Source organism: Girardinichthys multiradiatus, chromosome 23 (assembly GCF_021462225.1).
Source record: "Girardinichthys multiradiatus isolate DD_20200921_A chromosome 23, DD_fGirMul_XY1, whole genome shotgun sequence".
NCBI classification, from domain to species: Eukaryota; Metazoa; Chordata; class Actinopteri; order Cyprinodontiformes; family Goodeidae; genus Girardinichthys; species Girardinichthys multiradiatus.
The window spans coordinates 32,729,115-32,801,203 of record NC_061815.1 but is presented as its reverse complement, the minus strand read 5'-3'; the positions used below and the strand labels follow the sequence as shown (position 1 = coordinate 32,801,203).

The 72,089-nt window shown below is 39.1% G+C and overlaps 2 long non-coding RNA genes across 2 annotated transcripts; both read left to right on the top strand.

Moving 5' to 3' along the window:
• Positions 1 to 9,528: 9,528 nt before the first annotated feature.
• On the top strand, positions 9,529 to 10,161 carry LOC124859827. The gene is made up of 2 exons (XR_007036200.1): positions 9,529 to 9,999; positions 10,085 to 10,161. It is a non-coding gene; the product is annotated as an uncharacterized LOC124859827 (long non-coding RNA).
• A 39,951-nt stretch (positions 10,162 to 50,112) lies between these two features.
• LOC124859810 lies at positions 50,113 to 71,212 on the top strand. Its single transcript, XR_007036196.1, has 5 exons — positions 50,113 to 50,247; positions 50,570 to 50,616; positions 52,446 to 52,512; positions 57,470 to 57,539; positions 70,940 to 71,212. It is a non-coding gene; the product is annotated as an uncharacterized LOC124859810 (long non-coding RNA).
• The last annotated feature ends 877 nt before the right edge of the window (positions 71,213 to 72,089 follow it).

Genomic DNA, 72,089 nt, shown 5'->3' with positions numbered 1-72,089 from the left:
CTAGAGAAGGAGACAGTGGAATCGTGCAACAATGTGTGGTTACTAGGGATCTCTTATTCAAATCTCAAGTATCGTTCTTTGGGTCAAAGTCAAAATAGTTTTTTTTTTTTTTTTAAATAAGTGGTATCAGAGTCCCTGATGAATCTCAACTCTTGATACCTGTTGATGGCTTACTGTGATTTGTTTAGCTGCACTAAAAATTTCAATGAAATTAATTGTGCAAGAATAATTGCATTGGCAGCTGCTGTTTTTAATGTGTCGTGACCTGCTCTGTTCATTGTGCTCAGAAAGCTGTGGTTCACTATAAAAGTTAAAACTGTTGTCATCACTTTTTTACAACAAATAAAGTGCTAAGTGTATAAAGCAGGTTTTCTGTAAGTTTTGCTCAAACTTGCTTTACTTGAACCACACTGATACAGTGGGTAACAAGCCAAATTATCAACAGCTTGTGTCAAACAGAGTAAAAGGGTTAGTATTAGCCTGGCATGATGTAATTTTGTTAAAGACCAAAGCTGTTTGTGTTGAGTCAGACATATGAAACAAATGAAATGCTAGTCTTTGAAGGGCAAGTCTTTGAAAAGCGTTTATTGTGTTATTTTTGTTCAGAGATGTTGCATTTAGTTTAGGAGCAAGAGAATGTCCGAGGTAAGTTACCGTATTTTCCGCACTATAAGGCGCACCGGATTATAAGGCGCACCTTCAATGAATGGCCTATTTTAGAACTTTTTTCATATATAAGGTGCACCGGATTATAAGGCGCATAGAATAGAAGCTACTGCAGTCAAACGTTTGACTGGGGTTGCGTTATGCATCCACTAGATGGAGCTGTGCTAAAGAGAATGTCAACAAAACAGTCAGATAAGTCAGTCAGTCAGTCAAACTTTATTAATACACTACAAACCAGCGTTCTGATAACTCCATTCACTCTCATGGTAAGGTCTCCTCTACGTAGAATTCTATTGAATAGAGCCAACCGCATGTTAGGAATGCATTGGAGTCTATGAAGTTGAAGTTGAAATAAACGTTAGTTAAAACGTGAAAGGGAACTTTTCCCTGATTCAGTAAACACGTAAAAGAAACAGTTTGATGCACTAAATCAAACGTTAGTACATTCACAATATAGTAGCGTTAACTGTTGAATTCTCTCACTGCTGCTCTATTCCCATGTTCGACTGCGTAGCTGACAGCCTTGAGTTTGAACTCAGCATCGTAAGCATGTCTCTTGAAAGGTGCAATTTTGGGGTCGTTATACACACACAAGTGGTGTTGGACTAGGAGTAAGCACAGTACAGGTGTTTACCGCTATTACTTCGGCGACGCCCCTGTTGCAGGAATTGCCTGAACTATATGTGATTAGAAGCTCAGTGTGTGGGGTGTATGTTTTGTGTGTGTGTATGGAAGATGTTGACATTACTCCTCCGGACAGAGGTGGCGCTGTGTGCTGCCGTAGCTGAGAATCAAGAGTGAAGGAGTGACGTCGGTATTATTGTGTGTGTGGGGTGGGTAGAGACGGCGACCGGAGCAGTGGTATATGAGTCTGTAAGCCCTGTGTTTTTACGTGCTGCAAAGTCATTAAAAAGAACCCCGAATCTCGTCAACAACTCAGTGTTTTGATGCTGTTTCTTCATGCTCAACTCAGCAACGTATGAGTGAGGGAGTTAACCCCGAGGAAACTAGTAACTTCGGCCCTGGAGAAAGCGTCTCCCCTGTGTCATCAGACTACGGTCAGGGGACAGAAACAGGAAAGGTTAACACCCCTGACTACGGTAGCCGTAATGCTGCAAGCGGTGCGGCTTTGTAGTTTACCAGTCGTACTGAAACATTTTGACAGAGCGCCGTGTACAACCAGTATGGATCAACCAATTAACCAATTGATCCATATATAAGGCGCTCCGGATTACAAGGCGCACTGTCATTTTTTGAGAAAATTTATGGTTTTTAAGTGCGCCTTATAGTGCGGAAAATACGGTACATTTATTTTGTTCTGAAATCTTTCCATCATCGTCAGTGCTAACAATCAAGCCCATCTTTTCACAGTAAAAGAGGTGCGGCAGCACATTAATTGTCAGAGCTACAATCTGTTGCTTACATATCAGCTTCCTTTCACTCTTCATCACCTGAGATAAAAAAAAAAAAAATGTTACTAAGACTCAAGTCTCAGACCAGGAGTCCAAGTGAAGTCTCAAATCCTTATGGAAAAAGTCTAAGTCAAGTCTGAAGTCTTTTATTTTGGTGATGTAAGTGCAACTCGAGTCATCATTTCTGCAGCAGTGATTCCACATACAGTCAGATATTATTCTGTAAACAACTGCTGCTGCTCAATTTCCCTGGAGTCCAACGATAATAAGACATATATTGTAGAATCATAACTGGATCTGATTGAAACTTACCTCTTTTACTCACAGAATGAACCATTGATCTTCCAGTTTGCCACTTGGGTTTTCCTCAAGATTTACAAACTTGACTGTAAAAGCTTTTCATTCATCATCTCTGGTCATGGTTGGTCCCTGTGATACACCCAGCATATACTTTCTTTCTTAAATCATGATATCAGAATGAGTTGACTTAGCATTGTAGTTCTCCGGCTCATGTTTAAAGATTCAAGCTTCTATCTTTCCTTCTGTGGAACAACTCTCACTGATTTTTTACTTTTCAAAGCTCAGAGTGAGCTCATTGTGCATACCATGCATCATAACTACTGTTGTGGAAACATTTGATATTTATCATTGCTATGATGAAGATGACTCAGTCAGGTTTATTATGAATCTTGCAAGAAGAGAGCAAAGTTTCTGCAAAATGTCAGAGTGTTTGCTCTGACCTACAGAGAGTTGCACAGTTCTTCTACATGACAGAGGGGAGTGAAAATATTTACAGACAGACTGTGGAAAACTAACTTCCCATTAGGATATTGTGAGAACTGTCTTGTTTATCTTTCTCCTCTGCAGGTGACTTTCAGATGCAGGGCAGACTCTCAATCAGTGTCTCATAAGCATAATCAAATAAAGACATAGCATAACTATAAGTTCACAGTAATAAAATCATGGAAGGCAAAGTTCAATCCAATCATAAGATCTAAGCAAGGAATATTTGTTTCCATTACACCATTGAGCAAGAATGATGACATGCACATAACAGTGCTGACGGCTGGAGGTCCCATGCCTTAGCTGCAAGGTGTGATATTATTCTGTCTTGGCTGAGGCAGAAATCCCACCACAGTAGGGAGAAAGCATCTCAGGCCGCAAGAGATGTTTGAAATGAACTATTGTTAAGAGGCAAATGGAACTTTTGAAAACAATGTAACATCTGATCACATAAAATTTGGAGCATATGATGACACAACAATGTTTTTGGTTAACTTTGGATTAGCACACAAGACAAATCAGGAAGATTATTATTCACATTATGGGCTATAAATTGGGGAATGGGTATAATTAAAAAGGTTTTACTTCATACCCCCTTTCAGACTTTCTTTTCACCAATTAAGATCAGATTTATAATTTGATATTTTGTTTAAATTATTAGTTTCCATTTATGTTACATTTATACAGGGGTTGGACAATGAAACTGAAACACCTGTCATTTTAGTGTGGGAGGTTTCATGGCTAAATTGGACCAGCCTGGTAGCCAGTCTTTGTTGATTGCACATTGCACCAGTAAGAGCAGAGTGTGAAGGTTCAATCACTTGTCCGTCACTATCCACTGTCTCTACATGCTCATCCGGGAGGAGGGAATGCTGCAAGTCACTGACTGGATGCAATCTGCTGGGTTTCCTTAGATAGAAAAACTTTTTATCCAATTTGAATAAAAAGCTAACTCCAACTGCACTGTTCAATGGTCAGGATTAATTGGAATGTATGTACCTGACTGTTGTGAAGTGCCTTGAGACAACATGTGTTGTGAATTGGCGCTATATAAATAAAACTGAATAATTAGCAGGGTAAGAGCACAGTTTTGCTCAAAGTATTGAAATGCACACAACATTATGGGTGACATACCAGAGTTCAAAAGAAGACAAATTGTTGGTGCATGTCTTGCTGGCGCATCTGTGATCAAGACAGCAAGTCTTTGTGATGTATCAAGAGCCACAGTATCCAGGGTAATGTCAGCATACCACCAAGAAGGACGAACCACATCCAACAGGATTAACTGCGGACGCAACAAGAAGTTGTCTGAAAGGGATGTTCGGGTGCTAACCCGGATTGTATCCAAAAAACATAAAACCACGGCTGCCCAAATCACAGCAGAATGAAATGTGCACCTCAACTCTCCTGCTTCCACCAGAACTGTCCGTCGGGAGCTCCACAGGGTCAATATACACGGCCGGGCTGCTATAGCCAAACCTTTGGTCACTCATGCAAATGCCAAACGTCAGTTTCAATGGTGTAAGGAGTGCAAATCTTGGGGTGTGGACAATGTGAAACATGTATTGTTCTCTGACGAGTCCACCTTTACTGTTTTCCCCACATGTGGGAGAGTTACGGTGTGGAGAAGCCCCAAAGAAGCATACCACCCAGACTGTTGCATGCCCAGAGTGAAGCATGGGGGTGGATCAGTGATGGTTTGGACTGCCATATCATGGCATTCCCTTGGCCCAATACTTGTGCTAGATGGGCGCGTCACTGCCAAGGACTTCCGAACCATTCTTGAGGACCATGTTCATCCAATGGTTCAAACATTGTATCCTGAAGGTGGCGCCGTGTATCAGGATGACAATGCACCAATACACACATCTCCGATGGCCTGCACTGTCACCAGATCTAAATATTATTGAGCCACTTTAGGGGAGCGAGTCAGGAAACGTTTTTCTCCACCAGTATCACGTAGTGACCTGGCCACTATCCTGCAAGAAGAATGGCTTAAAATCCCTCTGACCACTGTGCAGGACTTGTATATGTCATTCCCAAGACCAATTGATGCTGTATTGGCCGCAAAAGGAGGCCCTACTCCATACTAATAAATTATTGTGGTCTAAAACCAGGTGTTTCAGTTTCGTTGTCCAACCCCTGTATATGAATATGCAATATGGTGTTGAGTTTGAACTGAGGAATATGTGTATTGATTGCAATTTTTCAGTTTTGAAGTTATTGTTCACTGATCCCTTTTTTTTAAGGTAGAAATCTGTCTGAAATAAATTCATTCATTCATTCATCCATTCATTCAATAATTCATTCATTCATAATTCAGGGCCAGGGGGCAATCTAAATCTACCTAGCACAGTCTGTAACACTGGGAGAGAGGTTAGACAAGACCCAAATAGAACAGTTTGTTGACATTTCACCCAAAAAAATACAAAATATTCTTAGTTGAAACTAAAGTGAGTGTTTGTCTGTTTTCCAAAGTGTATACTTTGCTCTCTTGTGTGTCTCACTTTCCTTTTCTGCTTGTCATCAAAACTGGAAACATGCTTGCCTGCATACGCACAAACCTTTGGACTTGTGCTAGTCAACACACACTCACAAACATGCCAAGACAGCAATCAATACATAATTTCCACTTCTCTGTATAAATGATGGGCCTACTTGGATGCCGTCCTGCTGCTTTTGAGTAATGACTCCTCTGCATGAAGTGCTGCTATAACTCTCGTAACTGCGCCTCTCGGCCCCTAAACTGTGACAGAAAGGATTTCATCAGTCGGGCAGATACACACATACTGCATAGCTCTTATTATCTCTAACTTTCTGCTTCATCGTTTTTCCTCACACAGCAAAAACATGAAAGAAGTGAGACTTATTATTTGATTGAACACTTTAGCAAAAAAGTTAATCATGACTTTTGTCATTTTAAAGGTACTTAATTTTTTTTCTGAAACAAGCTCCCCATGAACGTAAACTTTTGAGTCCTTAGTTACCATATAAAATGTTTAAGATGGGGCTCTTGGAACGTTTTAGTCCTCCTACCCTCACAACTGTGATTGGTAGTGGTAATTAAGTCACATGTTAAACATTCCAGTATCACTCATCACTACTATTTAAGCACTTTGTTTTCTGTTTTCTGCATTGATCTTCTCTACAGCCTTGGTACCTGGTTTTCCTGAGTTTTTTCCCCTCTGTGTTTAAATTCTTGTAATATTATAGTTTTGGGCATCTGTTATTTTTATAGGCATTATTTCACCAGAAGACTTCCTCTTCCCTGCATGGATTTGGGTCATGAGCAGACCAGCATTGCAAATATAAAATGACAGAGTTCAAATAGTTTGGAAATGGCCTTAAAACCCTTCCCAGATTGATGGACAGCAACACTTGCTTTCCTAAAGCTATTGCCGTTGTTGTTCCACTCTGGCATCTAACAGAGCAACATGCACCAGAGCAGCAAATTGTCAAAACTCCTGCTTTTATAGAGTTGGCCATACTGAATCCCTCATGATGCATTATGTATTAACTTTTTTTTTTTTTTTTTAACAAACTGCCTCTCCAAGAATTTTTTTATTGTTTAATGCCTTGTTACTTATAACTCAAGTGGGAAAAGGTAACAGTGTCAGTGCTGCATAAGGAACAATGATGTTTTAGATGTGAAAGTAACATAAAGCCATCTCTTTCTCTGCAGCAGAATCCTAACCAGTGGAAGCATTTAAATGAGACAATTAAACAGTAAAGCTCACTCATTTGTGAGGCGCCCACAGGCGACAACAATTCAATTAAACTAAACAGCCAGATGCATGGCAGCCCTGTGTTTCTGGCACAGGGTTAGCTCTATGATTTAGAGACGTCCTGCCTGACTGGACCCGCCTCTGGGGCCAGGCTTTAAGACCCCAATGTCCGCTACATTACATAATGGACCCGGCCATGGGGAAAGCACCATTTTCATCACCGAGGCAACAGGTGAATTTCAACAATACTCATTTGAGAGGCTCACAGATTTTTCTGGAATACAATGCTTCCTCCTGCTGCCAAGCATTTATGTTAATGCTTCATTTAGAGGAAGAATGGCGGATTAGTGCAGCAACATAGCTGGATGAGCTCCACATTCTTGCTGCTGCTGGAGGAGCCCAGAGGAGTCGTTGCTAAATGATGGCCCAGGGCCGAACCAATGTATGAGGAGTGGAACATGGTCTCAGGGTCTTTAAAATATTTTGGGATATTTTTATCTTTCAGTTAACATCAACTTTTTACATACCAAGTACCTCCTCAAGTTTCTCCTCTGAGTTTTGAGTCAGTCTCTTTTTTTAAAACAATTTTAATTGAAAAAGACACAGAAATAAATTTCTGAACAAATAGGCTGTTCCCAGAGTGCTGTTTCAAGGCACCTCAGTGGGAAGTCTGTGGGAAGGAAAAAGTGTGGCAGAAAACGCTGCACAACGAGAAGAGGTGACCGGACCCTGAGGAAGATTGTGGAGAAGTGCCAATTCCAGACCCTGGGGGACCTGCGGAAGCAGTGGACTGAGTCTGGAGTAGAAATATCCAGAGCCACCGTGCACAGGCGTGTGCAGGAAATGGGCTACAGGTGCCGCATTCCCCAGGTCAAGCCACTTTTGAACCAGAAACAGCGGCAGAAGCGCCTGACCTGGGCTACAGAGAAGCAGCACTGGACTGTTGCTCAGTGGTCCAAAGTACTTTTTTCGGATGAAAGCAAATTCTGCATGTCATTCGGAAATCAAGGTGCCAGAGTCTGGAGGAAGACTGGGGAGAAGGAAATGCCAAAATGCCAGAAGTCCAGTGTCAAGTACCCACAGTCAGTGGTGGTCTGGGGTGCCGTGTCAGCTGCTGGTGTTGGTCCACTGTGTTTTATCAAGGGCAGGGTCAATGCAGCTAGCTATCAGGAGATTTTGGAGCACTTCATGCTTCCATCTGCTGAAAAGCTTTATGGAGATGAAGATTTCATTTTTCAGCACGACCTGGCACCTGCTCACAGTGCCAAAACCACTGGTAAATGGTTTACTGACCATGGTATCACTGTGCTCAATTGGCCTGCCAACTCTCCTGACCTGAACCCCATAGAGAATCTGTGGGATATTGTGAAGAGAATGTTGAGAGACTCAAGACCCAACACTCTGGATGAGCTAAAGGCCGCTATCGAAGCATCCTGGGCCTCCATAAGACCTCAGCAGTGCCACAGGCTGATTGCCTCCATGCCACGCCGCATTGAAGCAGTCATTTCTGCAAAAGGATTCCCGACCTAGTATTGAGTGCATAACTGTACATAATTATTTGAAGGTTGACGTTTTTTGTATTAAAAACACTTTTCTTTTATTGGTCGGATGAAATATGCTAATTTTGTGAGATAGGAATTTTGGGTTTTCATGAGCTGTATGCCAAAATCATCCGTATTAAGACAATAAAAGACCTGAAATATTTCAGTTAGTGTGCAATGAATCTAAAATATATGAATGTTAAATTTTCATCATGACATTATGGAAAATAATTAACTTTATCACAATATGCTAATATTTTGAGAAGGACCTGTATAGCAACTAAGAGCATCTCCAGTTGTTAATTCTATTTGGATGCTGGTTGTGACTCATGCATAGCAATAAAAAAGCTTTTAATCGGGCTTCCAGATGACCATGTTTATCTGGAAGATGTGCTCTTGGACAATTGCCAGCAAACCTCATTCATTCCCTGATGCCTTTGTTCTAGTGTCAATTGAAATGCTGCCCCATGCTAGGCTATGCTGGATTGGTGTGTGTGTGGGGATCACTAAATGAGGCTTGTACTTTCATTGATCCATCATCATTCCCACAGAATAAACACTCCACCCTCCAGGTGTGAGCATCTCCTGATTGGGTTAAAAAGGCTACCAATTAATAAGTTTGTGAGTTTATATTTGACTGTCCCATTCTATTTCCTGGAAGTGTCCTCCCCCTGAATCAATTTTTAAAACAGTTGAGCTCATCTGGGATAGCTGGTATCCTACATGATCAAATGTAAAAGTGCAAGTCTGTATTTCTCAGATATGTCTCCTTTGTTTGAACAATCCTAGAACAAAATTAGATTGTTCTTCATAAAGACACACAGAACCTCCAGACATTTTACTGGTCCATCCATTTTTGAAATGTTTTTACTTTCTTCATGTAATGTTCGATTCAGGATGCTGCATCTGTGGATATTTCTATAGGGAATGTCCTTATATTAAAAATGTGCCAATTGACAACTTTTACAGAGTTGTCATATTCATGTCTTGCTGCTATTTCTCTAAACACGCTTGTAAAATGTTGTTTTCTGTATAAAAGAAGAAATCGATGCAATCAAAGACTCATCTAGAATTTGATGGTACTTAAGAAAAAAATCAGTAAACATGCCTTACCAGTTTTTCTGGATCAGTTTAATGAATTAGTTAATTCTGTTTAATTTAGCGTATATCGCACAACAAATGTCATTCAAAGGCATTTTACAAAACAAACAAGTCCAATTATTATCCAGAGATATACAATCAGATCAAGCCAATGTTTGACAGCTTTGATTTGTATTCATAAATCCCAAACTGATTGTGTTGTATCCTCTGAGCTGAAGCTTTTGGTTTGGGTTGTGTCTTTCTTTCTCTCTCCTGCAGGGCGTGACCGGCAGGTGCTGTTCCACAGCTGCAGGTTATCAGAGGTAATCAGGAGGAGCATGAAGGTTTGCAGAGTCCTCGAGGCTGATGTCAGATTGGTTTTGTTCACCAGTTTTGTAATCTGAGCTATCATCTCTAGTACTTTGTCTCAAAACTATTTTCTAATAGTTCTCTCTCCTGCAGACATTGCCTCTCATCTTGACCCGAGTGCCTACACTAATCTCCTCACATGTCCTCCTCTGCACTCCAGACGTCACCCCCTATGTGCCTCAGTGTACCAGCTTGCTGCATCTCTAGTTGCCATCCTGTTGCCTGCTGCTTCTCTGATTACTCACTTGTTGCCTGCTGCTGGAACTACCTCTGATGTCACTCACTCACCTACCAGTCTGCCCTCCTGCACTCATCAGTAAACACGAAACATCAGCCATTACCAACCCTCAACCCATCATCCTCCGATGACCTCCTCAGGTGGTCGTATCACCTTCTCCAGCCGGTTTCCTCTCGTCAGAAACAGTAAGGCATGAAACAACATCCAAAACCTAATTCCTTCACAACCTTACTTTGGCCTCCGGTGTTAACTCCATTCTGCCTTCCTCAGTGCTCCTTCTTGAGGCCCGTGTGGGATCCACTTCGAAACTGTTTGTTTGCCTGTATAATAAACCTGATTTGACTTTCTACATTGTCCGTATTTGCTGTTTCCACCAGAGTCACTAACAAACCCAATATGACAGATCCTAGATATAATACAATGCAGTGAAATTCATTTTATTATGCCAATTGGTATTTGTAAGGTCTGCGGTGCCTGTCGTGGCAGCAATCCCAGAACCCGGTGGTGGACACTGGCAGTAAGGGATGTTGTTAAGCTGAAGAAGGAGTCCTATCGGCTGTGGTTGGCTTGTGGGACTCCTGAGGCGGCTGACGGGTACCGTGAGGCCAAGCGTGCTGCGGCCCGGGCTGTGGCAGAGGCAAAAACTCGGGCCTGGGAAGAGTTCGGTGAGGCCATGGAGAAGGACTACCGGTTGGCCTCGAAGCGATTCTGGCAAACCGTCCGGCGCCTCAGGAGGGGGAAGCAGTGCTTTGCCAACACTGTTTATAGTGGGGGCAGGAGACTGCTGACCTCGACTGAGGACATTATCGGGCGGTGGAAGGAGTACTTCGAGGATCTCCTCAATCCTGCCATCACGCATTCCGTGGTGGAAACAGAGGCTGGGGACTCGGGGTTGGACTCTTTCATCACCCAGGCTGAAGTCACCGAGGTGGTTAAAAAGCTCCGCGGTGGCAAGGCTTCGGGGGTGGATGAGATCAGCCCTGAGTACCTCAAGTCTCTGGATGTTGTAGGGCTGTCATGGTTGACACGCCTCTTCAACATTGCGTGGCGGTCGGGGACAGTGCCTCTGGACTGGCAGACTGGGGTGGTGGTCCCCCTTTATAAGAAGGGGGACCGGAGGGTGTGTTCCGACTACAGGGGGATCACACTCCTCAGCCTCCCTGGTAAGGCCTACGCCAGGGTATTGGAGAGGAGAGACCGACCGATAGTCGAACCTCGGCTTCGGGAGGAACAGTGTGGTTTTCGTCCCAGCCGTGGAACACTGGACCAGCTCTATACCCTCTACAGGGTGCTCGAGGGTTCATGGGAGTTTGCCCAACCGGTTCACATGTGTTTTGTGGACCTGGAGAAGGCATTCGACTGTGTCCCCCGTGATGCCCTGTGGGGGGTTCTCCAGGAGTATGGAATCGGGGGCCCTTTATTAGAGGCCATCCGGTCCCTGTACGAGCGGAGCAGGAGTTTGGTCCGCATTGCCGGCACTAAGTCGGACCTGTTCCCAGTGCATGTTGGACTCCGGCAGGGCTGCCCTTTGTCGCCGGTCCTGTTCATAAATTTTATGGACAGGATTTCTAGACGCAGCCAAGGGCCGGAGGGGGTCTGGTTTGGGGACCAGTGGATTTCGTCTCTTCTTTTTGCGGATGACGTGGTCCTGCTGGCCCCCTCTAGCCAAGACCTACAGCATGCGCTGTGGCGGTTCGCAGCCGAGTGTGAAGCGGCTGGGATGAGGATCAGCTCCTCCAAGTCCGAGGCCATGGTACTCGACCGGAAAAGGGTGGCTTGTCCTCTTCAGGTTGGAGGGGAGTCCCTGCCTCAAGTGGAGGAGTTTAAGTATCTCAGGGTCTTGTTCACGAGTGAGGAAAGAATGGAGCGGGAGATCGACAGATGGATCGGTGCGGCTGCCACAGTAATGGGGGCGCTGTGCCAGTCCATTGTGGTGAAGAGAGAGCTGAGCCGAAAAGCCAAGCTCTCAATTTACTGGTCGGTCTACGTTCCTACCCTCACCTATGGCCATGAACTTTGGGTCATGACCGAAAGAACGAGATCACGGATACAAGCGGCTGAAATGAGCTTCCTCCGTAGGGTGGCTGGGCAATCCCTTAGAGATAGGGTGAGGAGCTCGGCCATCCGGGAGGGGCTCGGAGTAGAGCCGCTGCTCCTCCACATCGAGAGGAGCCAGTTGAGGTGGCTCGGGCATCTATACCGGATGCCTCCTGGACGCCTTCCTCGGGAGGTGTTCCAGGCATGTCCCACCGGGAGGAGGCCCAGGGGACGGCCCAGGACACGCTGGAGGGACTATGTCTCTCGGCTGGCCTGGGAACGCCTTGGGCTCCCCCTGGAGGAACTGGAGGAGGTGTCTGGAGAGAGGGACGTCTGGGCGTCTCTGCTGAGTCTGCTGCCCCCGCGACCCGGTCCTGGATAAGCGGAAGACGACGAACGAACGAACAAAATAACTGGGGCTGCACGGTGGCGCAGTTGGTAGCACTGTTGCCTTGCAGCAAGAAGGTCCTGGGTTCAATCCCAGCCTGTGGTCTTTCTGCATGGAGTTTGCATGTTCTCCCCATGCATGCGTAGGTTCTCACCGGGTACTCTGGCTTCCTCCCACAGTCCAAAGACATGCCTGTTAGGTTAATTGGTCACTCTAAATTGCCCTTAGGTGTATGAATGAGTGTGTGCGTGGTTGTTTGTGTGTTGCCCTGCGATGGACTGGTGACCTGTCCAGGGTGTACCCTGCCTCTCGCCCATAGACTGCTGGAGATAGGCACCAGCTCCCCCGCAACCCACTATGGAATAAGCGGTAGAAAATAACTGACTGACAAAATAACTGGTCCCGGGTTACCTTCCATGTTCACAACAAAATTAACAGTGTTAGTGGCGGCAGTAGCTCTCTAAAGCTGGCTTTATCTAGAAGAGAAACACTGCTAAACAATTTGCTCTGTGCCATTCATCAAATCTATGGGATGAAAAAGAGCAATAACTGTTTCAATGACTTGGCCAAGACCGAAACAAGATTACGCTCAGAAAGAAAAGTCCAAGTGTATCCTTTATAGAGAGAGAACATGTCATTTACAGGAATAGAGCAGCCATCAGCGACCTTCAGGAAGCTTATACAAGAAACACCAGACTATGTATAACTTATATGAAAAAACACAGCCACTTGCAACAATAAATGTAGATAATGCATAAATGGAGAATAGCAGAAGAAAGTCATAGTGAGTTAGTCCTCCCACACCCTAAGCATACAGGAGCAAAACTACAGCGATAGCGAAGGATAATCTAAACTATTACAACTATAAGCTTTAATAAAACAAAACATTTTAAACCTAGTCTTAAAATTAAACAGGGGGTCTGTTTCAGACAAAAACAGGAAGCTGGTCCATAGAAGAGAAAGTAACTGAAAGATCTGCTTGCCGTACTGAATCTAGAGACTTTGTGCACCACTAGTAAACCTGCACCTCAAAAGTGGTGATTGCCTCTATCTAATGTTTTTGTCTTTGTATTGATTGTACTAGATTTTGAGGTCTATACTGGGATGTTTCTAAAAAAAAATATATGTACTGTTTTATCCCTTAAAAAATCCTTCTTTGAGCTATGTATTTTGTAAACAACCTCATCCCTGATTTGGCAGTAACATTTCAAATCCTCAAACTGCACTTCCAAAAAGTGCCCACATAGATGGATAGCTAAATTATTATTGATCAAATGTAATGTGCATGTGTAATCTTCCTGGAACTCCTGGAAGTTTCTGAAAGTTTACTACATAATCGATGAGTATTGCTGTATAGTATAATGTGACTTTGGTTTATCATTCTGTATTTCTAGAAATAAAGTCTGATTAGAGCTGTAGAATTACACATAATTTGAACGATTTTCTGACAATGTTAATAGCCTGAAATGTGGTCCATGCACAGCTCATTTCAGAGATTTGGTTTTGGCTTAAAATAATTGAAAGTTGAACTTCTGGCTGCCATCTGTTGTTTTCCACTTTTTTTTCTTATTGCTGTGATGATCATGTTTACTGTAGATGGATTTTTTGTTGTTGTTTGTTTTATCAGGAAAACTAACGGATGTTTCAGAGAAATTACTTTTTGCTGTTATTGCTGCCACGCTGTTGGCATGGTCCTCGAGGACTTGTGGGTGATTGTTGAAATGACTTTTTCACACAAGAAAACCTCTGATTTTTGTGGTTTATTTTTAGCATAACAGGCATGGTTTTTAACATCAATCTTACCCACAGACCTTTTATTTCTGGTGTGAGACAAAGAGTAATTGTGTAGTTTCTCTCTTGGTACTCTGGTTTTCTCCAAGAGGCAAAATTATATGATAAGTTTAATTTATCACTCCAAATTGCCATGACATGTTTTTGATTGTGTGCATTATTGTTTGCCCTGTGTGTGCCTGTGTTACCTTCTGATAGACTGGTGATCTGTCCAGAACATGTTTTGCCTAAAATTATTCTGGTGCAATAATAGATCAATTTATTCATTATTTATTTTTACACATATTTACCAGGGCTACCCAATTTCTTTCTCCTCCTCCGACTGAGGCCTCTACTGCTGTGAGTTAAGGAAGCAGAATATGTTTCCTTCTTGCTCTCAAATGGCTCAACTGCTGCCAACACTGCAGAATGATTGGCTCAGCTGGCTTTCACCTACATACTGTTGGAGGTGGAGTTGTCACCAACAGTTGACAGCACCTCCTATTTCTTCTCTCTTCATCTTTATTGCATCACTCCTCTCAGCTGACACTGACCATGCTGCCTTCTCAATTTTACATTACCCACATCCAGATCATATTATGTGCGTAACTTGCAGTCTAAAGTTTTCTCTTCTTCACAATGGAACCCACAGAGTATCTTTCCTTGAAGATTATTGCTGGTGTTTAAATGGTAAAAAGCTGCAGATTCAGGTGAGTGGGGGACCCTTCAGCAGTTTCTCAGTGTCATAAGTGACAAGGAGGCGTCAGGGCTTTAGGGTGCAGGTGTCACCAGCAGGTGGAAACTTTGCCTGCTGTCACCTGCTGCAAGCCACTTCCTATCACCTGTCACTGAAATGTGTCTGCAGCAGCAGGGAGTGAGGCAGGAGCTGAAGTGCTGCTGGCCTTATCACAGCAGGAAGTGGCCAGAGGGGGAGTCGACTGCAGGAAGTCACTTGGACTCCAGCTGGTCAGACCTAAAGATTGGTTATAGGATGATGGTGTTGTCAGGGAGCTGCCCTGGTTAATGTTTAAGGGCCATAGGCCTTTTGGTATAACTTTCACATAAACGTCCAAAAAGCTAAAGGTTAACAGAGAGTTTACTCAATATTCTGTTTGCTGAAAAAACGTTTCTGACTTTAATAGAAGTAGTACTCTCATTTTTATTTTGTTTTGAATGTCACTTCCTGGTTTTTATAAGCTGTTTTTATGGAAAAGGAAAATTATTGGTTCACAACTATCATTTGGTTATTTTTTAAGGAAACATTTCCTCAACAGGTAGCATGCAAATGACAATGTACGTTTTAGATCACTGTTGGGAGTATGATTATTGATTGGTCCAACAATCACATTAAGGTTAAAAAGACTAATAATTTACCAATTATGATATATATTTTGGTCTGCTGAAAAGAAAATAGAACGGCAAAATTGAAAAAAATAAACAGTAATTGTTGATGCTAAATAAATAAACATACAAATATGGACTCTCAAAATCAAATATAATCATACAAAATTCAAACCTGAAGCAAACCTTAATTGTCTTACCCTAACTTATCATACTAAAAAAGAAGGAGAAGAACAAAAGAACAAACAGACAGGATGGGTCATGGAACAATCAAGGTACACCCTTAGTTTTTGGGTTTAGGGAATAACTTTGGTAGAAATGCACTGCATTTAGATGTCCAAATGAAGCATCAGGAGAAGAAAGATAATCTAATTTACTGTGAATGAGCCATTGTTGTGTGTGCAAGACAAACTAATCTGAATATTTCAGAACATGCTGATCTATTGGGATTTCCACAAATGGTAACCTCCTGAGTTTATAGGGAATGGTCCAAAAAAGAGAAAATATTGAGTGAGGAGCAGTTGTGTGGTTGAAAGTGTCTAATTATGTCAGAGGACAATGGGCAGACTGGTTTGGGATGATAGAAAGGCAACAGTACCTCAAATAACCACTCATTCCAACCAGGGTATGTGGAATACCTTTCCTGAAGGCTCACCATGTTAAACCTTTGACTTTATGGGCTATAGCAGCAGACCACGCTAGCTGGCAGTCTTGCCAGCAAAGAACAGGAAACTGAGATTGCAATTTGCACAGGCTTACACACATGGGACAACAACAAACTGGAATAAAATGTTGATTGACATGACAATAAGTCCACTGTAATACAATGGCCTCCACAGTCACCATTTCTCAATCCAGTGGAGGATCAATGGCATGCAGTGGAGAAGGGAGATTTGCATCATAGATTCACTTCCTCAAATACTGTAGGAAATGTGGAGAATGACATTGGATGCAGGTGAGTAAATCAGAAAATAACGTGGAGCAGCTAGGGGAGCATGGAAGCAGGGAAACTGAGGGAGGGAGACTAATAAACACAGAGGGACCTGAAAAAATACAAATAAATTTGTGGCAGCCTGGTATTTAACACACTAAGTTTAAACGAATTTTTTGTGCAGCTGCTATATTCATACATCAAAATAATGCAAAGGAAATACACAAGTATGTGACATTCACGTGACATATTTTCAGTTAATTGTTTGTCATGTATTCTGTTGCTAGAAATTCTACCTTGGTTGATTTAAAAATTGTTTTTAGTGAATATGTACTCTTTTATAGAACGTTAGCAATAGTTATGATTGATAGAGCAGGAATAGTTTAAATAAAGATTTTGGGAACACACATTTTTTCAGTCTTTGTAGATCCTCTCATTTAACGTGGTTGCAGCCCAACAAAATTGAGACTGGAGATTAAATTACGACTTAAAAATTTTAACCCTGGATTTCATCTCCAAGGGTTGGCTTCTGAATAAGATCAAAATGGGAAGAGCCAGTTCTTGTTTTTGTGGACAAATGTTTTTTTTTTTTTTTTTACATTTTACAAGTCACTGGTATCAGCTTCACTGTGGTTTACTACCAGAAACATGCTGTGACTGTGATCTCAGATAACGGAGTACAGTATTTATTTTTCACATCTCTTATAGCTGTTCTGTACAAATGTTTGTCTCTTGAGCTTTACAAAATGTTGAAATACCTCTTTGGATATGTTTCATAACAGAAACATTGTCTTTTAGATTTATTCTAAAATTCAAATCCCTTGGTTTTCCCTCCTGCATTGAACTCACTTGTGTTATCCTGAAACATCTGTGTCTTACCCAGGGTTGCTGCTTAGTATTTGCAGGGGTGGTGCAGTCGCTAAATCACAAGATGTCATAAATAAACTCTGTGGGCTCATTTGTTCTGAATAAAGCAGTGCAAATCGTTACAGTGTGTGACATGTCATGTTTATGACAGCATTACAGAGACTTTATGATGTCAGGTGTATGTGTAGTTTCTCACTGCTTCGGTTTATTTACCAGGGATAACAGACACTTCTCATACGCTGTTCCTCTGGGACAACACATTCATGGATGAGACACTCGGCTCATTTCACGGGAGAGGTGGATAGATTGCTGCTCTCCCTTCCAACTATCCAATCGCTCTTTGTTAAACAAGGCACAAACCCAATTACAAAGTGCCACACGCTGACAGTTTATTAACATCATCGCTGCAAGAGAGAAGCCAGGGCCGCACAGTAATGGGAGGGGGCAAACTCAGCTCCTTCTGCTTAAAGCGCACGGATGAAAAATCATCCTTTTGTTCTGTTTGTTTTTAAAGATGCTGGGCAGGTAATCAGTTATTCTTCATATTCTTTTGCACAGTTTTTTTTTTTTTGTAATGGGAGAAAACAAGCCAAATGCCTTGGGTCAGAGGTTCCTGTTTTTCAGACAGCTCAGAAAGGCTAATGGAGTAATATTTCTGGGCTGTGTCTGATCTTGGCCTCTGATCACTTCATTAAACTGATGTTGATGAATGCACAAAGCAGCTGGAGCGCAAACAGATGCAGCAGATGCATCTTAATCATCGAGAACAGGAGAGCAAGGTGAGATGCATGCAACACTCACTCACTTCCTACTTACCTCTCTCCCTTACTCCTCACTGTAATGACCTTATCCATGACTGAGCCTTTCTGGAACTTCTGCTGAAATGAAAAAGGGAAGTGGTAATAGACCTGCTAAAAACACTGATGAAAATCCAGGCAACCTCTGCAAAGGGTTGTTGTGTCACATCTGTTCAAACAACTTACACTACCGCTTTGTAGTCACTTTAGGGATGTTGGTGTTGGGGCCACAGCCATGGTTACAATGTGAAAGGCCAGTACAGCCAGGAAACGGGGTAACTGCGGACTTCCTGTGACATCACTGTCCAAATAAAATTACCGCTCTTGCTACATCCTGTCTCTACCACCCGGACTCCGTGCGAGGCTGACTGGGGAGACAGCGCGCTAATGTCTCTTTGCTGACAAACAGACATAAACTCTTCAAACTGGATCCAAGAGTGTCATACGATCACACGATCATATGCACTGAGTTAAGTACGAGTGAATCACTGTTTGTGTATCCAGTATTCATTCATAAAAAAGGGAAATTAAGGTATAAGCATTTTGCTTGACTTTCTCTCTGAGGCCTGCAGAAGCAAGCTGTGTTCCAGAGAAGTCCCCAGTAGAGACGCTGTCTCTACGAAGCCGAGTGGAGCGGTTTTCCCAGTCTGAGAGGAGGACAACAGGAGCCGCATCACCATGGTAACATGCAGTTTGGTTAGCCCGACAGAGCGACAATCCAGTCACTGCTCCGGAGGTTAGCTGGAAGCTAACCCTTTTGTTCACAGAGCTTTCTTCAAACGTCGTCATCGCCCGGACAACTCCTCCTCAACACGTTTCAAATGAGGTTAGGGTTTGGGCAGAGAGATTTTAATTTTCTGAAGTTTGGTTTTGCTGTGAAACTCTGCTATCTTAGTGCTAGCAGGCTATCTGCAGCACACATGCTCAGTTTTGTGTTCTGTTTGTGTGTTTTTAGGCTGATTTTAAACACAGAAGATTGATCATAACGCGCCGTCCGCGCTTATGCATTTTATACCTTTTATTGACGGTATTTTAAAGGTGTGACATTCTAACACGACCAACATCTTATGACCATAAGTGTGGGTCATTCAGTTTTCTCTATACCCTATTAAGTTTTTTTTGAACTCTCAGTAAGGTGGTGGTATAAGGACAAAATTAAAAAAGATGAGCCAAGCTGTGGCATTATTGAACAGCAAAACTCTACACACGCAGAATGAATTCACACAATTTCTTAAAATACAAGAATTTATTAACAAAAAGTAAGTCAACTCAAAATCAAACATATTTCAATCAACAAACTCTTTACTCTGCTAAAACAATCAAACTAAACTACCAAGCAAAATGAAAGAATAAGGAAGACTAATGGGCTATGTACAATATAAACAAGTGACTAAAAGATGGTTGAAAACCATGACCGAAAGAGTGATGCAACATTACCATGCAATGTTGTTTATGTTTGAGAACCAAGGAATATCTTGAAGAATCTGGAAATGAAGTTTATAAGTTAGTCTTGGAACTTACTTAGGCAATAATTGGTATACCTTCAAAGAACCATTCACAATGCAAGATCAGCTAAAATATTATTTTAATAAAACAACATTTTAAAGAATAATTTGCTGAATGAAACTAACCTTCTGGATGCTTAATCCTCAATGATGTTTAATTAGCTGCCTTTATTTATTAAAATAATATTTAAGGAAATATTATTTTGCATAAGAACCAAACCTTTTGTATAAATAGGTCTTAATGGTGTTTAATTAGTTATCATGTCAAGTACAATACTTTTTGAGGAAATATTACTATGGAAGTGTTAAAATAATATTTTTAAAATATTTAATATTTTGAATGAGGACCAACAACCTTTCTGGGTAAATGTAGTGGTTGGAGCTAACGAAAGAAACTTAAAGCTTGTCAGCTGAATCAAATGCATACCTTTAAAATACCACTAATAAAAGGGTTGAAATGCATAAGCGTGGGTGGCATGTTATGGCCGATCTTCTGCTTTTAAAAACCACCCTTTAAATAAAGTTTGTCTTAACTTTACAAACACAACACACTGCTAGCACTTACTGTAGTTGAGTTTCTCAAAACACAAAACAAACGTCATTAAACAAACATTATTTAAATTATTTAACTCTAAACTAACCTTCTCTGCCCAAACACTACCTCTTACGTGAACTGTGCTGAGGAAGAGTTGTTATGGGCGTTGACGGAAACATCCAGGTGTGGGTAAACAAAGGGTGAGCTTGCAGCTAATCTCTGTAGCTGTGGGGAAAGTTTTTAGCTGGCACGGCTAAAGCATACGACAAAGACACGTTTGGCTCCATGAGTGGCTGCGATGCGGCGGGGTAGCTCTCGCTACCTGGACGTACACACAGGAAGGCGTGCAATGTGGTTCCTGCCTTCTTTTCTAGGCCATGGGGGAAATCCGCTTCAATTAGGGCTGTTTCGGGAGGCCTCAAAAGAAAAGCAAAGTCAAACTTGTCTTGTTACACCATTTATATGAATGAATGCTAGATACTCAAACAACAAATCATTATTTAACTTTGTTGCATATGATTGCGTGATCTCCTATATACATACTATCATACTATCAAGAGTTTCTTTGAATAGTTATGTCTGCTTGCTTGCAAGAGATGTTACTGTGCTGTTTCTCCTTCCAGCTCCGCTGGGGACCTGTGTGGAAGAGGTCTGTTTGTTGAAACACGGGGTTTTTATTCAAACAGTGATGTCACGGAAAGTCCGCTGTCCTTCTGTTCCTGGGCTGAGTTAGAAGTAGGTTACTGTAATTTATTTTGAAAATTCCAGTAAAGTTCTTACTGACCTTTAATGTTGTAACCCATGGCTGGGGTCCCAACACTCTGTTATCAAAATGGCCAAACAGGTTGGGTGGAACATTCCTTTACCTGGAGATGAGCAAGGTGTAACGTGTCTCAACATCGTTTAAAGAGACCACACCATAATGAGTTGCTCTCAGATGCACCTCAGAACAGGGGTAAAAGAGGGGCCTATCGAGCTACAATTACACGGAATGCAGACCAAAGCATTGCAGTTCCACTTTATATAGACCACAACTGAATGATTTCAGTGTTAAAAGGAAGGATTTAAAAAAGCATGACATGTCCCCTTTAAAGCAGTTACCCTTTCCCAACATGAAAGTGGCAATCCAGCTATTTCTAGCTAAGGTCTATGTAGTCCCTAATTCCAGCCATGTCACTCTGTGTGTTATTAACTGCTTCAGTGCTAACAGCAAAAAGCAGAAGTTACATTTAAACTATCAGAAATTGTGGGGACCTAAAAGTTATGAACTGAAATAATTACAACGAAGCAGTGAGCGTGATACTTCTAAGTTGGAACTCAACTTCTGGTTTTCCTATTTAAAAAAAACAATCATATATCTAGAAAGATTAAGGCAACATTGTTTTATATAAACAGACTTTAATATGACACAGCTGTTCTGTTTATTAATTCTAAGTAAAACATATTATATCCAAATGGACCAGTGGTTCCTTTCTTCAACCCACTGTCATATCACTCATTTGTAGCAACATTGTTCCCCATCTCACTAAGGTGGGTCTGAAGCTACTACTTAAACACTGAATTTGAGATTTGGAGTATTCAGTCCAAAATCTGTCTGAAATGTTTGATTTTAGACCTATAAATCATCATGTTATGACAAAATCTTGTCATCATTTCAGTTTCAAAGTTTTTTACCAATATTTAAAACTTTATAACTTTAGGTTCATTAGGTTTTCAACTTAGACATTGGACATTATTATAACTCAAATGGGTGTTATACTAGTTTTACTTACTTTTGCTTTTATGTCTAAATTGTAGAAATTACTAAATCAATTTTCTTAATCTGGTAAATCATGATTAAAAGTACACCTTTTATAGACCATTACAACACATACGCTTGCAAAATTGTACATCGTCCCTCAGATTGATAGCTATTTTTTAAAAAGTGCTCATCATCGCCTTAACTGAGGGGAATTGTTAAATTCCAAACAGAGGAAAATGGGCTAGGGCAGTAAGATTTCTCTAACACTAGAAATACTGACATAAATAAGTAACAATACATCTTACAGTTGAAGTTTATAAAACTAAGCTTATGAATGAAATATGCCATGCAATTAGAAATGTTGCCCACTTTGTTTTCATATGTTTTTGAAATTCCAAAATTGAGACTCAAGTGTTTTTAACCGTTATTTAGTCAGAAACTGTGACTGATTAATAGTTGAAATATGGCAAATTTTTATTACAGTCTTAAGGATTGATGTTCATATAATTTAAACTGGGTTAAATTATTTGTATGAAAAAAACTGGTTAAAATCTTTAAGGTGGGATAAATGTGGTTTTTATTATTTACACAAAGTTTCTATCACCACTTAAAATCTGCAACCAGCCAATTTTAGAAACAAAATAGGGATAAAGTGTTTGAAATCCAAAGGTAATATCAGGTGTAGTGGCTCCTACATGGATATGAATGCAGTTCTCTCACACTCAATGGATGTTTATATGCATAAAGCAATGCCCCCTGGGGGGATCCATTTTCACCCTACTTCTTGTTTGGGAGGCTAACTGTACCGCAGCCGGAGCTTCTGTCACTTTCTGCTGTGGTGGGCAGAAACAAATGTGGACCATAAATCTAGCATATGACTCGCCCGGGGCTGTCGGTAGCTTTACAGTCACTGTGAGGGGTGGGCAGAGCACACACTTTGTGTGCAGCTCCAGCCATTAAAAAGGGCCACATGGTATTAACCTGGACACAATAATGCATAGTGTTGAATAATTTTCCATGCTTTACATCAATTCATTTTTCATTTGCCCTGCAAGTGCCTTTAATACTCACATGCTTAAATGCTACTAAAAGTTTAGTTTTCAAAGATTTTCTTTATTATTTTAAAATGAACTTCATCCTTCTTCATTTATTTCATTTTTCTGCAGATTTATTCAGGTTTTTGTTGGAAAAAGTTTGAACTGAAGTCCAAAGTTGTTTGTTTAAAAAACCTAAAATGTCAGCAAGAAGTAATGCACATCTCAGAGGTCCAAGATTTTTGTTCGCGAGATTTGTTACATATTACAATTAACCTTTTGGAATTGGGCAATTATCTGTGGAGAATCTAACACACCTCCAAATTGCAAATATCTTTACTTTTTTAAAATGTTTTGAAATTTGTATTTTTTTAAGGCTCAAGTTGAAATGCCAAATGTTTTTTTCAGACTTTGAAAGTGAAACCCTTGCATTATATGTGGCTATGAGGATGAGTATGGAAAAATCTGAGTTTTATGTGCATAATTTCCTCTGACATCATTGGTGTGCTGCCCCTTATACAGAATACTCTCACCTGGATCCTCCTGTGCTTGCCTAAAAGAGGTCTAAAAACCTGTCACTGTAGTGAAGATTTTTATTCCTTACAAGAAAAAAATGTAATCTGGAGAGTCCTGATGGCTACCAGTATGATTAAAAATACAATCTAACTGGAGATTTTTGCTATGTGGCACTCTGTAGGAGGCTTCCGAAAGATTTAAAGATTTTTTTCCTTCAATGAAAGAATGCGTTGTGCAGAATCAAACCACGGATTGCTATGTGGAGATGTTCACAACAGCGATCTGATAATAAAATGATAATAAAATGTTCTTCTGATCTTTCAGAAGAACGTTTGTTTTTTGGACCATCCGGGATGGTTCACTGATATTTATGGATGGCAAGGGAGATTTACAAAAAATTGGATGTCAGGTCACAAATGTGGAGACCCTTTCATGAAGCCCTATCCTCAATCCATGAAACCCTAACCCTAACCCTTCTCCACATGGACTAACCTTTGCACCAGCCTCAATCAAGTTCTAATTTTAATCATGCCAAAAAGCTTTTTCAGTAAGCGACAGTAAGAACAGTGGGACTATTCAACACAGAATCCTCTTTTTGACATGATTAGCTTTGTTTTGGTTCTCTTTTGGCTAGTAGTCCTAATTTTATAATGAGCTGATAAACAGTCCATTTGAGTTTAAATGTAATTTAAAAGCGCTTATACTGACTAATTAGAGATTAAGATTTTTTTCAGCCTCAGCTACCAGCAGATATTTTTATGCAAGACAACTTTCAAAGCAAGAGCACACTGAGGATAATATGGGGGACAGAATGCCATCCAAGCTCAATTTGGGACTTGGTTTTGTGTTTATGAGAACATATACTGACACTGTATCGACCCCTTGAGGGAGCAGGGTTCACCGTCAGTGGGGACTCAATGTTCAGCTCAAGGAGATTTCAGCAGGTCTGAAAGAAGACAACTATTTTCAGCTCTGAGCTATTTGCCTTTTTACAGTAATTGTTTTTGTCAGACAGATTTGTTTGGATAAGATTTGGTAGATTTTCACCACATGTATTCTTGTAAGATTTAAAATCCAACATTCAAGCACCCATAATGAAACTAAAGACTTTGGATTCTGATAGGTTAGGTTACAACATTTGAGTTAATTGCAGTCCAACCAGTGGATGCATTGTAAGTCTACATCTTAGACACACAGCTTTGTAGTTTGACATCATGGGAAGAAATAAATCATCCAAGATATCAGATACCAAATCATAAACCTGAAAAGGTCTGGGTTGTTTCTGAGTACAGTTTCCAGATGCCAGGCATTGCCACATTTATCAGTTTAAACAAATAAAATAAATTAACAGTTATAACAAATTGTATTTATAATGCACTTTATATTTAAGTAAATCTTAAAGTGCCACATGATAAAATAAGTGCTAAAAAATGTGAATAAAAAAAGAGCATAAAAACAAGGTGAAAAAAGGCAATAAGCAATGAGTTCATTCATGAGTTCAAAGCTTTCTTAAAAAGGTGGGTTTCAAGGCTACATTTAAAGTCATCCATAGTCTGTAGTATCCTCAAATGATCAGGGAGAGCAGCTAAACAAAAAGCCCGATCTCTCTTTGTATACGAATATATTCTATTTAAGATCGGAGTGAGTGTGTGCAGGTCAATGGAGGTCCTTGAGATAGAAAGGGGCTGCTCTGTGGATGCACTGGTGGGTAAGGTGGGAGACCTTATACTCAATCCTAATACAGGAAGCCAGTGGACTGATTTAAGGATGAGGTGATGTGGTCCTGTTTATGCACCTTCAGCAGGATCGTAGCAGCGCTGTTTTGAATGAACTGAATCTTCTTAAGGCTTTTCTCTGGGATCCTGGTGAGGAGCGTATTGCACTTTTATACTCAAGTATGGACGTCATGGGACCATCCACTTATTAGAGATGTCCTGCTAAGGATTACTTGTCCTTGATACTCTTTCGAATCATTTAAGAATAAGCAAAGATATATGATGCAACACATATCGTTGCAGGAACAAATACCTTAGATTTTCTGGGACTTGTCTAGTGGTCTCTTAAAACTAAAATGGAAGTGTTAACCATAATCACCATTGCTACTTGGAGGAGAAAGGGATAAGCTTAGAATAAAACTGAGAACACCATCTGTGAATTACAGGGGTAGCAGCATTATCTTATGCAAATGTTTTGCTATAGGATCACCTGTTGCACCTCACAAAGCAGATGCCATCATGAGTCAAGAGCACTATGTGAGTGTATTGAAGAATTGTCTCAGTACATCAGTCAGGAAGTTAAAGCTTGTGCACAGATGTATCTCCCAAATAGACAAATACCCTATCATCGTACTGCCAAGTTACTTACAAAGTGGCTTAAGGACAACCATGTCACTGCTTTGAAGTGGCCATCAGTCCCAAAGGAAATCTGTGGGCAGAGCTGAAATTATGTCTGCTAACAAGGCACCCAACAAACCTATCATTTACACAAGCTGAGTATCGGCCAAAGTTTCAGCAAAATATTGTGAGAAACTTATGGAAGGATACCTAAAACATTTGGACCAAGTTGCACAGTTTAAAAAGCAATTCTATAGTTCAAAATTAGGGAAATTTATATAGACTTCTGAATAAAAAACAAAGGTTGCAAAAAATTCTTTACATAGTTATCTCACTAAGTATTCTGGCATTTAACATACATAAATAATGTATGAAATCCTAAATGACCTAAAACACGACATGTTTAGTCTGATTTAATGGCAAACAGTGAGAAAAACTGTCTTTTTATACAATGTATATAAATATCTGGTTTCACCTGTGAGAAACTGCATCCAACTCAAGTGTTACCCTGTAAGTTATTTAAGTTTTCGTTTTGTTATGCATCTTATGGTGTTTTCACTATGGTTTTACTATGGAACTATGGTTTCTTTTACACTCTCAATGTCACGAAGTTCTTGGTGTGGGACCCATATGCAGAAAGGCAGGACGAAGCAGTATGTTAAGAACAAAAGATTTATTTAATGAAAGGCGAAATTTACAGGCAGAAATGAGGAGAACGAGGCATGGACAGTGGAGAAAAACACAGGCTTCAACATGAGCAGACTTAGCATGGACAGGGCAGAATAAACTAGCAGGGAACCAAGTTAACTGAGGAGTATGAATAGTGCATAATACAGGTAAAACAGTGAGACTGATTGGCTTGGTGCTGTGGAACTGAATGAAGCTAATTAAATAGTGGCAGTGGCTGAAAATGAGAACCACAACATGATTGGAACTGAATAGAGACAGAAGTACAGAACTTAATCAAAGGAAAATCTTACAGATGAAACAGAACTAAAAATGCACCACTAACTAATAAAGAACCATAAGGAGAACATAAACAATAATGATCATAAGCCAGACCAAAAGATGAGAGATGCTGTAAACAAACCCAAAGATCCACAAATCATGATACTAAATTTCAAAAGGTGTTATAAAAACCCAGTTTTTTTTCCAATTGTTCTTCTATTTTAAAGCAAACAGTACCAAACTGTAACAAACATTACAGTTTTTTTATAATGATAAAGTTTCTCATTTTGTAAAGTGGTTGCACAGAGATTCCTTTCATAAAAACGTTATTCTAACTTAAGAGGTAAAATGAGAGAAATAAACCCTGAGAGATGCGATTGTGTGCAGCTCCACCACCCAGTCTTAATTAATACGGCAAGCGATCTACTGCCATTTTAAACCATTGAGACGTAGAATGCTCCGGCTTTTAATCCTCCTGAGAAGGCGGGCTGAGATGGGAGGAATGTGCTGGATCAAACAAACCAACCCCATCCCTAATCCAACTGAAAGGCTGGAAGAATCGGTTCCTCTGTTTTCAGGGGGATTCACAGGTAACTGGAGTCCCCTGTCACCCCTGTGGCTGCACAAACACTTTGCCCTCCACAGCAGGATCACTTGTCCAAACTGAAGCTGAGCCTTGTCCGGCACTAAACGACGGCGATGTAATTAGCCTCAGGGACACAAAGACTTCAACAACCCCTTCTGGGCTCACACAAAAGGGACAGTCATTTCAATGACTCATTAGGAGACATCAGATTAGATAAGGAAGGTTTAGGATGTCCTCTTCCCCGCCGTCCACCTGCTGATAGGTGAACTGGAAGAAAACTCCACCTCCCCTCTTCACGTCTTTACATTACCTGTCCGGAGCAGGGGTCAGCATCTCCCCCATGATACCCTGCTAATGGATGTAAGGACAGGCGCAGTGGGATATTTAATCAACGTATTTGGCTTTTGTGGAGACCCCCCCATGAGAAATGAAGAAAGAAAAAAACAAGTGCAGAATGAAAAACAGTAATGTAATGGATACCCACAGCACATATGCTGACCACTTCTGTGCAGGCTTTGTCTGTATTTTTATACGATTCATCTCCATTTGTTGTGGAACTTATTATTCAGCTTCATTTAACCCAGACACAGCCGGATGTTCCTCACCTGGCTCAGTTACAGATGATGACCTTTTCACACTGTCTTCCAGTAATCTGAAGGAATGACGTTTAAATGAACCCTATTTTGCATACAAACTCTGTGCATCCACCAGGGATTAAATGGACAAGCTACATTAGATTAACAACAGCAATGTGGAGATCCCTGCTCAAATATTTAATTTAAAAAAGTTCTACCCTCGATGTCCCTACATGCATTTTCGTCCACTTATGCAAGAACTGGTGACATTTGTTATGGATCCAGGAACCCAACAACTTTCTCCAGCTCATTCCCGGGGATATTAAGACGTTCCTAAGCCAAAAGTGAGATATAGTGACTTTGAAGACATGTATATTTTGCTTTATTTCTAGGGGTGAGCCAGACCATCCATCAGAAGGAAGCTTATTTCTGCCAGTTGTATCCAGGATCTTGTTTGTTCAGTCATGATCCTTATTCAATGACCATAGGTAAGGGCTGGAACATAAATGGACAGCTAACTCAGGACCTTGGCGTTTTGGCTCAGCTATTCATGTCACCATCACCACATTACAGCCACATTACAGCAAACGAGGCTGAAATCCATCTATTCTGCTTCCACTCCATCCCAGCACCACTAGTGGCCAAGGAATAAAGATACTTGAACTCCTCCACTTGAAACATGGACTAACCCAAAACCTAGAGGGAGCAGTCTACTTCTAGGTTGGTTATTGTGATTTTTTTTAGGAGGTTGGATCACTCCCATTTGGTGCATTCAGTGCATCAGCAGCATCTTGTCACAATGATAAATGATCACTATGAATAGCCACTTAGATGCACCATCACCCAGACCACCCCTTGCATGACTTATGATGTAACTAATCACTTTTGCACAACATTATCACCACAGGTACAAGGTCTGTGCTTGGCTGTTTCCATGATCATGTATTAGTCTGCAGAATTTTTATATTTGATCAAAAAAAGCTGCAAGAGCAACAGTAGGACTCGACAATAGTAGCCATGCCACCATAAGTGCTGTGACACTGAATGTGACACTGAGTGCCCGACACAACATTAAATAGTTTTGCTGGTAATGCATGTAATTCAGCTACAAACTCGTATTTTAAGACACATAAAGTTCTTCTACTACTATCATATCTTCCTCTTCCTGTTGTGTTTTTTATGTTGAGAATAGGAACAAAATGCAGACAGGAACTTGGAATGAGCAAGGAGGAGGTTTAATAATTCAAACAGACAACATATAAAACAAGACGTAGCACGGGCAGAGTGACGTGAGGAATCAGCAAAGAATGATGACAACCAGTAAACGTATACACTGAGGGAAAATTGGAGAATGCCATTAAATGCAGGTGAGTTAATCAAGGGATTAGGAACAGCTATGGAACAAAGAAAACAGGCAGACTGAGGGAAGGTGAATAATTAACACAAGGGAAGCTGAACTAGACACAAGGAAACTAAAAACCAAAGGGAAAAACACATTTCTAGCAATAATGAACACAGAGGAATGAACTGAATATGATAAGACATTTTAATAAAAAACTCAAAACATAAACACTCATAAAAAAAAAAAAACCCAAACACCCAAGAATCCTAATACTTACATTATAATGGTGGATTATCTCCAACAACTGGTGTTTATTGGTATATTAGGCTAGAAAAAAACTTATAATAGGATACTCTTCTATACCTTTTTTTCTCTCCCAATTAAATATTAAAGGGATCACAGTCTGAGCAGTGTAGCTAGTCCCCAACCACAAACTGATATATTATGCTCCATCCAGGACCCTGATACACTCCCACCATAATAATAACCCACCACAACCTTACTATACATTGGGTGTGTGGGTGTGATTGTTGTATGTATATGCATGAGGTTGGAAATGTGATTGTGACTGTGTGTCTCTTTTTCTGTCAGGTTGGTACTTGGGCGGCCCCCTGTCCTGGATCATCTTAGGGCCACCATCAAATGTGAAGCCTATTTCCCCACCACCACTCTCCCTGCTGGTGCAATTTCCCGATGTCTAGGGTTGGGTATTCAGGTGTGTGCCAGATCAGACGGCTGCCTACTGGGGCCTTGGCCCCCTGGCTCTGTCGGGCCTCTACTGGGGGGTGGTATGCCCTTGGGTCTCGGGTATCTGGGTCCATTGTTGGATCTGCTCTGGCGTAGCCAGCTGCCAGCGGGGCCTGTGGTCTCGTCGCTGCAGATCCCTGTCTGTTGCTCCTCACGCCTGCTATTGAATATTCTTATGGAGAAACATTATATACACAAGCACACTTCGACATACATCCACAGGTGTTTGGATGTGTGTGTTTACAGATACACAGATATACAGATATACTTTCTATTGAGCTGAACTTGCTACTAAATACATCTTATATTAATTAGTACCATGTGCTTTTCATTGACGTTGTTGTTATACATGCATTTGTTGTTTGTCCCTCTGGTTTTCACTCTCTCTTTCTGCAGGTATAGAAGCAGAATTCTAGGATGTTCTTGTTTTCTCCTCATAATTATTTCTCTCCTCTATTCTTATTTCCTTTAACTTTTTGCCCCACCTCTCTCCCTTTCTTTCCTCTTTTTTCCCTTTCGTTTCCATCTCCGTGTCCATTGCATTTGAAACAATCTCAAAGCAATCTCTAATAATTTTTCTTTTTTATATATATATATATATATATATCTATATATATATATATATATATATATATATATATATATATATCAAGTTGAGTATTACAGCAAAAGCTGTGATGCTTCACTTGTGAAAATGAACAGGACACATTAAACAAAATACAAAGTATAGAGTACCCCTTTAATCAGAAAAGTGCAAACTTTTAAGTCCATCTGTGAAAAGATACAAAATGCATCTTTTTTTCATTTGGTTTCCATATTATTCACATTTTTAAATGTACATTTGTGTTTCAGTTCTTGTTCTGCATTTTGAGGAATGTAATTTTACTCAGCTCCTTCTTGCACTTTCTTGAATAACAATGTTCATTGTGACTTGCATTTAACAAGCAGTTAAGACTATGAATGATGTAAAGGTTAACAATCCTCAAATCAAGAATGACTGACACCCACTTGGTAGAACAATTTTTAGACAAAAGAAAAGAAAGGGAGAATATCAAAGCCCTCTTGCTTTAGATTTTGCTGCTTCTTTCTAAATTACTTTTTATCTGAAAGTAAAAACTAAACTGAGTGCATTTAACTTTGTGCTTTCTTAAATGACCCAGTCTGTGCCAAGACTCCCATTTTAGCCCCATAATATATGCTTATTAATGCAAAATGAATCAATTGATTCCATCACCATTGGAAAAAAAACTGAAAAAACATTTTTGGTGATTTCTACCCTCTAGTGCTGCTGTGACACAAGTCACTGCTGATGGCTCTGTGGTTAAAATTTGGAGTCTAATCCCTTTCCAAAATGCCGTCCAGGTCGAAGAGCTCATTTAAAACTTTCCGACACTGACAGGACTGACAGCTGATCCTCCAAATAAATGAAGCGGCTCGATGGATGGAGACAGATGGAGACTGTCGGGGAGGGCAAAGCTTGCAGTGGCCACATCTCTGAAAGCCCGTCTCTTTCTGGCTGCAGGCTCTGAAACTTACAGGAAGCACCAATTGATGACAAAATGAGTTTTGGAATATAGAGTGAGTCTTTTTTATACCTAATTCCTCTTGGTCTTGCCCCAGAAATACAGATCTGACATGTTGAAGAGGGAAAAAAAAAATCAAGGGCAATCCCATCATCTCCTGACAGGGAGGAGGAGTATGGGGCCACGACACAGAAGAGGAACCAGCATCTGAGCTTGATTACGGTTTGTCCTTCATTTGCAGCTTGTGTTTCTTTCAGTAACTGCCATTGACTAATGTGTGACAGTGTTTACATGATGCTTGTAGAGCATAAAGACAAAATAAAACAATCTGCTCTGTTATTTTGACTACAGGTGATTAATTAAGTGGTGGCCACGGTCTCAGAGAGATTTGGCAGAAAAAAGATATCACACTGTTTACTTCCTTGATATCAGCACATGCTGAGTGGCTGCTTTAAAAGCATCAACAGGGGCTGAAAGTGGGACTGTTGCATAAACTCACCAGGGTGATAAGAATTAGTTGGCATCAGATTTGATTATTTATTCCTGAAAAAGTATTTTATATGATGCCAAGTCCCATTACAATAATTTCTTCATTGTAGTTTAAGGTGTGTGTGAATGCAAACTAAATCTGAAACATTAAACACATCTCAACAAAATCTTTATAACAATTTGTTGGCAATTTACCTATTTGTACTTAAATTATGTGTTCACTCACTTTAATAAACTATATATTGATTGTGGTTCCAGACTGTTTATCGAATCAGCAGTTCTTTGTCTTTTCCAGAGTAAATTAAGCAGTTTATTAAAAAAGCTTTAAGTAGCTGTTTAAAAATGTTTTGGCAATGCTGCTGACACAGTATTGACCAACAGGTCCCAGCACTATTGAATGGAAAGGATGATTTACATTAATTTGGTGAGATGCCTATTTAGAGTGTTTAAGAATATGAATGTATTATCCTAAAGCCTGTCAGGTTTACTATAAACATGTTAATTGAAAAACACATTGGATCATAGCTTTTCTTCTTTCTATTAATAACCAGTGTGTCTCCTTTCTCCAGGCTAAGCAAATTTTTAATCTAAAAGCAGTTGGCCAACATCTTAAGCCCTGTTTGTATCAGGAAATAAATGATAATTACTTCAAATAATTAAACTTGTTTAATAAATCATAAATAATTAATAGTAATGGATCAGCATGCATTATTTGACATGAGGATTGTTATTCTGATAGCCTGAGATTGTTTATGTCAGGCTGTTCGGGGAATGGACTTGGACTGGGAAGGCCTTTCTTTGGTGAATCCTTTATTTCTTTTTCACACCTCCCAATTGTGAGGGTTGAAAAGTGAAGTGGTCTCTCTCTGCCACTTCTATTAAAAAAAGTTTTATCAGCTTAAAAAAAAGTTTTATCAGCTTAAGAAAACCCAATCATCAATTCTGCAAGGCCTTTAAGAATATGGCACCTGATTCATCCCACATAATATCTCACCAGGCAGTGAGATATAGTGGCTGGTGAGATATACCCCACACCAATACTCACAGAATCTACTAAAAACCAAGGAACTCCTCCTATTAATAATTACAATAGTGTGATTACTAGTTTAACTATTGATTGTTTTAGTGACAGGATCCAAATTAGATTTCACAGACATGACACAAGTGAAGAGAGAAGCTAACTAACAGATCAATTTTCTTGAAACTTTACAGCGGCCATAATTACACAAAATGACCCAAAATCCGAAACAAAATAACAGATTTGATCTAATAAAATAGCAAATAGAAACTTGAACTCAGTTAGTGCTGCTAATACACCCAAGAGGCATTGCATATGTGGTGTATGAGTGCTAGATGTTCTCATAACAACCGGTAATGCACCTCTTGACTCATGATGCCACAGCTTATTTAGACTAATGGCCATTAAATATATCCCAGCTGATAACAACAAAAATAAACATCCAAACAATCTTTAGGTGTTCTGAATCGCAACCTGCTGATGTCTGAGTAGAAAGAAGGACTAAAACAAGATGGTCCATGAAGCTCAGAAGTCTTTATTTTTTGGAGAAAACAATGTTTGATGCACATATTTAGAGGATAAAGACAAAGGAAAGGATGTAACTAACATGCTACAGAACCTTTTAAATTCAATGCAATAAAAATGCATTACGTTTCAAGACAAACCTGAGATATGATTAGTAAAACAAACACAGATCTCAGAAAAAGGCACATACGCATAAAGATGTGAAGGATTTGACAAGCCCTGAATGCTCAGCTAAAAGCTGTTCTGGTGGCTGAAAAAGCTCTTTCCCCTACTTTCTTTTAAACCTCTAACAGTTACTAGACCAAAACTGGCAGACCTGAGGTGACTATTTGGAAACTAAGGAATAAGGAGTTAAGATATCCCTGCTGCCAAACCAAGTTAATCCAGTCATTAACACTGCCTCATAACATATTCTGATAGAAGCTGGAAGCTAATGCACTGGAGCCAAAAAGTGTGTGGTCGTAGTTTTGCCGTTGGGTGTTATAATATTTGGTATTCTATTCTTTTTCTTATTAGAATGATGTTACTTGAGAGGCCAGAATTTGTAACCCAACTCCCAAAATTTTACCTGATATTTGTCTCATCTTAATAACACAATTAAAAGAAAAAAAAAATATCTGTCTCCCTAACAAACCTACAGAAAATAACTTTATAGTTTGCTTATATGCTTTTGGCCACTGAATATAATCTCTCCTGTACTTGATGCCCCATTGCCTCTACCCACTTAGCATTAAAATCACCATTAGATTTGCTTGGTAATGCCAGAGCTTGTAGGAAATAAAACACATTGTTAAGTGACATGTAATTACCCAGCCTGTCTTTTGACTAATTAAGTCACTGCTGCCTATTATGTGGAAATGTATGTGGAAGTGAGATGATCAATAATAGTGAAGGAGTGAGACAAGCTAATTTCTCAATGCTTGGATCGGTGATTGCAGCAATATTCTTGCCTCCGCAGTGTTTATTATGGACACAGTTAGGTTTGTTCTGACATCATCAACCTTGTCACTCAATGCTGCACGACTTGGAGATTAGTTCATTAGATGGGGAGTTATTTCAAGCGGCAATAAAACAAGGTCCTTTTAATTTCATGCTGCCACAAACTGCCAGTTGAGTTGATAATGAGCAGGGTTTGCTCAATCTGCAGTAAACTGTATTTCATAGTTTGTAGACAAAGCACACCAGTTTAGAGGTTTATGTGACCATGGGAATAAGAAAACTACTCCATCTCATGTGTGTCCAACAGGTTAAAACAAAATACCCCCAGAAAGGTGCATTCACTTTCAGATGGGACACAAATCCAAACAACTTCACCTGCAACTGCAGCCACAATGGACAATTATGATTTTTCCGGAGCTTAAAACTACCACCAAACTACATAACTACATAAGAGCTACATACATTTACATAAGATAGTGTACAACATTTGTTCAACCAGGGATAGGTTCTTCTTCTTGCAGCTTCTCAGTAGTGACAAAAACACTGATGACACATCATTACTCTGTCAAGTTATTTCTGTGCGATCAAACAGCAACAGATTTGCATCTGGTAATGGATTTCTACATTCCCAAGGATGTTCATAAGAGTTTTGTACCAGACAATGCTTGCAAACAGGACTTTGCATCTCTGATTAATTCACCAGGCCAATGCAAACAAGCTTACACTGTATAGCCAAGTAAATGGTGTCATTTACCTAAATTAGCCTTTATACCTGCATTTAATGGAAAATCTGCCCATATTAGTGTGTTTTTATGTAAAATTTCAGTAAGGGCACAATATTAACATTGCAAGGAACTGTTAGGAAAGATGTTTGCTATGATAATCCAAGACTGAACATTTTACATTCAAATAAGATATTCAGCCTAATTGATATAGTGTCACTGCAGTATGTGCACAGCTGACACAAATTAAAGTGCCCAAGATCCTGACACAGATTTTTGGAAGTATTGTAATGGCAGACCAGAAAGAGAGATGGTAATGTTGATCTACCACAACTGCTATCACAATTGTGTGATTTTCTAATGTGCAGCCTGGGTTGTTAAGCTGAATGCTATTTTATTGAACCTTAATGCATTTAGATTCTATTAATGGACAACCCATTGCATCATGGTGTATATTTGAATCCAGCTTACTCGCTAGAATTCAACAATCAAATGCATCCTACTAGCAAACAAAAAATCTCACAAAAAGATCTAATTGAGGAAAATGTTTTTGATCCTGTCATACCTGCTTGTGTTTTGAGTTCTTGAGTTTGTGTTTTGTTATATTACCTGGTCTAGTCCTTTGTTTTCTGTCTCCCTGCACCCCAAGCCCACACCAGAAACCCACACTATGACAGATCCACCTCGTTAATTTTTTTATTTCTAATCTACCCAAATTTTTACCTTACAAAAAATAAATCTACTGTCTTTGCAATATACTGTGGTCCATTTAAACTGGTCTGGTGTCTGTGAGTCCTAATGCGTGTTTAATGTGTCCACTACATGCTCATCCAGGAGGAGTGAATGCTACAAATCTCAGGCTCGATGCAATCTGCTGGGTTTCTTTAGATAGAAAAACTTTTTATCCAATTTGAATAAATAACTGGATCTGACTGCACTGTTCAATGGTTAGGATTAACTGGAATGTATGTACCTGACTTTTGTGAAGTGCCTTGAGGCAACATGTGTTGTGAATTGGCACTATATGAATAAAATGAATTGAATTGAATTGAATTTCATCTATGACACCAAGTGTATTGTTGGTTTCTGTAAGCATTCTCACTATATATAACTGAATTTCTGTTTTAAAGAACTGAATAGCAATGACCAAATAAAGTAAATAGGATTTTAAATCACAGATCAGTGCAGCCTGAAATGGAATAATTACCATGTTGACTGTCTCACACCACACAATTTGGAACACACAAGCCTGCTCTGTCCCAGTTTTGTGTTTGCATGCCCATCTGTAACCTGTTTTCTATTCATGGAGGAGAGTTGAGTTCATTATTCAGAAATGATGGGATTCTAAATGTAGATGCAGTAATTTAAGAGAAAAGGTTTAAAACACTTTCCTGACTACAGAACAAATTGGGGTCACATTCTGTCAGTAAGGTGATGTTTTGCCACAGTTGGGGGGCAACATTTTTAATCCTTTACTTTAACAGCTTGATTAGATCCAGCTGTCGCATAAATTATGTTCCGACAAGTTCACAGCGTGAAAAAGATATGTTTTTAATATTTGATTCTACATTCAGAAGTAGTTTGAATGAAGCAGACTTCATCTTCCTGAAGTTAGATTCAGTTAACTAGATGAAATAAAAACTATTGATCACTTGTTCTGAAACTTCAGTGTCTTCTTGCCAATTTGCTGGTGATCACTCCAAGTTCACCACCCCCTCCCAAAAAAAGGTCAAAATTGTCTGGCCCAGAAGAGCTGCAAGCAAGAGGTGTTGCAGCAAGAGAGTGATCTTCAATTACCAACTGTTCTCTTCTTCATTTTAGACAAGAGTAAAGGAAAGGAAGCAGAGTGCTGGAAGTTGGATCAGAAGGATGTGGTGATATCAGTGAAGAAGGTGCAATTAGGTTGGAACTGTGACAAATTACAAAAGAAGAGATCCCTGAGATAATAGAAATGGTTTTATTCACTGCATCCCATTTCTAGGAACTCCTTTTATTTCTGGACTTCATCTCATCCTTAGAGTCTGTCCGCTGTATAGTCCATTTATTGAACAAAATTTTTGTCTGCTGTGTTACATCCAGAAATGTCCCATTTGTCACTGTGGGACATTTTTGTCATGAATCTTTCCTTACCTCATATAGCCCCACCTTCTGTGATTGCTCCCAATTGTGTTGTTTGCAATTCAAAACACTTTTTGCCACCAGATTTGTGTACACAGGATAGAACAGCAACCGTGGTGGAGTGGAGTTGAGTTGAGTCAAGTCATGGGGAAACAAACACAATGTCTGATTCAACACTGTGCTTTACAGCGGCGGGCATTGACATGGCTGTCAGGAGAGCAAACAAGCAATGTCTCGCTCTGTTCCCCACCTTCACTCACACACTCTAAGATATAAAAATCTCCAGTTTCCTTCTGCAAATGTAAAATGGAAGCAAAATGATACTTAAAAGCCTCTTTATTTATTCAGTTTTCTGGGGTGGTTTCCTCAGTTTTAATTTTCTTTCTTTTCTCAAGTTAATTAAATTCAAAACATCATCAGATTTGCACAAACACCATTTCTCTATAGCCTTCTGAAGTTTGGAGAAGCATGTCTTTAGTTTCTGCTCAACCAGCAGGATCTTCGTCATGGCAATTTCAAAGGAGTTGCCTCAACCAGTTGAACCCTGCCTGCAGGCAAGAAGTAAATGTACACTTCGGCTTGTATCCGTCTTCAGCTTCATGCATGAGGCTTTAAATTTGCATTGTTGACCATAGCTGAGCCTTGAGGCCATGAATACCAAAGTTCAAAGCAGAAAAGGCCATTAACCGAATACAGATGCAGAAAAATACTACTTCACACTGATAAAAAATCAGAGGTGAATAGAAAAGAGTCTGAAGGTGCTTCTTTGGCTGAAGGTCTCTATTGTACAGCATAAAGACAACACAAATAAAAAGATTGTATTCTGTTCTGTTCAAGTGGTCAGATACTGCAAGCAAGTAAGCAAGTTTCTGAATAATATTAGGTGTGAAAACTTAACATTACTAACAGCTTAACACTGTGGCCCAGATGCACAAAACAAACTTTCATTTTAATACAAATTTGAGCAATTAATAATGTATAGTCAGCCGTGTCGTGCACAAACACAATCAAATGAGCATATTTATAATGGCTATCATAAGTGCTTTTAATTTAAGCAGATGAGCAGCTGCTTCAAACTAAAATACTTTTACATAAACCTTAGGAACTTTATGATGTAATTGCAGAAACGTTTTCTACCATTTAATGTGTACTTCTTGTTCTGATGTATTTCATATTTCATGTCACTGTTCCTTTGTTTTCCCATGTCCATGAATGGTGGTAAAAAAATAAACTTCCCTTGTCTGTTCCTCACTTTAACTCTGCAATACAAGTTCCATGTTTTAACAATCAAAGCTGAAGGCTGATACTATGTACAGGTCCACTTCTTGTGGAAATCTGTATTATTATTATTATTATTATTATTATTATTATTATTATTATTACAGCATAAAGCTGGGATTACCTTTTAGGGACTGGGATTCTGTCATTAGTCATTCTCAGCTGCTTTATAGATCATATTTTATACCCTAGCTGCTGTGTGATAACAGGTTGACTGTTAATTTAGCCATAGTAACATTAAATATATCCAACAAATGTAAAAATATATGGAAAACACTAACTACATATACTAAAAGATGGTGGAGTTAATATGATGAGTAATCCACTAACAATTAACAACTGCTGTTATAAGAGAAATACTTGTTAAACAGCGAGTAGTTTGTGTGGATTTCTAAATGGATAACTAATGAACACATGCATAAACTAAAGTATAATCTGAGCTGAAGTTACATTTAATTTATTTAAAGGGGGGATATCGAACAACGTTGAGAGTCTGTATTATTTTTAGTTCTACACAGCAACAGTTTGTCTGCTGCTAAAAAATTCAGGACAATGCCTTTTGAGGGAGGAGGATTACTTCCCACTGCTGATGAGAACAAGATGCGGCCTTCTTTGTCTTTTAATGTTACGCACCTCCAGAGATTGTGGAGCAAGTAATCATCCTTGCTGTAAGCAGATCTGTATTGTGGATGATTAGTTCAGTGTTAAACTCAGTGTAGCTCAGTGTAAAACATCTTGTTTGTCTCTGAGCTGTTCGCCTTTGTGTTGTCGTGTCTATAGTTTGTTTTCTGCATCGTTTTGCATTCTCCCTGTGGACTTTATGGTGCTTATGTATTCGCTGATGGAGTTGTGCTGAATTCAGGCCAGAGATGCGGGACTTGGCTTGCTAATTGCTGACAGATAAACAACAGTGGTGTCCTTCCACAATAAAACAAAGCATGTTAGTTATTTATTAATTTTCTTGGCTGAAGTGGCACTTGAGACAGCTTCAGGACCCGAAAGAAGGTGGGTATTTATCCTAACAACAACAAATGGCATGAAACATGAAAGGTGCTATTCACTCACTCAGAAAACTCACTGGGTCATCAATGGCCTAATTAAACGGAGTAGTTTTGAATTGCTGAGATCCTGTCAGAGTTTTGCCCCAGTGCGTTCATCAGAGCCACAACAAACACAATTGTTTTGAGAATTATTGTCACCTGTCATGTTAACTCTCCCCCTGACCGTTGTATGAAAGTGAGTCCTGCTGGGAAACCTTACATGAAACAGATCCTTCAGAAACACCTTTAATTACTCCCCATCTTTCATTCACTTAAATCCTTGCTCTGTTTTGATGTCGGCTCATCTCAGTTTGTTGGGATTCATCTGGATGTCATTCAAGCTCTCCCCTCCTGCCTGTACATCATTTATCTGTTCTGTCCTCGGAAATACAATGAGTTTGAACTAAGAAACGCATTCCTTCCTAATTATCCTATTTGCAATGGCTTCCACCAGTGTCAATGCATCCATCACGCAGCATTACACACAAATGTTGCCACGGCATTTAAATGTTTACAGCAATCAGGGTTATTGCCTCACACCTCACAATTTATGCGTTAATCCATCGTACACATCACCCTGATGATCATCAGGGAGAGGAATGTGATGGTGAGAAAACCCTAATGAAAACGTGTGCAGACGCTGATAAAGGTTTAGGTTGCCTTCAAGGCCTTTTTTTAAAAAAGTACTTATAGTGCTTTTGTATAGTTATGGCTCACCAGTGCAATCATAAATAACTCTGATTGTGAATGCGTATGATGATGTCGATCTATGATTAAAGTTTATTATGTTGTGAAATTTTATTTCTGAGAGGAATCATGATGCAGTGCGGCCTAAATTCCCCACCGCACCATCTGCGTCGCCAGTTTCCCATCTCCAAAATAAGCATGCCATTCAGTTGGAGTTTGCATGAGGGACTGCACATCCTCCTGTTAGTTTTGATTTTTATGGATTCTAACATTTGTGGGGAAAGTGACATACGCCAGTTACAGATACTAACTGCAAATACTTCCCCAGTCTGGAACAATTAACTAGAATGGCTCCATTTATCAGAGTTTTAGTCTGGAAAGGCAAATTCACTTTACCAGCTACATTGTCCATATCAAACATGTCTGCCTAATATTTGGAAATTTGTGATAGCTACATTCATAATTTTTCCACTTGCACTTTTCTCAGCTTGTGTCTGTTTCACACAAAGTACAGTTGAACTTCAGTAAGCAGGTTGTTAGTTAAATTTTCTCCCAGGATGCCAAACCTTTATGCGTGTTTGAAGCATTTTAAGTGGTTCTAACAATATGCTGACACTTCAGCAATTTGATGATTTGAAAATTACAAGCCAATCACAGGTTTAGAGCATCATCATGCAATAATTAGGATCCAAGACAAATCAATGGCAGCTATAAAACCCTTTTCAACAACCATCCAGTAAATATCCTCTCAAAAAGTCCTAAAAGAGTCCTACCCAAACGACCTAAGTATGTTTATGTCTTAAAAAAGAATCTACCTAAACCCTTACAAAAACGTTTTATCAAATGGATCAAATGTCTCCTGTCACCAATGAGCTTAAGCATGGCACTAGGTAATTTCTTTTTTTATCATGTGGAATCAAAAGATTAATCATTTAATTTGGCTGGTTAGTTATCTCATTTAGACTAATACTTTTCAGAATTTCTCTTACTTGCAAATAAATGTTCTAGATCATTTAAACACATCGGAGACTGCCCTAATTAAACCAATTTCGCAGATTTATTTGTATTTTATTAGATTTTAGAGGCTTTGCTATAATTATAACTTCTCTTAGTTTCTTTGTCTGTGATTTCTATTGCTCTATCCTTTCTGTCTTTGTCATTTTTACTGCTCGCTCAACCAGTGGACCCAGGGGACTCAACTACTTTAAATTGATTCTTTCTTCTTCACGTTGGGGCATTAAATTGAAACCAGTCCCCAATGCTTAAAGCCTCAAATTGCAAACCAACTTCCTGCCTGTCGCCCTGATCTCTGCAGAGAGAGAGAGAGAGACCAGTGGGAGAAGGTGGGTGGAAGGGCGTTCAATGCTCACACAGTGAACCGTCAGGGTTCGTTTCGTCTTCTGAGGATTTGGCAAATCCGGAACTGTGTCGAGAAGCTTTAGACAGAAAGGAAAGAACCGCCGAGCATGACAACCAGCTTTAGTTTATGTCATTGTATTCAAATTTACAACATCCCCAACACTCATCACCTCGCCGCCACCCTCCTTGGCATGCGCGGGCCTACTTTGAAGATGGATAACCATGGAGAAAGCATACATTTTCATCTTTTTCCAGTCAGTTGCCACAAATTGAAGCAGAGGAAGTTTATATGTATGTCAACGCGGCACAATGGGAAGCACACTGTAAAAAATTGACAACTTAAGCTGTCATTGTTAACCTACAAAGCTCTAAAATCTCTCCTTTTCATCATATAGGGTAACAGGAAAGTTACAAAAAATTAAATTAACCAGGTCATACAACAATTAAACATACAGTACTTGATGAATGGCCTTGCTGACATGTATTAGCATATCTGCAAAAACAGACAAATATTGATAAGAAATAAAAACACAATCCAGTAAATTCGCATGTCAAGTACCAGTACAAAAATTCTAACAAAGCAGTTTGTTTATCCAATTTTCTGAATTTGTCTTAATTTTTTGTAAGCTGTGTAAGATTTATTTCCTCAAAGACAGAAGTAATCAATAAACTTCTCATCAGGTGCTTTCTTTTTCCAAGATAGAATGATTATACAGTATAACTGTTTTGAACTAGACAAATATGTTTCTCTTACATATACTGGATCAAAAATTATACTTGCAGTTGTACATCAACCACATGCTTTTGTAGTCATCAACAAGCTTCAGGAACAATTTCGGCTGATTTGGTCTACATTTAAAATGATTAGTTTCGGGCACAGATTAAGCTTTGAAGCATAAATACTCCATTTTTTAGCAGAACTGAGGTGCTGGTCATTCCCGGAGCCTAATTTTGGCCAGCTTTGTCAACTTTAAAGCCAGTTTGAATGTGTTTGCGGGAGTTCATTGGGCTGTTTGCCTCAGCATGCTTCACAGCTGGCATAGTGTTATTCACATGGAAAGCTCACATTTACTCCTCCCAACATACTTCTTGTCGCTAACTGCTTGTTTGAACATAAACATTTTCTGCAGCAGGCATTTGGCTTGTCCACATGAGCAATGTTAAATTTTAGTCCTGCTTTAGGGGGTCCATTTTGGAGGAGGGTCGATTTCTTGATAGGCACCCTCCCAGTCTATGGCGATGTAAAACTGGCTTCACTGTGGACAGAGACAGTAATGTTCCAACACCTTCTATTTTCCATCCATCCATCCATCCATTCCCTTCTGTTTATCTGAGATTGGGTCACAGGGTAAAAGGTCCAGGAGACCCAGACATCCCTCTGTCCAGTGACATTCCCGCTCAGTTCTGACTTGGCAAGTCAGAAAGTATATACATACTCCATTCAGCATTTTCTGGGTCTTCCCTGGTGTCTCCTGTTAGTGGACCATACCTAGAAATCCAGGAGGCATCCACATCTGATGTTCTAAACATGGCAACCCAGACTTTGTCATGTTATGTGGCACTCTACAGCCGATACATCCACTCTACAGCCAATACATCCAATTTACCCCCACCACCAGTATCCCAAGGATGACGAAGCTCCTCAATTGGCCACCAATCAGAAGATGCTAATTTTAGCAGCTTCTAGATTCTCAGTGTTTCATTCTTGATCTATAGGTCATGACCATAGGTGAGGATATAACTTGGAAATAGAAGTAAATGTTCATTTATCACAACAAACCCAAGCAAGACCCACAATTCAGCAGATGAACATCTCCCACTCTATTCTACCACTACTCATGAGCAAGATGGGTATTTCAACTCAACCACTAGAGACAGACTGACCCAAAGACCTTGAAAAGGTGTTGATCTTTAGCTGTTGATCATTTACTATGTAAAGCCTTTTTAGAAGAGCTAACAATGTGGTTTCTCCCCGTTAGTTCACTGTTCCTCATAAAAGTCCTTCTGATGAGATCTCATGAGCAGCAGCTCTGGAGCCCCACCTGCCAGTCACACCCTGCAAAGAGGAGGTAGGAGAGACACACAAACATGCACCAACCTAATCACAGCTTTGAGGATATGACATTTTGACTTGTCTTGACTTCAGAACTGTTCATATTTCGTTCAAGAGAACAATTTGTCAGGTAAGAATTGAACTTTAAGTAGCTGGTATATACGTAAAAAGGGCTTTTTGAAAAAGGTTCAAAGCAGAAAATAAAACTATGGATTTCTTCTTTCATCTGTAAATTAAAAAACACAAACAGTGCACACCTTTGAGAAACATTTTACATATTTCCACATTTCCCTTCCAAGATTAATTATCTACAAACTTCACACAAGGTCCACATCCACAGAAATTAATGGATAATGATTTTCAAGTTCCATATTCTGACATCATGACCATTTTTTTGCTCATATGTTTATTGTTTCAGTTAGGGATCAATTTATCTTAAAAATATATTTATTTATTTACAGTCCTTGATAAACCTGAAAGCCAAAAGGACATACTGAAGAAAAAATAATAATAATTAAAACACAATTGAATTCGACCAATTTCTATGATAAGTTAGAAACTGTCCCTATGTTGCATGGGGTTATCTGACTTTGGCACTTTAAGAGCAAGACAAATTCCATCCCATCTTCTCCAAAAAGCCTTTGGGACTGAGCCCAGAACACCCAGCATCAATACCTGCCTCACTGGGCCTAAAAACAAGAAAGGTGTCCAATAAAATCTGCCGATGGCATACTTAAAGCGTTGGGATCTACTGACACTCGGAGTATCTCTCAGTAAACAAACAAGCAGAAAAGGAGAGTCCTGATGTTCGCAGAGACATGAGTAGATGACATTGCAGAAATGGTTTTCTTGGACTTTTATATTGTTCACACCATCTCTAACACAGTTGAACAGAGTGCAGTAGTAGTAGTGCTGAGTCCTGCAGGACACACTTAGAGATGACATTTTTCTCTTTCCCCAAAGGAAGCCGCCTCAACAACACCTCTCGGTAAAAGCAACTTTTAATCCTCTCTGCTAAAAACAGCTGCACCTGGGATCACAGTGTTTGAGTTCCACCTTTCCTTATTATTTAGATCCAGGTGGGATAAATTGTGCCTGTCAAGCAAATGGAAACTAAGAGCTGTCCCTACATCATCTTCCCACGAAAAACAGACTATATGGTCATAGAAAAGGCAACAGTCTGAACATACCTTTTATTGGAAACAATTATTTGTAGTAATAAGTGAAGCAATTCTTTTTTTGGTTGGTTTTTTTCTACTATAAGACGCCTGTATGGTAATATTACCATTAAAGCTTACTGGGCTCAAAAGGTCAGTGTGCAGATCTTTCTAGCAAAATGATATTTTCTCTATAGGTAGTTTTGAAAAACCTCCTAGGATGCATAGGTTTGTAATTACCACGTGTTTGTGTTTTGTTTACTTTCTTTGCACTGCCATGCCCTTCTCTTGCTTTATTTCTGTTCATTCAGGTTTGTTAGATTCATTCTGTTTGGTGTTTGTTACTTCCCTGGTTAGATGTTTAGTTTTGTATTTTCCTGTAGATCTGTTGGTAGTTTCTTTGTTTACTTATTTCTGTTCCCTCAGATGTTCTCTGTTGCCTCCCTGCTCTCCATGCTCATCCCTGTTAATTAGTCAATCTCCTTCAGTTATCTTCAGTCTCCCACCCACCAGCTGCTCCCGATTCCTTCTGATTAATCTTCCTTGTTCATTGGTCTATTCTCTTCAACACTTCAGTATTTATACACTCTGGTTTTCATTGTTCTCCTCCAGATCCACTGTTGACATCCCTATTTCCGAGTCTCTGTGTTCTTGCCTGTTACCCTACCTGTGTTCCCTTCTGCAGTGCCTGAGTTCAGTTAAATTATTAAATAACCTTCCAGCTCACCATGCGGCTCCGTCCTCCAGTTTGCTTTGGTCCTGCGCTATCTCAAAACATCATGACAAGGCTGCATTGCATAAAAGTATATTTTTTGCTCAAAAGTCTGAGCAAATTTTTTTGACAATCTGCCCAGTACTTTTTAAAACAAACTTCTCCAGTGCTATGCATTTGCCCACTATGGAAAACTATTAATTAACACTAAAACCAAACTTTTGTACATATATACACTACCCGTTAAAAGTTGTATACACTTTTATTCAATGGTTTTCTTTATGTTTATGACTATTTACATTGTACATAGATTCTCACTGAAGGCTTTACAATTGTGATGCCTTCACAGAAACCTGGATTCCAGTTTGTTCATGTAAATGATAAATCATCTTCAAACTCCAGGGTCAGTTGTGGAGTACCACAGGGTTCAGTACTTGAGCCAATTCGCTTCACTATATATATGCTTCATATATATGCTTCCAATAGGTAAAATTATCAGGCAGCATGGGATACATTTTCACTGTTATGCTGATGATCCTCAGCTCTACTTATCCTTGTTCTCTCTCTTTTCTCTTCCTAGAAGCTACACCTGGCCTGACTCTGTATCTACTTGAAACACCTTTTTGAAACACGCTACTGAATGAGCTTTTACTATGACTAACTGTATTTGCTTTCTCTCATACTCTAAACTTGAAAACCTGTCTCAGAGTTTATCTGTTTCTTCTTCCTAGATGAAACCACTAAAAGAGCTACATCCATTAACATTTACTTTTCCTTCCCATAGAAAGTACTTCTGGATCAGTGCTTCTTTGTTCTTTTTCTGTCTCTGCTCTGTTCTCTCAAAACCGGCAGATGGCCGCTCACACTGAGCCTGGTTCTGCCGGGGATTTCTTCCTGTTAAAAGGGAGATTTTCCTCTCCACTGTTGGTACATGCATGCTCAGTATGAGGGATTGCTGCAAAGTCAATGTAGCACTTGACTAGGTCAACTGTTAAAAACATTCTAAAACTGCTAATGCACATGTTAATAATAATTCAATGGTTACATTAAGAATGGTTAAAACAATGGATATATTTATTATGTAGTTATACACTGATTCCAAAAGGTGACAGTATTGGCCCACAGATGTCTTTTCTTTGGGAAGACAAACATATACCATGGCAGTCTGGGATAGCAAAAAACCTGGTGCTTGGTCTGTCTGTATGCTAATGGTGATTGGAGGTAATAAAGGGCTTGTTCTACAACTTTTCACCTGGAGTGGTGTAACATCAACTTTAGTGACTGCCCACTGTTGCTATATGCAGGAATGTGCACAGATCGACGCTAGGTGGTGCTAGAGCACCTGCCCTTTTATCCTTTGGAGAAAAAATGCCCTCCTGAAATCAGTTTTTTTTTTTTTTTTTGTGTATAGAGTGGGGCCCAAGGTAAAAAAAAAACACACATACGTGTCCCGCCTCATGTGTCTCTCGACAGGCTAACCATCCAGGAAACAAACAAATCAAATATACTTGCTTCCTAAACCTCAGATGAAAAAGTTAAAACTTCACCTGCCACCGTTTTATCTAAACAGAACAGGCCAATCAATGGCATACCTTTACCCGCTATGTCCCACCAGGCGCCAGGAGGATGTCTACGATTTAACTCTTAGATTAAATTAGAAGAAGAAAATAAATTCAAATCTATCTCATAGATGTCGGTATTACATGTGCTATAATGGTCCATGATGACTTCTGTTTTTTATTTTATTTTTTTATTGCAAATACGGCCAAATGAGCTGGTTAACATTACAATTCATACACTACTAAAATACCTTTAATAAAGTTCAGTAAATGTGGGGCATGTAGGCTAAGTTGTATTTTCTACTTCTGTGTGGGTAAAAATGATAATCTGATCAGAGTATTTTATTTTCTAAATAGCAGACATGTTATCAGTTCTCAGGACTTGTAATCTCATTAATTTTTATTCTCTAAGAATTATTTCTGTCATAAATCACACTGGCTACATGCAGAAGTGTAGATGATTCTTCTTTAGATCATATTCTCTGATTTTTGCTTTAATTTTGACTATAAAGATTTTATAACTCATTTTCTGTGTATAGTTGATTTACGCTGTAGAATGGTCACTGGTTACTCACATTTCTGAAGATAACTCATTTAGTGTGACCTACCTGGTAAATTTGGCAGTGTAACCTGCTTTGGTACAACATAAGGTTATTTGGTGCAGAAGACATTTTGTGATAAAAGTACAGAATGATATAGTCAAGACAAACACGTGCTCAGTGTTTAAGAAGAAACAAAATGAAGGATAACGTAAGTTTCAAAATTGACTCAGGAATTTCAGGTTGTGAATCAGTAATCGAACTTTAAATCAGTCTATAATAATTTTGTTGCCTTATTAATCTTAAGAATTTGTCAAATGCATTCTTGTTTTGAGTTTTTTTATTCCTGGGTGGTCATTTCCCTTCAACCCACAGGACAGTTTGTTTTGGGGGTGCTTAGTAATACATGTAAATTATGTTCATGTTGTGCCTGTAATAAATCTCACACTACAAAGGCAACCGACAGCTCCATGTGCCACACAAGGTGCCCTTTTTTAAAAATGTTTAGATTTATTTCACACTTTTTATTTAATACATAGTTCCATGTGTGTTTATTAACAGTTCTGTTGCATTTGGTGAGAATGTACAATGTAAATAGTAAATATTGAAAATAAAAAGACCCATTAAGTGAGAAGGTGTATCTAAAACCTTTGTCGTAGTGTACCTACATTGGTTGTTTCTTACATTTTTTTTAAAGTTCATATTTGTAAACTCAACTCTATTCACAAAATCACAATCTATTTATCACAATCTATTCACAAAATGAAAATTCTTCTCAGAGTCATGATAAAACTATCAAGTTTTTCTGATTTTCAAACTGACAAAGCATTTAGGACTTCAGATCTGAAATAATCAATCAACTGCTTGCAATTTCACTTTGTGTATCTTGTCTTGTGTGTATGGGGCAGCTTACTTCAGTTCCAACAGTGCGAGTTGAACTACAGAATCCCTAACTCTGACTTTTAATAAAGTGCTATCTCATAGTGGATGTGAAACTTCACTAGAATGATTCAAACAACTTGGTTCACCTATGCACCTTGTTACGAGTGCAGACTCAGCAGCTCCATCAGGCCCCTCAGAGATGGCGTGCAGGACAAGGAAATCTCCCTGGGTCTGAGTTTGGTGTAAGGTGGAGCTTTAATGATCCCCGCAGGGAACTGAGGACGAGACAGGAACTTGTGTTGGGAGTCGATTTGAGGATTTTAATCAGCAGCGTCATCCTGGATGAGCCAGTGAAGTGACAGGAGGACAGTCTGAGAGGATGACTTACAGCAGAGAGGTTGTCAGTTCAATAGCAGACAGTGACAGGGTGAAACACTGTAATCTATAGGCATAACAGTGCGTAGACTCGTGAGCAAGGCACTGACATACACTGTGTACTGTGTGTAAGTCTGCTTTATTTTTACAGCAAAGACTTGTACACCACATACCATAAGTACATTAAAGCATGCAACCAACTAAGCTCTGTACACAAAGAAGTCAATGCTTTTAATCCCCATATCGTACATAGCCTTTTTTATATTTCTTACATTATCATAAAATGACACGAGTATGCTCTTAATTGCTTTTCCATCTGTGTAGCATCTTCTTGATTGCTAGCTAATAAGAGTCCACGTCATAAGCCAAACACCAAAACTTCAAACATCAGTCAGCTGTTCGTTGTGTAATTTTTTCGCTTTATTACTGCCCCTTCAAATATATATATATATATATATATATATATATATATATATATACTTTGTTTGCTTGTAATATGACATTCACTGGTCAGACTCAACGTTTGAGTGTTTGCGATTGAGTAAAAATAGGTCCAGAAAATGGCAGCTTTTAGCTCATAATGCCTGGCCCTTTCAAATATTGTACAGCATTGTATGAGCTTAATATCAGAGTTCTGTCGGATTTCTGTCTTCCATATGACTTATGACCTTCTAGTTTCAGCTACAGTATGTTTGATGTTAGTGTATAGATAAAAAAAAAAAAACATTAGAGTGCTGTAATTAGTTGAATGTGATAGTATGAGCAGGAATTGCTCCAGCAAATGCAGTTACTAACAACGGCAACTCCCACAGGTGGTAGACTTCTGTGGAATCTGTAACCTGCTTTGCATAATAAAGACACAAAGGCACATATTTTTGTTTTTCTTCGTTTGTTAACTTGATGCTAAACAGTTTTCAAATTTGCCTGAGAATAAAACATTATGCCACGTAGAGAGAACTGGACGGTATGAATTGGACCTTAGCAATGTGCAGAAAAATGTATTTTTCTTTATAAATGTTTTGCCACTGAAAAAACTGGATACAATAGTTTTTCAGTCAGTTGCAACTGCACCTTGTTTGCATCATCAGTTAAATCAGATGCACAAAGTCCCATGTTACTTAATAATTCAACTGTAATTATCTACTGTAAATTTGCTTATTGCTCATAAACCAATATGAGGAAGATGTTGAGCACACTCACAGCTGTATTAAAGCTGTTGTTCTTGTGTAATTTGCGTTTCACAGGAAGTCCTTGTAGATTCACAGCTTCCTTGTTTGAATAGTCCAAATAAAGCCGTGTTAATCTTTTAGTACTGAGTGTTGACTGATGTCTGAATCAGCTCTCTAAGCCGTCCTGTCAGCACTGGAGGAGGAGGAAGTCTTTTATCAACCCGCCGTGTGACTGCTGTGTGTGTAGCGCCTTGTCATAAAGGCTTTTCTACGTGCTGGCATGAAGATTCACTACGGTAAGCCCCGGCACTTTATTTTCAAGAGTTCAGCAAACCGAAACCAAATGAAGGGTGAAAACAAGCATGGTGCTGGTTTATTGTGGTGCAATGTGTGGAAATATTGCAGCAGAGAGATGTAAAAAACAAACATGAAAAAATGCTGAATAGAATCATATTTTTTCTTTTGTTTTCCTCTTGCTATACCTCCTTTTGCTATACTCTCTTATTCTTTGACTTTTATTGCTTTCAGGTGATGCTTGTTAGTTGAAAAGCAATAAAACTATTTCTAAAATATTATGGAAACCAAATGCATATTTTTTGACTTGGCTTTATATTTCAGAGGGACAGCATGTGGAAGCAATGCACCTAAGCACCCTTTTTTATCAAGTATGTATCATTGCCTGTATGTGGCTCTTCAGTTCCTTGTTGACTTCTGATATTTCAAATAAATTTGATTCTAATTGAATTATATTATCAATTTGTGTTGTAAAAAATACACAAGTTACAGAAGTGTGAAAAAGTATTTGCCCCTTAAAGATTTATTTTGCTTTTGTCACACCTAAATATTCAGATCATCACACAAATCTGTATATCAGAAAAAGTTAGCCTACGTCAATACAAAATAGCTGTTTTGAAACAGTGAATTAATGACTGGGTAAAAATGCTGTCCAAACCAACCTGCTTCTATATGAAAAAAGTAAAAAATCCCACCTTGTTAAATCATAAATTAATTGCAAATAACCGCATTTTTTTGGAAACTTTGTTCAACTTCACAAGCCAAACCCTGGCCTGTCTACTACCAAAAAATAGAACCAAGAAATTATGTAAGTAGAGCCTTTGTGACATTATTAAGTAGGCTTATAGATTTTGAAAGCCACACTTCAGACCCTGACCTAAAAAATTCTAGAACAGCTGAGAAACAAAGTATTTGTCAGGATCTGCCATTTTTGGTTTTGTGTTTGTTTACTTTTCTAGTTATGTCGTTCTCATGTTCTTTTTGTTTAGTAGTTGTGTTCATTTGTATTCTCTGGCTAGGTTCTTGTATTTGGTTTCCCAGTAGTTCTGTGCTCCTTAGGTTTATTATTCCCTTTTCTCTCATGCTTAGTGTTACTTATTTTCTCCCAGGATTAGTTATTGTACAGTTCTCTGGTTAGTCACTCATGTTTCAGTTCCTGTCTGGCAGTCAGTTATATTGTTATTCAGTATTTCTGTTGGTTTACTTAGTTCTTTCCATGTCCTTAGATTTAGTTCCTTCTAGAGTTACTATTTTATGTTAGCTTATTTTTAGGTTTCTTTTCCTTGTTCCTCCCAGTTAGTTTAGTGTTTGTTTCCCTTAGAGTTGTCTCTAGTTTAGTTCCCCCCAAAAAACCAAAAACGTATCTTGTGGCAAACTATTCTGTGGACGTATGAGGCAGAAACCTTTAAATAGTCCATCATACTGACAGTTAAAATGGTACTGGTAGTTTGAAATGGGGTACCTTTGCTCAGTCAGGACCTTGAAAACCATAATTCTGCTCTCAACCAGGAAAATCAAAAAGGTTTGACCTTAAGCTAAAGAACAATTGGGCTATGCACTAGAACAATGGTCCAAAGCACACCAACAAATCCACCTCTGAATGGCTCGCATACAGATATAAAATATGGATTTTGGAGACATCCATCAAAGTCTGGACTTAAATCAAATTGAGATGCTGTGGTATGCTTAAAAATGCCACTAATGCCTGAAATATTTTCCAATATGGCTAAATTAGATTCTGCATAGAAAAGTGGACAAACAATTATCTGCAGCAATGTAAAATATTAATTGCCAGCTTTTGCAAATGCGTGATGCCAGTTGTTGCCACCAAAGCTGGCAAAACCAAAGTTTAAGTTGAAGAAAACAGTGAAATTGAAATAATTTTTTTGCAAAGGCCAGGTTGGTTTGGCTAGGTTTTTTAGACTAAATAGTCATCTGCATTTTGTCTTTACTTGAGGTATCTTGTTTTTTTATATTAAAATCTGATTAATCATCTAAACATGTTGTCATCGTTTTACGGATAGTTCTGACCCACATGTAGTAAATGCTCAAAGGAAACCAGGAAGAGTTTAACAGATTTATTGAAAGCACAGAAGTAAGTACGGTCTTGGCACAGTAGGCAAAGCTGTAAGGAAGAAAGCATAGGTAAGTTAAGACGGTGACTAAGATGGGAAACTAATGGTGTTCTGTTTCTTAATAGTTGGTTGTTGACAAACCGCCAGGAGGAGAGGGAGTAGGGCCGGAGGAAACAGCGTGGGTCTACGGATGTGAGTTCTGCTAAGATACATAGTCCCTTGGACATTAATGGTGTTTGAAGGATTGTATGGTGGGCACGAGTGGAGCGGTGGAGGGTGGACAGGTTTTCTGGAGGCAGGATCAGAGGTCGAATGCAGGAAAAGATCAGCAGGAGGATATCCAGCAGCACAGCGTTAGCGAGACACCAGTTTGTAGATCCATCCCAGGGAAACTTGGAACGAGGTCTCATAAACCAAATCCATTGGGGGCCAGCCTGGGTAACATCCAGGTAGTCACCAACATGGTATACTGAAAAGACAAAATAGGTTAACAAAGTCGAAGCAAGCAATACAAGAAGCGGCTCAAAGGTCGGTTTGGATAGCACCACTGAAGGCTAACACTCGAGCGCTGACATGCTGGCTGCCTCCTGCTTAAATACTCCAGGAGCCTCATCACCGGTGAATGGGGAACACCTGTCTCACCGCTCCTGCTCTCCAACACCCTCTAGAAAACCAAACACAAATAATACAAAAAAACATCTCCATCCCCACTTTAGTTGATTAATAAATATATTTATGTAACTGACATCATCATCAACATATGTGAAAATTGCTTGTTTTTACCTGGACCGGAAAAGGACAAAGTTAAACAAAGGTTATAACATTTTATTTAAATCAATGCTGATGCAAAAATAAATCTAAGAGCTTAAAAAGATGGCAGCAGGACTGCTTTTACTTCCTCATGGGTTAGGAAGTTAGGAGACCTCCTCACCCATAAGCCTAATTACCGTCAATTTAAGCACTTAAGCTAGTCATGCCCTGGATAACTGAAAATCTACACCATCAAATTCAGCAAGAAAGTTACAATGGACAACAATGACTTAACTCCAAGACACAAGAATATGTTCTTGTTATTCCACTAAACTACTGAAGGTATTTCTTTGTAACGGATCGCATCATCAGGCCTGGTTTTACCAAAAAATAACAACTTTTGAGCTCCTTGAAGTAGTTTAGAAAGTAGGTTGATAATGACCAAAAATAGTTTTAAAACTTTAACAAAAATATCCCTTTATTATGTGTTTAACTCCTAACATATACCCCATATTTCTGTTTCACTATAAAATTATACTGGGAGAAGCATTGTATTATAGTATTATCAATAACTTCTAAAGTATTAGCTTATGACAAAAAAAATGTTTTCTTAGAAAATGACCTTGATGTACTCTGCTACTACTTTGTGATTTAATGCTAAAAACTGTCAAAAGTACATAAGATTTACATAATTATTATTTTTTCAATAAAAAAAAATGTCTATTAGATTTGTGGCATGAGGACCACATCCTATATATATATATATATATATATATATATATATATATATATATATATATATATATTGCATATATATTAGAATGCTTCTCACATCTATTTGACTTCATGCTTGCATTGACAGGTACCTTTTTATTTCTTCCACAAAGACCAGCTGTGAAGTCAGTATTTTTCTTTACATATGTAACAGCCAAAAACTGAAGTCTACAACCTCTGAAATGGAGAGGGAAGTATTTCAGCTACCTCAAGTCATTTCATAATTGCGAGAAGACCCAACACAATGAAGAATTTAAGAAATTTGCAGAGACTGCCAGTGTTGGACAACAACCTTTTCCTCAGTATATTTTGAAATAGATCTTGACATAACACAAGTGTTCAGTTGAGAATGTTATTACCAAAACTTTCCATTAATTTCAAAATTCATTATCTTTGCAAAAATTCAAAAACATTTGGACTTGATCGTTAACCTCTTTTTTTTTTTTACTTGCAGATTAATAAAAAGGTGTTCTTCTTTAATTAGAAAAGCTTTATTTCCAAGTACGTTTTTGGACATACAAGGAATTTGTTTTGGCATAGTCGGTGCAAATTAAACAAATGTTTGATTAGGCTGCACAGTCCAGTGTGTGTACAACTGGTGAATCAGGAAAATGAATAACTTAAGTGTAACAATGTTTGTATGAACCTTTGAAATGCTGAAGGATGACAACATGAAGGAAGGTCCATAGTGCCTGTGGTAATACTAGCAATAGACTAGAAAGAATAATATTTTGTGGGGGACATGATAGGATAATGGGTCGATAAAGGTTACAAAGGGGAGGAGAGTGTTGGCTTTATGATTATTGATTGATTAATCTTGATCAATAAATATAATTACAAATCATAATCTGACAAAATCAACTTCCTAACCAAAATCCTCATTTATGAATTGAGACCAGAGATGTTTCTGGTGTTGTAATTGTGGCTCAACGCCTTTGACAATTACAACTGTTAAATACTCCGTAATAATTAATAACGATCGCTGGAGATGTCACTGTTTAATCGACCGTTTCTGCCGAAATGTGTGGAACGTTAACCTTATTTTGACTGACGAATCACTTTCGCACACAATGAACACAAAACGCTCTCTCTTTATCTATGTGAATATTTATTAATCTTCACCTATTCAACATGCAAAATTCTACAAACACAGGGGTAACACATCTAAATAAGCAAAATTCAACAAACGGTAGTGGGTATGTATTGAATAAACCAGCAGTTTATGGCAAAAACAGAAGAAGGAGTGAGAATATGAAAAGGGTTGTGGTGGCGAGTGGGGGGAGGGGGGGTTGGAGCGCAGCTCCGACTGTCCTCAATGATCTTCTGATCATAAAACTTCCCCCCAACTCCTGAGCACAAAGGATTCTAACTTTTGGCGGCAAGCTAGCACAGTGAGATTGAAGACAAAGGGGAAATGGAGAATTTTACCATGAGGTCGTTTAACAGTCCAGTCTTACAACGCACCCGCGTTGACTCTCAGATAGTAAACACAAGCAGCTCTAGGACCGCGGCGGATTCAGATATCAAAATAATACATCAAAGTTTCAATAAGCAAGGTTACATGCACATATCATTCAGAACACATGAGATCCTAACCAGCGATTCTGATCGCTTCTACAACCTCTGACCCTGCCCAGGCCTTCTAATAAAGAAATAAAAGATTAAATAAAAGATGGGTTTTACTTGTTGAATCTTCCTTCTGGGGCAGCGAGTGGGAGGAAAAAGGGGGCTGAGTGTTGTGCGCGTCCGCAGTTACACTCCAAGAGAGCGGTCAGTCCCGTCCTTTGGTCTTCTTGACGAAAAGGAAAAAAAATAGGATCTGACCATCAGCAGTCGACTAGGGATGAAACACAATGGCGGTACTTTTCCTCAAACTCCGTGTTTTAGTTACGTGTTAACTCACATCTTCGATCGGCAAAGTGAAATTCCTGGCCTTCCTAGTCCAAAAACCTCAGTTATGAATTGTTCGTTGGCCAACGAGAGAGAGAAATAACTGAAGACTCCATGTGGGATCTCTGTTACTTCCAAGGACGCTCCAGTTGCGTGGCGACCCCGTCAAGATTTCCAGCTGGAAAGCGAGTTTTAAAAATGTCCGCCTTCCTATATAGCGTCTTGTGACGTCAGACTTGAGACGCCCCGTCATAACAGTTGTGATGCTTGACGGGATATGGAGGCACGGACTGTCCGGGATACAAAATGGCCGCAAGCATCAGGAGGCCTGGTGCAAGTAGTCCAATATTCAGCAACAAGTGGTCCAACAAGAGTTAGAGTCAGGACACCGTTGTCTCACTCCACAGGTGAGGATGAAGGGATATTTGGCTGAGAGTAATTACAGAAGCTCATGGAAAATCACAAAGGGTTTGAATTGAGCAGGTGATGCACAGTCCAAACCGTGTTGCCCAGTAAATCTTTATTATCTCTGAAGAGCAATTTCTTGGACAGCCAGTAGTCAAGAAGGATAAAAAACCACAAATGTGAGAAACTGCAAGAATAGGAACAAGTTAATGTCACCAGGGTGTTTTTTAGCAGCAACTGCAGCTGTGATAGAAACTGTAACATCTGCTCCTGCAAACATACCCCATGACAAATGTGTATATATTCAAACAACTAATTTCAGCACCACTATTTGGACTGAAAACAAGGAAACCATCATCAGAAAATTGAACTCAGAACCTTTACAATTAAATCATTTAAAGTAAATTCCAGTGCAGCATTTTCTTTTCAACCAACTACTACTCTTGCTGTCTTCTTTATTAGGTACACTTACTACATTGTTTAACCCTGAAAGTATATTAACCGATCATATCCGAGCAAGTTGATGCATTTAGGCATTTAAAGATCCTGATGCTTAAATTAGCCATCAGAATGTTGAATCAAGGGGGTTCAAGTGGCTTTTGCATGGCTGTTGGTGAAAGATGGTAAGGTAGTAGTAGTAAGAACTTAGTGTAAACAGCATGTAAGCATGGGTCCACTCTGCCTCGTTTCAAAGGTTCAGGGGGGTGGTGGTGGTATAATATACCTCTCAAGACCAGTTGAGCATAATTTAAACACAACTGAGTAATGTCTTTGACCATATCCATTATTTTACAAGCACAGTGTACCAGACTTCCGATGGCTTTTACAAGCTGGATATGACACCATGTCACAAAGAGTAAATCCTCTTGAACTGGATTACCTAAACATGATAATGAATTAATTGCACTCCAATGGCCTCCACAGTCACCACATCCCAAACCAATAGAGTACCCTGCAGCACTGAAAACGGCCCTGTGTTAAAGTATGTTTTCTTATTATTTTGTCTGAATCAGTGTTTCTCAACCCTGGTCTTCAGGGCCCGATATCCTACATGTTGTAGCTGTTCCCCTTTTGTCCACACACCTGACTTGAGTAATTAAGCTTGTGAAGCAATTGATGTTGTAAAGAGGAGGTAAGAAAATCATTTGAATCAGGTGTGTTGGACACACCTAAAACATGAAGCACTGTGGGCCCTGAGGAGCAGGGCTGTGAAATGCTGGTCTAGATCTGCTCCCAACAATTAAACATGTTTAAATTAAACACGTTCTACAAGCTTGATTTTTAATGTAGGTTTTCTGGCTCGAGACTATGATGATCTATGTTTTTACAGAACAAGAACCTGCATGCAATGCCTGAAAGGACTTTTTTGGAGGTTGGCCAGGGTTTGCCTTGGAGATCAGGTGAGTACTTCCATTTGTCTGTAAAGTCACTGTTTACTAGCCCCCAAAAGAGTCAGCGGAAGTGGTTCATCTGATTAGGATTTAGCCTAGATTCAGTGGCTTGTAAAAGTATTCATACCCCTCAAACTTTCCACATATTGTCACATTTCAACCTCAAACAAATATATTTTATTGGAATTTTATGGGAAAGACCAACACAAAGTTGTCTACAATTGTCACCACCATATTTGACAGTGGGGATGGTGTGTACAGAGTGATGTGCAGTGTTAGTTCTCCGACACACATAGCGTGTTGCATTTTGGCCAAAAAGTTAAATTTTGGTCTGGTCTGACCAAAGCACCTTCTTCTGCATGTTTGCTGTGTCTCCAGCATGACTTCTAGCAAACTGCAAACAGGACTTCTTATAGTCTTCTGTTAACAATGGCTTTCTTCTTGCCACTCTTCCATTAAGACCACATTTGTGCAGTGCATGACAAATAGTTGTCCTGTGGACAGATTGCCCCACCTGAGCTGTGGATCTCTGCAGTTCATCCAGAGTCACAATGGGCCTCTTGGCTGCATTTCTGATCAGTGCTCTCCTTGTTCGCCTTGTAGGTGGGCGGCCTTGTCTTGGTAGGTTTACATTTGTGCCATACTCTTTCCATTTCGGGATGATTGATTGAACAGCGCTCCGTGAGATGTTCAAAGCTTGGTAAATCTTTTTATAGCCCAAGCCTACTTTAAATTTCTCCACAAATTGAACCCTTCACTGTCTGGTTCTGTCAGGCTGTTCCTTGGACTTCATGATGCTGTCTGCTCTCCTATATTCTCTTAACCAACCTCTGAGCCTGTCACGGAGCAGCTGTATTTGTACTGAGATTAGATTACACACAGAAGGATTCTATTTAGTTATTAGCAATCATCAGGCAACTTCTGAAGGCAATTGGTTGCACTCAGAGTAAAGGGGGCTGCATACTTTTGCACTAAATGGAGACCTCAGGATAGACTGAGAACTAGCCAGAGGGACTACATATGTGATAATAGTGGACAGTGTTGTTCGGTAGGACAGTTGGATCTCTATTTAGCTCCTCAACCAATGAATGGATGGATGGAAGGCTTTGAAATCAAGGAATAAGAATATGTTTGAGTTTTCTCCTGCCTGTAAAAGTCATTTGTAGTTACCTTCCAGGCCTATGCATTGAATAATCATATTCAGAGTAATTTCAGACAGATTTCAAGCTTATTTGCTGTTACAATAACTCAACAACCTTATTTACATTGCAGTAGCACCTCAGAGTCGAACAATATCTAAGCACAAACATTATTGTTGGTTCCCTGAAGACAATGCTGTGAAGATAAAAGTCTGGTTTATACAGTAGAATAATTCTTTAGTCAGACTTTTCCTTTTCCTCATCTATTGTCCTGCTGATCAGTTGCATCTCTCGCCACATCCATTTCATTTCACTGCGCCGTGGCTATTTTGATTTATTCCTCTGCTTTGCGATTTTCTGCACATCTTCCTCTCCACTTCCCCACCACGCTGTCTTGTCATTTAGCTTCCATATCGGGCTGAACCCCACTGTCGCTTCTCAGACTTTTTGATGTTTCCTCACTTTCATTTTAGCATGAGGCTCGCTGATGTTTGCATTTCTGCTCTGCATAAATGTGTAATTTTTTTTTCTCAGTTTGTCATTGCGTTTCATCACCGTTGGTCTTTATCGCCTCCCAAATCAACTGAAACTATTTCAAATGGATCAGCATGCTTCTTTTTGTGGCTTTCCCTCTATTGTCAGTGCATGTGAAAGCTTCTGGATGCAGAAGGATTTTTAGATTGGACTTACTAATTACTACAGGGCAGGTAAATTAGCTGATAAAAGGAGAAAAATAGTTGGATGTTACACCTATTGTGAGGACAAATCTTTTCAGCTCGGAGTAAGGTCCATGCAGACAAGGTCGACAACATGTCACAAGATCTTTCATTAACTTTTAAGAATTTAAAGATAGTTTCATGTCAAACATGAATAAATATAACCCAGGAATCTTTGTAATACTTAACAGATTTGTGAGGTTTTCTGAATTTGGGAATGTAGAAAGGAGTTTGTAGCCTATCCAGCTGTTTCCAGATTTGTGTAACTTCTCTTAATCACATCTTTATAACTGCAAGGACTGTAGTTCTTTAGCTGTTTAAGTCATTTTTTAGGAAGTGCCAGTTGCCTTTTTTCTTAAATTTCTGATTTTAAATCTCTAGAGGTAATTCCAAACTCAGAATGAGGATTTCCGCTTTTTTAAATACATACAGTTGCTTTACATTACCTTTGTTCTTAGCTTTGAAACTACAAAAGTCTGTCCAAGTGCATTCACACAATCCTGTCCACTCAGCACTGAGTACCTGCTATGAATCAGAAAAAGACAGACCCAAGATTCAGCCAGACAGTACTGAAAGTTTAAAAGGTTTATTCAGCCACAGGAAAACGTCACACAGGTAACACTCCTCACAGCTTCCAGGAATCACTGAGGCAGAAAGAGGGATTAGTGACTTGTAGTCTCTCCAGATTTTGCAGGGATCAGAAAAGCCACTAACCTGCTTTTGTCTTGCGTGGAACTTGAACTTGAAACCCAGAGGGGAAACCTCAGTGGGCGGCAGGCGGTGATCTCCACAGCACAGGTAAGAAGTGACTCCAGGCTGAATAATCCGAGGGCTAGGCTGGCTCAATAATCCAAGGACAGAAACAGGGTCAACGATCGGAACAAGAGGCGTCAGGCAAGGGGCAGGCAGATGCATAAACCAGATGCGGGAAACAAGGTCGACAACCAAAATCCAAATAGTACGACAGGGAGCAGGCAGAGGCATAAATCCAAAAGACAAGGCAAGGTCAAGAACAATGATCAGACAGGAAGGAACGCTGGATATCTACTCACACGATGGCTTTCAAACATCTGGCACCATCTGCTTGTCAGAGTCAGTATATATCAGGGAACACACAGGTGCTTGGCATTCCACAGATTGCACTACACTGCAGCAGCCACCAGGTGCATCTAATCTGCTGATTGCAGCCAGGGAGACAGGGTAGAGCAGACGTGCCAGAATCATAAGAGTACCTTTGGCTTTGGGAAAATCTTTTATTCACACACCAGTCTAATTTGAATGCATTGCCTCATGTATCAAAGATGGCACTATAAAGAGCTCAGTCCTGCAGAAGCTGTGAAGTTTAATTGTGTACAATGCCCCAGTGGATGAGTGGGAGTAAATCCCAGCTGCTCAGTGCTGTGGAAAGCCCAAACCTAGAATGGATCTTGTTCTCAAGACTGTTGTGCATACTTTATTCCAGATAAATATAGGAAGTGTGAGAAATTCAAGAAGTTATTTGGATTTGTAATATATTTATTCCCTTTACTATTTGCTTTTTTGTGAGGCTAGACTTAATAGCTAAAAGTCAACTTTTATGGAACTACTGGTGAGTAATAATGGTTTGTAGTGCTTTAAGTATAGTCCATGCACTTTAGCAACATGAACTGACTTTTATTTCCTTAAAAACTCATGTTCCCTTTTTTGAGTGAAATTGGATGCTGTAGCAGTACTGTTTACAAACTGTAAAAACTGAACAACAACCCTGAATTGGGTTGTTTGCCACTCCAAAAGAGAATACCAGTAAGAGAAGAAATCTGTCTTTAGGTCAACTGCAAAAATATATAAAGGTAAAAAAAGGTTTTGTGTAATGTGTGCATCTTTGGAAGTCATCGGCTGCATATATGTTTACACATAAGGGATTTAAATTGTTCAGAAAGGATTTCAAAGATTAAGAAAGAAACACTTTTGTAACTGCTGAATCCAGTTTGGAGCTTGCTACATGGTGAGGTACATGTCCATCTCGGTAAATTATAATATTATTAAAAAGTTAAATTATTTTCTAATACATATCAAAAAGAAAAATATATATATTATATAGATTCATTACACACAGTCTGATATAGATTTTTGTCTGGTAATTTTAGAGGATTATGGCTTACAGTTAATGAAAATCTAAAATTCAGTTACTTGGAAGAATTGATTATTGCATAAATGTTATGATCCCATAGATTTTGGGTTTAGTGTTATCTGGGTTCTGTATTTTGGGTTTTATTTTTTGTTATTCCTGCTGATTTTGATATGTTGTTTTTTCTCCTTATTCCCTCAGTTTCATACTTACTCTTTCTATCTATATTGTTTAGATATCTCACTGCTCCATAGATGTTTTTTTCTACACAGTTACCATGGATTTTACTCACCTTGTTTCCCATTTCACTAATCATTCTTCAATATTTAGGCCCTGTGTTTCTTCGCATTCAGTGATAGATTCTTGATTATGTTGCTCTTCATTTAGTTCCTTCTAGTTTCTTCATTCCTTAGAGTTCCTCTTTTAGGACAGATGAAACAATTTTCCACCATGTGTTTTTCTTTCCATAAGACAAAAACTGATTTTATTACAGAAATGTTATATTATGGCTCATGAGACAGTAGGCCGTGGACTCTGTCATGGATGCTGTCATTGACAGCATCCACATAGAGGTAATGTCATGAAAGGATATTGCTACAGAAGCTTACAGTTTACAGTGTGCTGGATCCAAGCATTAATGGAAACTGGGTGGAAGAAAAAAAACTTTCTCAACCAACAGTCCAAACTGCAGCTGTGGCAGTATTGTGAAGCAAAGCCTTTTCAAGAGTTGGGAGGACTTACAAGCGGTTGAAAGCAGCTGTAGCCAGCTCTGCAAAAGCCAGCGCACACAGATGTGTCCTAAAACTGTTGCATTCCTTGTGTTAATCCACTGCTGAAATAGAGGCAATGGCAGATTCTTTTCACCTGAGCTGAAGGGGAAAACGCTGGAGTGTTGCACAAAGTCAGTCAGTCATTTTCTTCTGCTTCTTCCATAGTGGGTCATGGCAAAGCTGGTGTCTATCTCCAGCAGTCAATGTGCGAGAGGCAGGGTACACCCTGGACAGGTCGCCAGTCCATCGCAGGGCAACACACAAACAACCAAGCATACAGTCATTAACACACCTAAGAGCAATTTAGAGAGACCAATTAACCTAACCTAACAGACTGTGGAGGGAACCCACGCATGCACAGGGAGAACATGTAAACTCCATGCAGAAAGACCCCTGCCAGCGGTCAAACCCAGGACCTTCTTGCTCCAAGGCAATGGTGCTACCAACTGCGCCCCCTTGCAGCCCTCTGGATCAAAGTATTTTACCAAATTAGAGTAAATTTCTCTTTAACGCTTTTTCTTTCTTTACAATGCAACTACAACCACACATTGTTGGATGAGAATCTTTTTTTTTGTTTATAAAGAATAAATCACATTACAATAAAGCTATGTTTTTGAATTTGTATTTTGCTCATAGTGTTTAAAATATCTAAATATTGGACATTATTGTAAAGCATTCGGACCAGATAAGATTAATTCAAATCTATTCATGGCTCACCTACTTAGCTAGGCATACTGTACATTTAGGATCTGCACATAACAGTGCATATGTTGGCAGTAATTATCCTGACATGGTGCCCAGTTAATTTCATCTCATTTTGGCAATGATACATGGCATCAATTTGGAGATTTTTTGTCATTTGGCTCAAATTCAATCCAAAACACACCTGATATTAACGTGTGGCTGAGGTGAAAGACCTGCAGATATTTTTGCCAAACATTGTTAACCTACTTAGTTTATATTAGCACTTTAGTTTGTGTTTTGATGCTCACCATAATGAATGTGTGAAATTTAAGAGAGCAAGATGGATGAAATACAAACATATTGTGGAGTCTGAAAAAGAAACATAGAGACAGAAAAGTTCATTAGGAAACAAAAAGTGTTAGACATGCTTGACCTGACTTTAACACTAATTTGATGTAAAAATAGGAGCTAGTCCTTGCATGCTATCTAGGAAAGATGGTTCCAGATAATCCATGTCTTTGTCTGATTTTCTGCAACTGTCCATTTCTCATAGCAGAAAGTTTGAGCCTAATTTACTTATTTCTTTTATTACAAGTTTTCATTTTAGAAACCAACTTTTTCAATTCTAGATGTCACAGCGTGCAGTCAACGCTGTTCTCATTTTCTTGTGGTTGTGTGAGAACGCTCCACAGCGGGTGGGACTCAGGGATATTTCAGGGCTTTGTTAGAACACTGGACGCCTCCCCAAAGATGTCACATGCTTGTTCATGCAACCCTTAAAGACAAGAGATCATTAAAAAGGAGCATCAGATGTCATCGCCCCACACTGTCACTTATTGTACAACATGTTTCAGCACAGGATGTTATTTAATTGGGGCATGCTGAAAACCTTCAGAAACTGGGTTTTTGTCCACTTGGCTTTGGAGGTTAGGACAAACAGATATTTTTTTTCCCTCAATGTCCTCTCACAGAGGCTTTCTTCCCTACAAAAAAGAACAATCTTTCATACAAGAAAATAATTATCTAGAATTGAGAGAAACTAGTTTGAGAGCCCTACATGTGGTATGTCAGAAGGGTGTCTATACATGAAGCTGACACAGTAGAAATAACCTTTATTCCTGAATCCAAACTATGTCCTTTTTTGACTCCATAAGGACTGGTGTGGAGGAACAACAAACATCCCACTGATCAGTAGGATTATCAAAAAAGATATCAAAACAATACAATTTCTAACTCTTAATGTATAATTGTTTTCATTATCACTGATGTGTACAGTGCTAAATTTACCTTCTATAGGTTTTACCAGACTTTGCACAGGCACTTTACAGATTGATACTTACCTTCAACCTGTCAACTAAACTTGTAAGCAGAGCATACCAGCAAGCTTGGACTTAGTTTTATTTTTCATCATCATAGTTAACCTAATCACACATAATCAAACATTAGAACTTAATGAGAGAAAATTGTAGTTTAGAAATGGCCTAACCAGAGCCCAGAACGTCTAAATCATACAGAAATCGTCAAAAGGGATGTGGACATGAGAAGGCAACAAGTGGCATGCTCAAGAATGCTACAAAAGAAGACTTGAATACTGCAATTAAATAAAAAGTCAAACACTTTGCGCCAGGTTTATGAATGCGCACTTGTTTTTTTTTTTTGCAAAACATTTTTTTGCTTTTAAATTTAATTGTACAGGATTTATGTCACATTAAAAGTGAAGAAAGTTTTGAAATGATTCATCATGTCCTCATTTTTACATAAGTGGTGTATACATTCTTAAGACCTTCCATCAGCTTGAATTCTTTGTTGTAATTACTTTAAACTGTATTTAAAGGTTTTAAAACCAACTACCCTGATGTCAATTCACCTTGACCAGCAAGTTTCTATCAATCTGACCTCCTTCAACTGAGAGGAGATTTTGCTAAGCTAATTTCTGCCCATCTCTGTTTGAAACATTTACCACACTCATCATTCTATACTCCAGGCCAGGAGAATTGCGGTATCCATTCAGATGACAGCTTTACAACAGCTATGTTCACTTAGCATTAAATCCTCCTCTTGACTGAAAACTAACCTTATTTTCAGACGGAAAGCAAGGAAGCGAAAAGGAAAAGAGACACTCAAATTTACTGTTTAATTTGGTTAATATCATTGGTTCGAGTTGTAAATTTACTGCAGCCCCTCCATTTGAATTAGACTGCAGGGAACAGTTAGAGAGAGGCAGCTTGGATGTGAATAAAGTGTGTACACAAATGCAAGTGCAAGAGGGCTAGATCAATACTGCTGTGTTTGCTGTTCTGTACCAGTCTCTGTTTGAGTATTGCGTGTGTGTGCGTGAGGGTATATATGTGAGTGTGAATACTAATGGTTCATGGTAAAATGTAAAAGAAAAGGTGCACATATTTCCAACAAATGCCACATAGAGCTCATTTAAAAAAACAAAAAACAAATCCAAACACAACACACAGCTTGTTTGGAAAGCTGCATGAATACACAATCAGAGTGGTTGAGTCAATAAACTTATTTGTGCTTGACATTTTATTTTTCAATGTGTAAGACATCAAAAGTCTAGAAAGCAAACTGCAAGTTCAAGTACACAGTCAAGTTTTTTTTTTTTTTTTCTGTATGTCAGGAAAAAGAAGACTAATATAATATTCTGAGCAGCTAATATGAATATAAATAAGATGAACAATAGTTTTGAAAGCGCACAGGTCATTTGGTTAACAGAAAAGAAAGAGAAGCTACAAACAAGAAAAAACTAAGAAACACATTTTCTACACTTCAATTTTCTCAAACAAAATTACTTTTTGCTACTTATTAAACACTGACTTGGCCACATGTTATGCCTTTCTCTCATAAAACAGATTAGTGATTCCTAATCCTAGTCCTGAGTCCCTGCTGTCCTGCATGTTTTAGATATGTCACACACCTCAAATGATTTTATGTCATCAGTAAAATGCCAACAACATCTGTAGAAGTGCTTAATCAGTTGCGTGCCATCATCTGAGACAGAGAACAAGGGTCCTGAGAATCAGAATTGATAAACGTTGATCTAAAGAACATTGAAATGTGGTTGCCATCTAAACAGTATCGACATAGAGATATATGTTGTTGTCTAAATCTGGTTGGAAATGTGTTAATTTTGATGAAATAGCCAATTAAACCTGACTTTTAAATTCGCCATCTGCATTCTGTGACACAAATTCTAGTGTGCTGTGCTTCAAAAGGTAGGGCAGAGAAAGGGAGGCACATGATGGATGAGAGTCTTACACAGATTCTGAAGGCTCTTCAGTGCTGCATGGGGGACTAGAACAATGCCTTTGGGGTGGCACAATAGGGTAGTTGTAAAATTTTTTAAGCAAGGGGACCAGAAATTGTGCTTTAACGTTTGACGAATCACACTTCTTAGCGTCCCTACCATCTGGGGCGAAGGACAGAGTGCTTGACAAACCTCAGATTCAGGAGGAACAATGTGGCATTCTTTCTGGCTGTAGTCAATATCTTTACCATTGTGGAATTGCTAAAGTGATAATGGAGTTTGGTAGTGGATCTATAGAAAGCTTACAATCAAGTTGCTCAAAATATTTTTTGGAGTGTGTTGTTATGAGGTACCTAGATGGCTCTGAAGGCCTTTCCTCTATAGTCAAAGTAAGAGTTGTTTCCACATAATCAACACAGTCACATGACTAATCCATGTCACCGATCCCGTTTGTCTTATTCATGGACAGGATCAAGGTATAGCCATGAAGAGAAGGGTGTTTAGTGCGGGAACCTCAAGGTCTCAACTTTGCTTTTTGTGGATGATGCAGTCGTGTTGCTGCAATTAAGCCATGACCTTTGGAGTGCATTAGAGAAGACTGGAAAAAGGTGAAACGGCTCCCACCGGTTTGGGTATCAGTCTTTGCCTCAAGAAAGGAGTTCAAGAATTGAGGTGTCTTGATCATGAGTGAGGCTAGCATTGAGCGGACAGATTGGCCCAACATCTGCACTATTGGGGGTACTGCTCCAACATGTTGTCTTCAAAAAGCAAAGCTTATGATTTACCAGTTCATCTAGATTTTGAACCTTACCTATGGTCATGAAATATGGATCATTTATGGTTTCTGGCCTGGAAACACCTCGGGATCCACCTTAATGAGTTGAAGAATATCGTTGGGTAGAGGTACATCCGGGTTTGCCTTGTGGCCCTGTTATCCCCAGCAACCTCAAGTTGGATAAGCTAGAGATCAAGAATAGATCGATGGATGGAAAGATGGCTTTTGTGTTGTTTATTCAGAATTACTTTTAATGTTTCTTTCTTGCTGATTAACACAATGTATGCCTGGTTTGATTGTCTCATCTTTTTCAGCAGGTTTGTTGGAGTGCATTTTGATGGAACTCTAAGCAAGAGTTAATTATTAATGTTATCTATTACCAAGACCTAATTTGAACTTTTTCAAAAGTGAAAGCATACAGATATACAGTTTCAGATACTACATCCTTATTCTTTGGTATTCCTATCTGATTTTTTGTTGTTTCTTTAAATTTATTTTTGGAAAATACAGAAAAAAAGAGAAGAAGAAAATTCCATTAATTTAAAAGACTTTATGTTTGCACATAATTTAGCTGATGTGACCAAATCTGGTAGTTCTAAACATGCAATCTATTTCTCCTAGTAAAACGGTTTGGCATATTGTAATGCTCAGTAAAGAACCGAAGGCAGGATGCAACACAGCAGCTGCCCACTGATTTATAATATGAGCGCTTGTTTTATATCTTGACATTATTTTTATACCCAAACAGCATTAAATAATTCAGCTTCACTGAATTCAGGAACACCAAAGTCTTCCAAAGCTGCTACTGTTCACAATTTCCTCTGACATTGATAGTATGCAACTTGTTATGGTCAATTACTTTAGTAGATTTAACATCCAAACTTCACAAGAGTTCTTGATGTATTTAGCAATAGATTTCAATCAGAGGAGGGCAAATTTTGCTCTTTAGCTTGACACCTGCTGCTGGCAGATTTAAACAGCTGTAGACAGTGCCAGCAGGAAATTGACATATACTCCATGAGCTGCTTGAAACTGTGTCCAACTGACACCTGCATGCTGCTAATATGACTCAACAGTTAATATCAAAACGTCCTCTACAGCCTCACTGAGTTTATGAATAACAGGTTGAAGAGCAAAGTAAAGGTAATGCAATAAAAATAAAAAAATAAAAAACATTGTCAGACCTTCAGGAAAGGTGCATCTAGTTACCGCAATGAACCACGCAACCATTCCTGAACAACAAGACTTGCAGTCAAAAGTGTTCTTGAATGAAATTAATGATCTACCAAATACTAAGTGATTGCCACCAAAAGGACTGGAATCCATTGTTATGGTCTTACATATTTTCACACATCAATCGTTTTCAGCATGTCTTCATTTGTTTGTTCATTTCAAATCAACACTTTTCATCAGAGTTTGCTCTTTTTCTGTTTGGAGGGACTCATTTTACAATGATTTTCAAAGAGGAATGAATTATTATCAGCATGTACACATTTTGCTTCCTTTGTCTTTAAGTAAGGGCCACATGTGTGAAACAATTAAAAAGCAGATATAAAAGTTACGTGGATCATGTTGCATGGATCATAGGGTTTTAACTTTTTTATCCCTAAATTCTTCTTAAATGTTGTATGATCTATGATAGTGATAAGCCTACCTCTTCAGAAACCAGCAAAAAAATAGGGACTGATTAAACGTCTTTGTACACTTGTCTTATGTCACAGGTTAACTTCATGTACTGTGAATTGAAGTTAATTAAGGAAACAAATTTTAATTTCCTTAGTGTTTAAAGTTTCTGGTAGAGATGAATGTTTATTTTTTACTTTTCAGAAGCTAATCACAAAATAATATAAATAAAGGTTTCTGCAACATTAATCATCTCCTAATTAAAAATGAGTGACAAGAGTTTGTCAAAAAACACCTAGAATTATAAAAAAACATCAACAACAAGACAAAGTTATGATTAATCACTTTTCTGATTAAAAGAAGTTATCATCAATCACTCCCATAGTCTCCAACACTGAACCAGAAAGTCTGCGGCCAATAACCAGCTGACTAGGAGGATTTTTCTTCAACAAAGAACCACTTTATTACAAACTTCCGTGTTCCTTCTAGGGTAGATTTTTTTTCCACTTGAGAGACCGAAAAAGACAGGTTTCTAGGTGAGCACAGGGCTCTGGCTTCTCTTTCATATTAGCTTTTATTCAGGAGATATTGGATGCTTCGTTGTGCAGTGTGTTACTTTCTTCATTACACAGTGTTTTATTATTTCTATCCCATATCAAAGGCATCTATTCCCAAATGTAAAAGTATATTTTGCCAAAGAAATATCAGACTGTCTGGGCTTGTTAGTTCAGCTCAGACTCTTATTTCTTCTTTTCGAGGGCATGTCCAAATATTCTTCATTTTCTTAAAAAGAAAATAAGCAAAAAAAAATTCATTTTGTTGCTGTATTTTTTTGTTTTGAAGGAATGCAAACTTTTTAATAAAATATGTGTCTTGCTGGATAAAATTGAATTAATTTAGCAAAATCCAACCTGTTTTAAATAACTGCTTAAATAAAATAAATTATTCTTTTAGTTGTTCAGACTCACTGTACTGCTCCATCTCATTGATTGTTTTCCTCAGATGAATAATATGGGATCATTGCGAGAGAATGCATTATGTAGTAATGATGTTATATCACAAAACCTGCTATAAGTGCAGTTTAATATTTAAATACTATTTATTTGTAGGGATGTACTTTTCAATAAAATGTGCCGTTAGAATTTACTTTTAAATATTAAATAATCTTAACAACTGTTCAGGACTATTTTATCTTTTTAGACAAAAAATGGCAGCACAAACCCAATAATCAATGAAGACAACAAAACTGGTATCTGGGAATCCAACAATTCAACAGTGCTTTGGAGCAGTTGTTAAACAACTTGGTACATTGTTGCCATCCTTTGAAAGCAATGATTCTTTATAAAAATGCACACAAGGTAATTTTTATTATTTAAATTTCTCAAACATAGCATATCAGACCAACACTGTTCTTGGTTTAAATCTGTTTGGCCTTTTGGTATGGAGTTTGACTGTGCACATTTTAGCTACTGTGCACAAACTAAAGAACCTCCACCTCATTTTCTTGCTGTTCTCTGATCACATCTGTGATCACATTTCCCTTCAGACTGGCTCTATTCCACTGACTCTATTCCACTGACGCAACTTTCAACACTGTGTATCATGGCATCCCCCTCCAATGCCTTCAACACTCTCCAGGATTGACTGAGACAGTTCTGTAATGGTTCTGCTCTTACCTCTCAGACCGATCTGAGTATGTTTCCATCGGTAAAAGCAAGATCCCTGATTCACACAGTCACCTGCAGGATCTTTCAGGGGTCAGCATTGGGGCCGACTCTTCCTCTCAGTCACATTAGCCATCACCACATGATTTCTTTTCATTGTCGTGCAGACGACACGCAGCTCTACATCGAAACAGATCCCCACCTCCCTGCAGGTGCATCACTATTACTCTCACTACCTGTCTTGAGGAAGTAAAAGCCATAATGAATACCAATTTTGCCCAAGTCATATTTTGACAAATTTGACTTAGCTCTACCAAATCCTTCCGACTTTATCCCCCTGGACAAAACCACAGACCATGGGCTACAGGGTCTGTGAAACACCCTCCCTGACCATGTGACAATACCACAGACTACAGAGAGTTTTGAGAAAGGACTTATGTGTCAGATCCACGGAGGTGTGTGCAGGATGGTATGTATTTGTGTTTCGCAGTGTGTGACTAGAAGGTGTGGCTTGCATCTTCCATCTTGTTAGGATCAGTCAGGAGGAGCTTAAATAGAAACAGAAGATGCCAGATGGTTTGCTCACCCATTATGGTAATCAGGCCTACAAACTCTGTTCATTGTTTTGTCTTCTTGTTCATAACTCTAACCAGTTTGTCCTCCTTTTTTCAGGCTCCACGCCCATTCTCAAGTTCTATCATTTCTGTGAGCTGTTCCCTATCTCCTCTGATTGATTAGATAAATCCTCTAGAGATCATTATCACTGGACCCTCTGTTCCTCGGACTGTCCTCCTGGTATCTGCTGCTCACACCTCTCAGATACTCACCCTCCAAAACCATCAACTCTATCACAAAGATACATCTTTACTGAACCATTGCTCACCACCACCTGCTAACCTCAGACTATGGCTCCACTTACCTTCTCCTGAGTCTGCTCTCTCGCCTCAAACAGTAAGGATCCATTTCACTCCATCTACTCACCTCACATGTTCTATGTTAAACCAAACAATAACCACTTACCTTTCATCCTCAGTGCCTCTCCAGAGCCCCGCTGAGAACCCAGGCAGGGCATTCTCCTGCGTTTCATACTATTCCATTGTTTATGTAATTGTTGCCTGCACTACGGTCAAACCTGAAAACATGTCACGAAGACTGTTATAGATTTTCTTATCAAAGTGGGAGAGAAATCAACACATTAACAAGAGAAAGACCGGACTTTATCTTATAAAGTTTATTCAAAGGCTGTCAGCATTTGAATGACTCTGTCACTGAGCAAGTCAGAACGGCAGAGCAACGAACAAGAGTTTACAGACAGTATTTAAACAGTATGTGGGTGTTACCTCAACGTAAGTGTTTTAGAAATATGATCCTCAGACCCCACCTTGGGTCAGATGTAACAAAGTTATTTATGAGGGCACCCATCTACCATCCCTTGAGGCATACACTTCAGGGAGTGTTGACCATAAACCTCCTGATAATTCCTTTACAGATCAACTCCTCTAGGGTAACAAAACACAGAGGTCAGAGAGGAGAGAGGTAAAGAAAGGTTCAGAGCACTAAAAAAAGAATTTTCCATTACAAGACCTTCCTCTTTAAAAATTCTATGGAGTTCAAACAAAAATTCAGAATGAAAGACTCACCCTCGCTGTCTCCACCATCCTATGACATCCCTATGCGTCTACCGGCCTTCCAATCAGCATCCTGTCACCTCCCGACGCCTCGTTTTTTAAAGGACCTTCAGCTGTGTTCCTCCTCGTTTGTCAGCTGAGCTCATCTACGACTCTGACGCCTCCTCGCACTGTTCATAACAGACTCTCATAAT